At 37.5% G+C, this 72,089-nt stretch overlaps 1 protein-coding gene across 3 annotated transcripts; it reads right to left on the bottom strand.

Annotated features, from left to right (window-relative positions):
• Positions 1 to 28,408: 28,408 nt before the first annotated feature.
• RAB18 (RAB18, member RAS oncogene family) lies at positions 28,409 to 64,362 on the bottom strand. 3 transcript variants are annotated; one of them, XM_016962835.4, is made up of 8 exons: positions 63,972 to 64,217; positions 58,474 to 58,529; positions 41,310 to 41,371; positions 36,626 to 36,712; positions 35,662 to 35,734; positions 34,388 to 34,506; positions 34,247 to 34,313; positions 28,409 to 30,365 (listed from the first exon to the last, which is right to left on the bottom strand). In XM_016962835.4, the coding sequence occupies exons 1-8, from the start codon at positions 64,037 to 64,039 to the stop codon at positions 30,190 to 30,192; spliced, it is 708 nt and encodes a 235-aa protein (XP_016818324.1). In that variant the 5' UTR covers positions 64,040 to 64,217; the 3' UTR covers positions 28,409 to 30,189. The 3 variants fall into 3 exon arrangements, with proteins under 3 accessions (XP_016818324.1, XP_016818323.1, XP_054516858.1); XM_016962834.3 differs by lacking the exon at positions 36,626 to 36,712 and having other exon boundaries at positions 63,972 to 64,362; XM_054660883.2 differs by lacking the exons at positions 34,247 to 34,313; positions 36,626 to 36,712 and having other exon boundaries at positions 63,972 to 64,225.
• Positions 64,363 to 72,089: the final 7,727 nt, after the last annotated feature.

Below are 72,089 nucleotides of genomic sequence, written 5' to 3'. Positions count from 1 at the left end.
AATCCAAGCACTTTCAACTTACGGAGGGAATACCTTTCACTTAAAAGTACTGAAATGGTAATCTTCCCTCATCAATATAAACACACATCTAAGAATCACCAGATAGCTGAGAAAATAACAATGTGAAAAAGAATTAACACATGAGGAAACAGAATTTACAAAGGAAACAAGAGAAGACTGCAAAATAATCATTAGTATCCTCAGAGAAAGGAGAAGCTATCACAACAAGAAAAAGTTTCTTTGAAAAAGTGATCAGAGTGGTTGGAAAATAGAAATGATTGTCATCCCCCAACTCCACAGATAAATCTCAATCTGTGGGCTAAGATACAGAAAGGAAATATGTGAAGATTAAAGTGGCGACCTGGAAATGCAAGCTGAGGGATCCTCCAGGATACAGTGCAAAATAAGAAGTAATAAAGTGATGCGGAAAAGGTTAAGAGACAAAGAAAATAGAGAACACGAGTCCACTGAAACCCTAGCAGAAGTTGTGAGGAGAAACTCATAGCAGATACATCTTACTGAAATTTTTGATGAGAATAAAGAAGTTTTCGCTACATGTTCTCACTTATAAGTGGGAGCTGAACAATGAGAGCACATGGACACAGGGAGGGGAACAACACACAATGGGGCCTGCCGGGGGTTGCAGGGCCAGAGAGAGCACCAGGAAAAATAGTTAATGCATGCTGGGCTTAATACCTAGATGATGGGTTGACAGGTGCAGCAAACCATCATAGCACACATTTACCTATTAACAAACTTGCACGTCCTGCACATGTATCCCAGAACTTAAAATAAAATAAAAAGAATAAAGAAGTTTTCTTGTTACTGATTTCTATTTTGATTTTGTTAAAGTCTGAAAAAATACTCTGTAAGATTTTATTACTAGAAATGTATTCAGACTTGTTTCATGGCTCAGGATATGATACATTTTGGTGAACATTCCATATGCTTTTAAGAAGAATGTGGGCAACATGGTGAGACCTCATCTCTACAAAAAATAAAAATTGCCTGGCATGGTGGTACGCACCTGTATTCCTAGCTACTTGGGAGGCTGAGGCAGGAGGATTACTTGAGCCCAGGAGATTGAGACTGCAGTGAGCAATCATCATGCCACTGCAATCTAGCCTAGGCAACAGAGCAAGACCTTGTTTTTAAAAAAAACAAAAAGAAGAATGTATATTTTGCAGCTGTTGAGATAATGTTCTATAAAAGAGGTTTATTATGAGAATTAAGTGGATTAATGTGTGTGAAATGACATAATAACATTGAAATATCTCAATAAGCACTAGCTGTTATTTTGCTATTGAAAAACAGTTTTCTTTTTTTAAAGTAAGATAAAAATAGATATCTGATATTCCATATTTACCCACATATTTACCACTTGGGTGTTCTTCATTGCTTTCTGTAATGAAGTTTCCATCTGTCATTACCGTACCCTGAGCTTTCAACTTTAGATTTGTAGTGTTGATGGGCTGGCAAAAAAAAAAAAAAAAAAAAAAAAAAATCTCTCAGCTTTCATTGATCACAAAATTTCTCCATTCTCTTTTGAATGATATTCTAGATGGATATGATATTCTGGGCAAGCAAATTTTTTTCATCTCAACACATTTAATATGTTGTTCCATTATCTCTGGGCTCCACTGCTCAAATGAGATATAAGACACCATCTGTATCCTTGTTCCTTTGGCTATTTTCAAAATTTTCTCTCTAGCTTTTGATTTTACCTTCAGTTCACTCATCTTCAGTTCGTGCTAGTTTCTTTTGCCATCTCTAGTCTACTGGCTAAACCCACCCAGAAAACATTTCATTTCAGATACAGTACTTTTCATTTCTGGAATTTCCATTTGATTTCTTTTATCCATTTCTCCAATAAAATTATAAGTTTGTTTAGTCATTGTGGTCATTTCCCTTTAAGTCTTTGAAGATGACCATAATAGCTCCTTCCAAGATTTTGTCTGGTAATTCAAATATCTCAGCGTTTGTTTGTCTTGACTATGGATTCCATGTTCTTGTTTGTTCACCTTTCTAGTGAATTTCAATTGTGTAAAAGATTAACCTATGCCATGGTTTGAATGTGTCCCCTAAAGTTCATGTATTGGAAACTTGATCCCCAATGTGGAGGTGGTGGGAGATGGGACCTTTAAGAGGTGTTTAGTTTGTAAAAGCTCTGCCCTCATAAATGGATTAATGCCATTATTGTGAGAGTAGGTTTATTATCACAGGAGTGGGTTTCTTTTCTTTTCTTTTTTTTTTTTTAGATGGAGTCTCACTCTGTTGCGCAGGCTGGAATGCAGTGGCGTGACCTCAGCTCACTGCAACCTCTGCCTCCTGGGTTCAAGCAATTCTCCTGCCTCATCCTCCTGAGTAGCTGGAATTACAGGTGCATGCCACCATGCCTGGCTAATTTTTGTATTTTTCATAGAGATGGGGTTTCACCATGTTGGCCGGGCTGGTCTTGAACTCCTGACCTCAGGTGATCTGCCTGCCACAGCCTCCCAAAGTGCTGGGATTACAGGCATGAGCCACTGCGCCAGCCTAGGAGTGGGTTTCTTATAGAAGGATGAGTTTTGTCCCCTCTTGCTGTCTCTCTCATCCATATGATGTATTCCACCACGTTATGATGCATAAGAAGGCCGTCACCAGATGCTAGTACTTTATATTGGACTTCTCGGCCTCCAGAACTATAAGCCAATAAATGTCTGTTCATTATAAATTACCCAATCTGTGGTATTCTGTTTTAGCAGCACAAAATGGACTAAGCCTCTTATAAGCTACTCGTCTATTACCAAGGATTATTATTTTTGCCTTTTAGAAAAATACTCTACTAACAATGTAATAGTTAGACTGAATGATGGAAGGTCAGATTCAGAGAGATCCATTAGAGAATGTTAATGTTACAGATTACAGTGGTAATGGAGAAGTTCAGGTTTTAACGAAGACCTGAACTAAGGATAAGGAACTCTATTTATGTATGCCAAGATGTGGAAAACAATCTAAATGTCCATTGACAGATGAATGGATAAAGAAAATATATGCAAACAATGAAGTATTATTCAGCCTTAGAAAAGAAGGAAATCCTACAGTATGAGACAACATGGATGAATGTGGAGGACATTACACTATGTGAAATAAGGCAGTCACAGGACAGCAAATACTTATAAGTAACAAATACTTTTTTAGATGCTTCATATAAGTGGTTCCACTTACATGAAGTATCTAAAAATAGCCAAAGCCAAACCCGTACAGAGAGTAAGAAGACTGGTTGCCAGAGGCTGGCGGCAGGGAGGGGGAAATGGGGAGTTGATATTCATTGGGTATAAAGATTTAGTTATACAAGATGAATAAGTTCCAGACATCTGCCATACAATTAAATGTCTATAGCTAATACTTAAAAGTTTGTTGAAAGAATAGGTCTCATGTTAAATGCTATTACTACAATTTTTAAAAAGAGAAATGCTAGAAATCAAAAACACTGTAAGAGAAATGAAGAGCCTTTGATGACCTTGTTAGTAGACTGAATATGACTGAGGATAGAATCACTAAGTTTGAGGAAATGTCAATAGAAATATTCAAATTGGAAAAACAGAAAACGAAGAAGTGAGAAAGGAACAGAAGAGATTAAGTGAAGCAATAATCATTGAGAATTTTGCTCAAATAAATGTCAGACACCAAACCACAAATCCAGGAAGCTCAGAGGGCACCAAGCAGGATAAATCTCTCTCTCTCTTTCTTTCTCTTTCTCTCTGTCTCTCTTTCTCTCTCACACACACACACAGACACACACACACACATACCCTACATGTAGGCATATCATATTCAAACTGAAGAAAAATCAAAGATAAAGAAAAAGTGTTTCAAGAAGGCAAAAGAAAAAAAAACACTTTATCTCTAGAGGAGCAAAGATAAGAATTACATGTGATGTCTCCTCAGCAAGTAGGCAAGCAAGAATAGAGTGAAGTGAAGTGTTTAAAGTTTTGAGATAAAAGGCCACCAACCTAGAATACTGTACCCTGAGAAATTATTCAAAAGTGAAGGAGAAATGAACTTTCTCAAACAAACAAAAATCGAATTTGTTGCCAGTAGACCTGCCTTGCAAGAAATGTTGAAGCATGTTCTTCAAAGAGGAGGAAACTGATACAGGTCAGAAACTCAGATCTACATAAAGAAAAGATTAGCACTGGAAAATGAATAAGATATGGTTGGACAAAAACTTTTACTTTTCTTATGACTCATTTTTCTAACCAATAAATGTTCAAAATAATAATAGAGGCTGGGTGCAGTGGCTCACACCTGTAATTCTAGCACTTTGGAAGGCTGAGGTGGGAGGATCTCTTGAACCCAAGAGTTTGGGACCAGTCTGGGCAACACAATGAGACCCTGTCTCTACAACAACACAAAATTAGCCTGGCATGGTGGTATGCACCTGTAGTGCTACTCAGGAGGTTGAGGCAGGAGGACTGTTTGAGCCCCAGAGGTCAAGGCTGCAGTGAGCCATTATTACAATATTGCACTCCAGCTGGGCAACAGAGCAAGACCCTGCCTCAAAATAATAATAATAATTGAAGGGTATGGTGGTATATGTCTGTGGCCTCAGCTACTTGGGAGGCTAAGAGTGTCACTTAAGCCCAGCAGCTTGAGGCTGCAGTGAGCCATGATCACACCACTGCACTTCAGCCTAGGCAACAGAGTGAGACGCTGTCTCAAAATAAGAATAATAGTAATAAAAACAATGTCTTTTATTATCTATGCTTATATATATATGTATGTTTATGTAAGTTTACGTATAAGTGATAACTTTAAAAAATGGGCCCATTTCTTTGAAATTTCACAATACTTTGACTAGGCATATATCTATTAAAGAAAGTAAATCAATAATTAATAACCTTCCAAAACAGGAAGCACCAGACCCAGATGGGTTCACTGGTGAATCTACCAAATATTGAGGAAGAAATTATGGCAATTTTCTACAATCTCTTCCAAAAGACAGAAGCAGAGGGAATATTTCCTAACTCATTCTATGAGGCCAACATTACCTTAATACGAAAACTAGATGAAGACATTATTAAGAAAGAAGACTACAGATCAATATCTCTCATGAACGAAAATCCCCAAGAAAATATTAACAAGAAGAATGCAACAATGTATAAAAAGATTACACACTATGACCAAGTGAGATTTATCTAAGGTGTGCAAGGTAGTTTCATCATTCAAAAATTAATTAGTGTAATTCCATCACACCAATAGGCTGAAGAAAAATTACATGATCACACAAATAGATGCAGAAAAAGCATTTAATAAAATCCTACATGCATTCATGATAAACCATTCAGAAAACTAGTAATAGAAGGAAACTTCTCAACTTGATAAGAAGAAATCTCCAAAAACCTACAGCTAACATCATAGTTAATAGCAAGAAACTAGAAGTTTTCCCACTAAAATCATGAAAAGGGTAAGGCTCTCCTCTCACTACTCCTTTTCAACATCATACTGGTAGTCCTAGTTAATACAATGAGACCAGAAAAGGAAATAAAATATATACAGATTGAGAAAGAAGAAATAAAACTATGGTTGTTTTCAGATGACATGATTGTATATGTAGAAAATCTGAATGAATTGACAAAAAAATAAACCTCCTAGAACTAATAAGAAATTATAGCAAGGTTACAGGATACAGGCTAACATACAAATGTCAATCATGTCTCAGTGGTATAGTGGTGAGCAGAACTGCCTTCCAAATATCAACCATTTTCCTATATAACAGCAAGGAACATGTGGAATTTGAAATTAAAAACACATTATTACTCACATTAGCACCACCAAAAATGAAATACTTAGCTGTAAATCTAACAAAATCTGTATAATATCTATATGAGAGAAACTACAGAATTCTGTGAAAGAAATCAAAGAACAAAATAAATGGAGAGATATTCCATGTTCATGGACACAAAAAAATTAATGGTTTCAAAATGTCAGTTTTTCTAACTTGATCTATAAATCTAATACAATTCCAAAATCCCAAAGGCAAAAGACCCAGAAGGGCCTTCTCAATATTGAAGAACAAAGTCAGAGGATGGCCACTATCTGACTTGAAGACTTTGATCTTTGACAAAAGAATAAAGGCAATACAATGAAGCAAAGAAAGTCTTTTCAAGAAATGTTGCTGGAACAATTGGAAATCCACATGCAAAAGAAAGTCAATCTAGATAGACATAACACCCCTAACTAACTTAACTGAAAATGGATTATAAACCTAAATGTAAAATGCAAAACTATAAAACTTCTAGAAGCTAATACAGGGGAAAACCTAGATGACCTTGGGATGGTGACGACTTTATAAATTCAATACCTAAGGCATGATCCATGAAAGAAATAATTGGTAAGCTGGACTTCATTAAAATTAAATTTTCTTCTCTGCAAAAGACAAGTCAATAGAATAAAAAGAAAAGCTACAGATTGGGAAACAATATTTGCAAAAGACATTATCAGATAAAGAACTGTTATTCAAAATACACAAAGAACTCTTAAAACTCAACAATAAGAAGGCAAATAACCCAACTAAAAAATACTTTAACCGACGACTCACCAAAGAAGACACAAGAATGGTAAATAAGCATATAAAAAGATGCTCAACAACATATGTCATTAGAGAATTGCAAATTAAAACAACAACAAGCTAACATGACACATCTATTTGAATTGCCAAAACCCAAAATGCTGACAACATCATATGCTGGTGAGGATGTGAAGCAACTGGAATTAGCATTCATTGCTAGTGGGCATGCAAAAAGCCACTTTGTAAAAGCTTGGCAGTCTCAGGGATTCTCCCAAATGAATTGAGAACTTACATCCATGCAAAAACCTGTATGCACAAGTTCATGACAGCTTTATTTATGATTGTCAAAACTTGGAAGCAAATAAGATGTCCCTCAGTAGATGAGCAGAAATATAAATGGGTATAGACAGAGAATAAAATGTTCTTCAGTGCTAAAATAGAAGTGAATGATTTAAGTCACTAAAAGACATGGGGGAAACTTAGTGCATATTACTAAGTGAAATAAGCCAATCTGAAAATCCTACATATCGTAATGATTTCAATTATACAACATTCAGGAAAAGGCAAAACTATGGATATGATAAAAATATCAGTGATTGGCCAGGCATGGTGGCTCATGCCTATAATCCCAGCACTTTGGGAGGCCAAGGTGGGCGGATCATGAGGTCAGGAGATCGAAGGCATCCTGGCCAACATGGTGAAACCCTGCCTCTACCAAAAAAAAACAAAACAAAAATTAGCCAGGCGTGGTGGGGTATGCCTGTAGTCCCAGCTACTCAGGACACTGAGGTAGGAGAATGGCTTGAACCTGGGAGGCGGAGGTTGTAGTGAGCCGAGATCTTGCCACTGCACTTCAGCCTGGTGACAGAGCAAGACTCTGTCTCAAAAAAATATATATATACATATACATACATATATATACACACATATATACATATATATACATATACATATATATATATATATATATACATATATATATATATATATAAAATCAGTGATTGCCAGGTCTTAAAGGAGAGGGTGGGATGAATAGACACAGATAATTTTTTTTTTTGAGATGGAGTTTCATTCTTGTTGCCCTGGCTGGAATGCAATGGCACAATCTCAGCTCACTGAAACCTCTGCCTCCTGGGTTCAAGCGATTCTCCTGTCTCAGCCTCCTGAGTAGCTGGGATTACAGGCCCCCACCACCATGCCCGGCTAATTTTGTATCTTTAGTAGAGACAGGGTTTCACCTTGTTGGTCAGGCTGGTTTCAAACTCCTGACCTCGGGTGATCTGCCTGCCTCTGCCTCCCAAAGTTCTGGGATTACAGGCGTGAGCCACCACGCCCAGCCCACAGAGAATTTTAGGGCAGTAAAACTACTCTGTATGATACCACAATGGTAGATACATGTCATTGAACACTTGTCAAAACTCACAGAATGTACAACACCGAGAGTGAACTCTAATGTAAACTATGGACTTTGTTGATAATCACGCATCTCTATAGGTTCATTGATGGTAACAAAGGCACTTCTCTGGTGTAGGTTGTTGATAATGGAGAGGCTGTGCATGTGTGATGGCAGAGGATATATGGGAATTCTGTTCTTCCTGATCAATTTTGCTGTAAACAAGAAACTACTCTAAAAACAGTCTATTTGTGAAAAAGTACAGAATGGAATTAATCACTCTAGGAGAAAAATTAAGAAAATAGAAACAACAACAATAAAAATGTAGACTATCACTAGAACCAAGATTTTTGAAGTGGTAAGTGTGATCAATAATGTTAGCAGAGGCCAGGCACGGTGGCTCATGCCTGTAATCCCAGCACTTTGGGAGGCAAGGCAGGCGGATCAGTAGGTCAAGAGATTGAGACCATCCTGGCCAACATGGTGAAACCCTGTCTCGACTAAAAACACAAAAATTAGCTGGGTGTGGTGGCGCACACCTGTAGTCCCAGCTACTCGGGAGGCTGAGGCAGGAGAACCGCTTGAACCCGGGAGGCAGAGGTGGCAGTGAGCTGAGATCGCGCCACTGCACTGCAGCCTGGTGAAAGAGCAAGACTCCGTCTCAAAAAAAAAAAAAAAAAAAAAAAAAGAATGTTAGCAGAAAAAGGGCTTCTGAACGTTCTAAAATGACTTTAACATTACAGACATATACTTAGATCAAGCATGTCTATCATTACTCATCCAGAATAGCGTAATTTAAGCAAAGAAAGGCAGAGAAAGAGGGACAGTGCCAGGTTCTGATGAAGAATACAATGAAAGGATTGTCTTATAATTTGAAACATTTGGAGAAGGAAGCCTATTAGAATTAAATGTATTCAATATATTAGAGTCAAAATCATCAAACAACTTAGTTTTAAAAGTTTGATGGAAAATGAAGCGCAATTTTAAATTCTTTATTTTAACTGAGTGTTTCCAGAAAACAGTTTTCTCTCTCAGAAAAGGAAACACAGTATAATCTCTAAAATGGTTTTAAAGGAAAAATATAAAATTATATAAATAAGTGATCTTAAAACCCTAAATTGGCTCAGTTTTATAAAATACTGGTAGCATCCTCATTTTATCTGTAATGCCTCTATTCAACCCCCTAAAACTTCTCTATAAAAAGATAAATGTATGCAATAGAAAGGAAGCAATTCTCTCCTCCAAAATTGCAAGATCGGTTATGCTTCCATTTCTTCCACCTCCAGCTAAGTCAATCTCTGTGGCTGCTGAACTATAATTTGGCCCCAGGACTGCTGTGAAATCTGTCTGTTGATCAGTATAAGCAGTCCATCTTACAACAGGAAGGGCCAGATATAATCAAAAGGTGATTTGTTGCTGAATTTTCTCAAAAAGAAAATAAAAGAAACAAAGTCACAGAGGAAACCTGGCCAAAGAAAGTACAGCCTGTGAAAATTCTCAGCTGGACAGTGCCTAAGGCGTCTTTGAACTTGACCTTCACCACAGGGTCTCTCATGTTACTGAGGAGCTGCTGCCACCTCATGGAGAACTGAGAGATCTCATTTTCCAAGCGCATGGGTTTCTAATAGCCAAATGATCTTTGACAAAATAAAGGTAATGCAATGAAGCAAAGAAAGTCTTTTCAAGAAATGTTGCTGGAACAATTGGAAATTCACATGCAAAAGAAAACCAGTCTAGATAGACATAACAATCATTTTCTAGGTGCATGGATTCCGGAAACACTCATTTATATCTTGCCTTTTCTCTTTTGTTGGACTATTAAAAAGAAAGCATAACAACCACATGAATCTCACATAGACAAGCCCATTCTCGTTGGGCGCAATTCTCCTAATTCAGTTTTTGATAACCATAGTACTATATAGCACATGCATATGAAATAAATATCATCTCATTTTGAGTGATTACTGCGTGGATTTAGATCTATCATCAGTCAAATTATGTTCCACAAACTGACTGCAGAGAAATAACCTAACACCGACAGGCTACAATTCTGCCCTGAATGTACACTTTACAAAGCTAATAGCTAAATTGCAAAATTCAGAGAATAACAAAATTTAAAAGGGTCTTGATGCTCCTTTTCCACCTTCCCTGCAACATCCTCACTGAAAATCAAAAGATCTTTCCTTCTTGTTCTTTGTATTATTGTCTCTCAACTTTTTTTTGTTTTGTTTGTTTGTTTGAGACGGTGTCTCGCTCTGTCGCCCAGGCGGGAGTGCAGTGGCGCGATCTCAGGTCACCGCAACCTCCGCTTCCCGAGTTCAAGCGATTCTCCTGCCTCAGCCTCCGGAGTAGCTGGGACTACAGGCGCACGCCACTACGCCCGGCTAATTTTTGTATTTTTAGTAGAGACGGGGTTTCGCCATGTTGGCCAGGCTGGTCTCAAACTCCTGACCCCAAGGATCTGCCCGCGTCGGCCTCCCAAAGTGCAGGATTACAGGGGTGAGCCACCACGCTCCGCCGTCTCTCAACTTTCAAGTTCTATCTTAAGCCATGTGACCCGAGCAATAGAAATGGGCAAGTATTTCTAGCTTGGTGCAGTGTTTCATGCCTGTAATACCAACACTTGAGAAGTCCAAGGTGGGAGAATCCCTTAAGGCTGGGAGTTCAATATCATTCTGGGCAACATAGCAAGACCTCGGCTCTACAAAAAAAAAAAAATGCGGGAGGTCAAGGCTGCAGTGAGCTATGATTGTGCCATTGCACTCCAGCCTGGCCGACAAAAGTGAGACCTTGTCTCAATTCTTCAAAATAATGAAGAAGAAGAAATGGGCAAGCACAAGAACTAAAATAAAATTATAAATTCATTTCCAAGGAGCTTTTATACCTCCTTACTCGCAGAGAAAAACCGTGTTGGGTGTTTTTGTAGAAGTGCCATTGTGTGGATTTTGATCTAGAAAAAATTACCTCAAAGTGTAAAATGTAATTTTTATGAATGATATTCTTCACTGGAGACAGAATGGGATTTCTAATAATCGCATCTTCATCATTTGAAACTCGGTGAGTTTTGGCATTTCCATGGTTTTTGTTTGTTTGTTTGTTTTTAATGCTTTAAGCAGGTACTGTCCCCCAGGAAATTTGTAGATAAAAGCAAGTTATTTACAAATTTGTTCACCTAGTTTTGATCCCACCCCAGCTCTGTACTCTGGGCTCACACTTCAACAAATCTTAGTAAAGTTTAAAAACAAATCTGAATTTCCATATTTGTATTTCACATGTCCTTCAAATATTTAGAAAGTTGGAAGAGAAAATCTGAAAGTAAAATGTCTGCTTTCAATTTCTTCACCACGGTGAGTTTACATAGAAACTTAAGGAACCTCCAAAAATAAGTTATAAAATAATAGGTTATACCACATAAATGTGTATAGATGCGCACACACACACACAGACACACACAGTAGGACTTCAATGGGTGTTTATCATATTACTCTTTACAATGTATCTACGTAACCTATATTCTTTTATGAAGATGAAAATTTTATTAAAAATGAAATAAAAAAGACATGATTGTAAGATTATCGTATTAGACAAAATTCAAGGCTGAAACTAATTAAACAAGAAAAAGAGGGAATATTATGTAGTGGCAAAAGATGCAATGATAAAGAATATACACATTGTATTTCTTCATGAACTAAATAACATAAAGCTAAAAATTCCAAAACTATAAGAATGTGATAAAATCATCTGTCATGATAATAACCTTAATACAACTCTTTCAGAATTTGACAAAGTACACAAAGTTACAATGTTATAGAAGATGTGAATAATATGTGTTTTACTTAATACGCATATCTGTATAAAACGTTGTATTCCACAAATCCTATAAATTAAACTTCTTATATGTATGAAGTAGCTTTAAAAATCAGTCAAGGCCGGGCGCGGTGGCTCACACCTGGAATCCCAGCACTTTGGGAGGCCAAGGCGGGTGGATCACCTGAGGTCAGGAGTTCGAGACCAGCCTGGCCAACATGGCAAAACCCCATCTCTACTAAAAATACAAAAATTAGCGGGGGGTGGTGGTGGGCACCTGTAGTCCCAGCTACTCAGAAGGCTGAGGCAGAAGAATTGCTTGAACCCGGGAGGTGGAGGTTATAGTGAGCTGAGATTGCACCACTGCACTCCAGCCTGGGTGACAGAGCGAGACTCCGTCCCCCCCCAAAAAAAAAATTCAGTCAAAATTCCAACTCTATTTGTTAGCTTTGTGACCTTGGAAAAGTTCTTTAATCTTTCTAAATTCCTGTTTCCGTCTCTGTAAAATAAAAACTGTCACACTTACTCACTGGACTGTTGCGAAGGTTTAAATGATTAATAGGAGTAAAAGCCAAGCATGGGACCTAGCACTTACAAAACAGTAAATAACAGTGTTTTTTCTTTCTGTTATCGCATTTCTTCCTGGTCATCATCTTCTCCAACTTGAATGCTAAGTACTTTTCACTCCTTCTTCATATCACACCTCTCTATTACTTCGAAAAATTTTAGATGCCACAAACTGGGCTACCCAACATACTCCAACATCATTGCAGCTTCGAATCAGAGTCAGGCGGTTTTATAGACCAGCATGTCCAATGAACTGGTCTTGCCCTTAGCCGCGCTGTATTATCCAACTATAAGTCTAAAATAAGTAATCACAAAATATTAACAAGCCAGTCAGAAAAAAAAAAAAACTGAATTCTTGGCCACGAAGAAAACCTTAATGAATTTCAAAAAATAGAGAGATTTTGTCTCACGTTTTCTAACCATAATTGGATTATAAACTAGAAGTTTACAACAAGAAGGAAAATAATAGCCTAAAGGCAGAATAATATGAAATTAAGGCATACTCTTCAAAATAGTTCCTATCCAAAGAGGTACTTAAAACTGATATTACAGTCTGGGCAAGATGGCTCATGTTTGGAATCCCAGCACTTTGGGAGGTCAAGGCAGGAGGATTGCTTAGGACCAGGAGTTTGAAACCAGCCTGGACAACATGGTGAAACCTCATCTCTACAAAAAATTAAAAATTAGCCAGGTGTGGTGGCACAAGACTGTAAGCCCAGCTATTCGGGAGGCTGAGATGGGAGATCACTTGAGCCCGGAAGGTAGAGGCTGTAGTGAGCCATGATTGTGCCATTGCATTCAGCCTAAACAACAGAGTGAGACCCTGTCTCAAAAAAAAAAAAAACAAAAAAACAAAAAAAAACACACACACCTATATTACGAATAAAAAGAATACTTGATATAAAAATATCTAGGCATAGGTAAACTCTATACTACAGTAGGAAATATCTTAAATGCTTCTATTACTAAAAAGAAAAACTAACAATAAATGAAGTAAGCCAACTAATGAACTTTCTAAAAATTACGATAAATCAAAAGAAAATCATAGAGAATGAAAAATCAAGGATATTGACCAACCAATCACACTTCTGGCCACACAGTATCTGTACACAATTGTTCATAGCAGCTTTATTTGTAATAGTCAAGAACAGAAAACAATCAAAGTGTCCTATGACAGGTGAACGATTAAATCTATCTGTGGAACATACATGCCTTGAAATACTACTGAGCAATAAAAAACAAGTTGTTGATATGCCCGACAACTTGCATTAATATCATGAGCATTATACCAAGTGGAAAAAGCTAATCTTAGAAGATCGAATGCTGGCTGGGCACACTGGCTCACATCTGTAATCCTAACACTTCGAGAGGCCAATCACTTAAGGCCAGGAGTTCGAGACCAGCCTAGGCAAAACAGCAAGACCCTGTCTCTAAAACAAAATTTTAATTAGTTGGGCATGGTGGCATGCACCTGTAGTCATAGCTACTCAGGAGGTTGAAGATGGAGGATCACTTGAGCCCAGAAATTCAAGGCTGCAGTGAGCTATGATCACACCACTGCACGCCAACCTGGGTGACAGACAAGATCCTGTCTCTAAAAAGAAAAAAATAATTTTAAAAATCACATACTATATGATTCCATTTATATGATAATTTTGAAATGACAAAATTATCTATCTGGAGAACAAATTAGTAGTTTCCAAAGGTTAGGGAAAGTAAGAGGAAGAGGAAGCATGACTGTAAAGGGACAGAACAAGAGAGACGTTTGTGGGGATGAGCCTGTTCCGTATCTTGATTGTGGTGGTGACTACACTAATCCACACATGTGATCAAATGGCCCAGAAGTACATGCATGCCTTGTATTAAGGTTGACCTCCTAGTTTTGATATGTAAGCCATAACCATTGGGAAAATTGGATCAAGGGTACATGGGAATGCTCTGTATTATCTTTGTAACTTCTAATGGATCTATAATTAGCTCAAAAAAAGATTTTTTTAAAAAAAGATGAAATTTTAAAATAAAAAGTATTTAAAATTTATTTTAAAGTTTTTAAATAAAATCTTGGTTTTTGAAAACATGAATGAAACAGATTAAACCTCCAACAAGGCTGAACAAGGGGGAAAAAGAGAGATTATGGAAAATATACAAGTAGGAAGAAGAAATAAGATATTACCCCAACTACAGCTGATACTAAAAGTAAGAGACATGATATACACAATTCAGTGACAATACATTCAGAAACTTAGGGTAAACTGATATACTATGGGCCAGACACGTTTTTAGGTAGGGTCTCCTGGATATTCACATAATTTTTGCTCACGGAATCCCCAGGAGGCACCATTCCCATAGAACACAATGGAACCCACTAGAAATCTACAGGGGGAGTACAACTGTGTCTATGAACTGCCCTCATTATAGGAGCTTAATGTAAATCAATTTACAAGACCCCATCTATGCCTTTCTGCAGCATATAGATGCAAAAGCTATAAATACACATATGAGTAAGTCGAATCCAGCAGTGCATTGAAAAAAATACAACATGGACAAGATACATTCCAAGAATGTAAAGATCGTTTTGAAATAGAAAATCTTCAACATAATTCATTATATAAACTAGCAACAAAACCATTTGATTATATCAATAGTTGGCAAAAAAAAAAAAGAATCTGAAAAAATTTAGCTGCTATTCCAAAGAAGATTAAAGTAAAATATTAAAATAATACAGTTAACTCAATATTCTAAAATAGTAAAGACTATTCCTTGAAATAAAAGAAAAAAAAAGCAAATGGTACCTTAAAAGACAAAGTACTAAAACTATTGTTATAAAACAGGAACAGACAAAATCATCTTTACTCACACATATTGTGATGAACCTAAAAAACAAGAAACACTAAAAAGAGATTAGCATTAGTAGCAAATTTGGTAAGACGCTGTTATAAGAAATACATAAACAGTAATTTTTTTCTTTTTATGGAGAAAAATAAATGAGAAATGGAAATGGAAAAAAACCTAGACGCACGATAGTAACCACATACGATAAAAGACCTAGAAATACATTAACAAATGTAGCTAGACAGTCTATATGAAGGAAACTCTAAAATTGTATTAACAGACATAAAACAAGAACTGAATAAATGGAAAGGTATGTCATGTTTCTGGATAGGAAGACTTTTTAAAATGTCACTTTTATAAATTAATACATAAATTTAATGCAGCTCCTGTCAGGATTCCAAAGGACTTTATTTTGTAACTGGGCAAAATGCTTGCCAAAATAGTAGTTACTAAAAAAAAAAAAAAAATAGAGAACTTAATTTATAAATATACTGTAAATCAAAATGGTTGTGATTTTGGCATAGGACTATGTCAGTGAACAGAACAGAATCTAGAAACAGACTCGACTGTATATGGGAACTTACTCCTTGAAGAAACAGAAACTCATTCTCAGCAAACTATCACAAGGACAAAAAACCAAACACCGCATATTCTCACTCATAGGTGGGAACTGAACAATGAGAACACATGGACACAGGAGGGGGAACATCACACACCGGGGCCTGTTGTGGGGTGGGGGGAGGGGGGAGGGATAGCATCAGGAGACATACCTAATGTTATATGACGAGTTAATGGGTGCAGCACACCAACATGGCCCATGTATACATATGTAACAAACCTGCACGTTGTGCACATGTACCCTAGAACTTAAAGTATAATTAAAAAAAAAATTATTCATCCAGCACCGGGGCCTCCTCCCTTTCAACTTTATCCCAGGTTATAACCTGGACCTACCCTCAATGTCTGAATGTCAAACATCTCTCTGACATTTCTTTCCAGGTCCCTTGCCTGAGTATATCTAGGCCGAAATATTTGGCCACATTAGGAACACCCACCCTTTGGTTCTATCTACTTTTTTCACCCTCCATCATCAACTTCTCACTGACCTCACTTCTCTCTCTATCCAGTTGAGATTCCATAATGCATCATTATAATTTGTCCCTTGTGTTTACTTTTAGATAACTTGTGGGGATGGACCTATCCCCATTTCGCTCCCTTAGGAAAATCCCAGCCCTGCTTAAATTCAACTTTTTACCCACTCTGTGTCCCTAGATGAACTTCCTAGAAAAACACACAGAATTAAACTGACTGGCCTCTATTTTTGACCACACATTTTAAAAAATCACTTTGCACTACTGATAAGTTCTATTACATTACCCTAATAGAGTTTCTTTCCTATTGTCCTAGGTAATTATTTCCCATTTTCTTTTCTCAAATCCTTTCTTCCATTTACCTTAGTGATGATCTTGCTTTTTACATGAATAACACAGAAGAAATCAGAAGACAACTCTCACATCCTCCTACCCCAAACCTACAAGTCTGTCCATATGTGTGCTCCCCCGCAGTCTTGCCATCTGATATGAGGGCTGCACTATCTCTGCTCCTGTCTGAGGTCACTGTCTCCACTCAAGAAGTAGATCCCATTCCTTCTTACCTACTAAAGAGCTTTGTTCCTACCAGTTTCCCTTTTCATGACTGTTATTTTCTTTCTAGTAGATCATTTCTGATGCAGGGCAGGTGAGCCCCCAAACTGGGGGTTAGCCCAGGGGACCTCTTGCCTTAGCCCAGAAAAGAATTTAACAGCAAGTCAGTGATGTTGGACAGTAACTTTTACTGAAGCAGGAGTACACGGCAGCAGCAGAGGGACTGCTCCTTGTGGAACGGGGCTACCCATCGGCAGTGCACCCAGAGCAGCAGCCCAGGGGCAGTTCTGCAGTCATATGTATACCAACTTTAAATCATATGCAAATTAATGGACAGGTTATTTAGAAATTTCTAGAAAAAGGGTGGTAACTTCTGAGTGTTGCCATGGCAACGGTAAATTGACATGGCACTGGTGGACGCATCTTATGGAGAGCTGCTTTCACCTCTTCCATACAGCCAGTCTTCAGTCTGGTCCAGAGTAAATTCCTGCCGCCTACCTCACTGTCTCATTCCCATCAACACAAAAGCATTCTGTAACATGTCCCATTTTCTCTCTTCCTAGGCCCACTTACCCTCTCCTCACTTCCAGCTATCTTTGCCTATCTTCCTTTAACCCACTCTCTCTAGGCTTTCATTCCACCCACCTCTGAAATCCGTCAAAGTCACCAGTGACCTCCACATTACCAAATTTAAATGTGAATTCCCTGTTCCTATATGTCTCAGCTCTCAGCAGCAGGGGATAGTGTCTAAAAGCACTTTACACCAGAGGACAAGAATCTGGTCTTGAATCAACTGTGAAAATATGGGCAAGTTACTTACCTCCCTGTGCCAAGGTTTCCTCATTTGTAAAATGACGATGATCATACTACTCTAACACTATATTATAGGGTCGTGGAAGGATTCTGTGATTTAATATGTATAGAGCACTTAGACCTTGTCTGGCACAACTTAACAATTCAATAAATGTTGGCTATTATTAGTATTGATTGTTCGCTTCTTCTTGAAACCTTTTTTTAGACTGACTTCTAGGATACCACACACCCCAGATTTTTCTGGCAACTTCCCAGTCTCCTTTGCTGACTCTTTCTTCTCCTGTCTAAACAGCAAAGGGTTCTAGGATTACTTAGCACTTTCTTATTATCTATCTATTTTATAGATATATTCTCCCCTTGGTGATCTCCTATATATCTCATGTGTCTATGGCTTTAAATTTCATCTCTGTGCTGATAATCCTCAAATATATATTTCCAGATCTCTATTCTCTCCTGAGCCCCAGACTCTTATACTCTTATATTCAAATATCTATTCAAGGCCGGGCACGGTGGCTCACGCCTGTAATCCCAGCACTTTGGGAGGCCGAGGTAGGTGATCACCTGAGGTCAGGAGTTCGAGACCAGCCCAACCAACATAGAGAAACCCTGTCTCTACTAAAAATACAAAAATTAGCCAGGCGTGGTGGCACATGCCTGTAATCCCAGCCACTCGGCTACTTGGGAGGCTGAGGCAGGATAATCGCTTGAACCTGGGAGGCACAGGTTGCGGTGAGCCAAGATTGCGCCATTGCACTCCAGCCTGAGCAACAAGAGCAAAAACTCCATCTCAAAAAATAAATAAATAAATAAGTACAAAACAAAACAAAACAAAAAACCTCTATTCAAAATTTCCACTAGGATATCTAACAGGCAACTCAAATTTAGTAAGTGCAAAATAATTTTTCCCCAAGTCTGTTTCTCCCTCCATATTTCCCATCTTATAATGGAGCACCGTTACCCAGTTGCTAATGCTAAACCACCAGGAATCATCCTTTGATTCCTCTCTTTTCCTCATCCAGTCTCTTAGCAGGTCTTATTGTATTTACCTTTAGAATACATCTTGGATCTGACCACTTCTCACTACCACCCTTAGTCCAATCCACCATCATCCCTTCGTTAGACTTAAGCAACACCCTCCTCATGGATCTCCTTTCACTCTTACTCCCAAATACCAGTTTAGCAAATATTTTGAAACAAGTATCAGATCACATTACTTCTATGGCAAAGTTGGTTAATTATCTTCCCAATAACCACCTAACACTTCTTCCTTACTGCCATTGGAGACAGCAATGTGCCTAACCTAGACTATATTTTCTAGCTTTTTTTGTTAGGTGTGGCCAGGAGATTACATTCCAGCCAGTGAAATAAATGGGAACGGTATACGTGTATCTTCAGGAAGTTCCCCCAAAAGACAACTGACTCAGTAGAGAGTGTGCCCTTTTGTCTTCCTCTCTTTTCTGCTGCCTGGAATATGGATGTGATAAACAGAGCTCTCCCATCCTGCAGCCACTTTGGACCGTGAGGTAGTCTTGAGGATGGATAGAAATGGCCAATAGAGTCACTCTCAACAGTCCTGAATGATCATTTTTGGACTTCTCTGGTATGAGAAAACAAATCCTTGCACATTTAAACAATTATTATTCTGAATTTTCAGTTAATATACACCCAAACCTAATCCTAAATAATACAATTCCTTTGTTTTTTCTTAGTCATGCTAGTTAACATATCCACCACTTCATGTACTTATTTTTCTGTGGTGAGAACTTTTTTATTGGTACATAATTTTTGTATGTATTTATGGAAAACAAGTGACATTTTCATACATGTATAAAATGTGCAATAATCAAGTTATCTGATTATTCAGACTACCCATCACCTCAAGCATTTATCATTTCTTTGTGGTGAGAACATTCAAAATCCCCTCTTCTAGCTATCCTGAAATATACAATATAGTGTTAACTATAGTCACCCTACTGTGCTATTGAACATTAGAAATTATTTCTTCTATCTGTATTTTTGTAACCCTTAACCAACTTCTCTTCATCCTCTTGCCCATCTTCCCTTTCCAGCCTCTGGTAACTATCATTCTACTCTCTACCTCTGTTAGGTCAACTTTTTTAGCTCCCACATATGAGTGAGAACATTCAATATTTGTCCTTCTGTGCCTTGTTTATTTCACTTAACATAATAACCTCCAGTTCCAACCATGTTGCTGCAAATGATTTCATTCTTTTTTATGGTCTAATAGTATTCCTCTTTCTTTATCCATTCATCCACTGATAGACACTTAGGTTGATTCCATATTTTGGCTATTGTGAATAGTGCCACAATAAACACCGGAATGCAGATATTCCTTTCATAGCCTGATTTTTTTTCCTTTGAATAAATACCCAGTGGTGGAATTGCTGGATCAAATGGTAGTTCTATTGTTAGTTTTTTTGAGAAATCTCCATTCCATGGTCGCTGTGCTAATTTACATTTCCACCAACAGTGTAGAAGAGTTCCCTTTTCTCTGCATCCTCATCAGCATTTATTTTTGTCTTTTTGATAATTGCCATTCTAAAACGTGTGAAATAATATCTCATTATGGTTTTGATTTGCATTTCCCTGATGATTACTGATGTTGAGCATTTCTTTTTCATATACCCATTGGCCATTTGTATGTCTTCTTTTGAGAAAAGTTTACTCAGATCCTTTGCCCACTTTTTAAAGGGATCATTTGTTTTGCTGTTTGTAACTTCTGTATTTAAAGCTCTTCAGTGGTTTCCCATCACACTCAGCATAACATCCAAACTCCACAAAGGATCTACATGTTCTGACTCCTGCTTCCTTCTTCTAACACCCTCCTGCTCGCTTTCTGTGCTACATAAACACTGGCCTTGTTATTCCCTGAACTCACCAAGCAGGATCTGCTCAGGCCCTTTCACATTTGCCAGTCCTTCTCCAGTAAACTCTCTTCTCCCACACGTAGGCGTATGCGTAGCAACAGCTTTTCTTATTGACTAGAGTCTCTGCTCAAATGTCACTTGCCCAGAGAGGACTTGCTTCAGACTGAAACACTTTTTATCCAGTTAGTGTGGTCTATTTTCTTCCCACTCTTATTTCAAAATCATGTAATTAATCTTTTTACTCTCTTTTCCACCCTACTACATACACTAACATGAGGACATTGACTCCGATTTATTCACCACTCTATCCCTAGGACTTAGAACCATGCCTGGCAAATAGGAGGTCTGAAATAAATCTTTGCTGAATAAATCAACAAGTTATGGAATTTCTATTCAGGGGAGAAAAGATTAAATTGTGCTGGCACAGTTTGCTATCTGCCTGGAAGAAAATAAACATCATAAAAACACCATAAACACAAATAAATTCCAGATGGATTACATAATAAAATGTGAAGACAAATAAGCAAACAACAAAACTATGAACATAGTAGGAAAAAAATGTTTGAGAATGGCTGTATAACCTTGGGATGGGGTTGCCTTCTTAACTAAAAGGGAAACACGAAAGCCATAAAGGATTAATAATGCCGTCCACACAAAAGTGAAATAATTAAATTTAATAGTTAAAAAACAAATGATTGACCAGGTGCAGTGGCTCACACCTGTAATCCTAGCACTTTGGGAGGCCAAGGCAGTGGATCACTTGAGCTCAGGAGTTCAAGACCAACCTGGGCAACACAGTGAAATCCTCATCTCTACAAAACGAAAACAAAAAAGCCAAATGACTGCTCTGAACCATTGCGCCCGGCCAAGAACAAATGCTCTGTCTCTGACAAGGACATGAGTTGGTTCTTATGCCCTCCCTGAGAACATGTTAAAAATATATTTTAAACATTAAAGAACTTTGGGAGGCCGAGGCGGGCGGATCACGAGGTCAGGAGATCGAGACCACCCTGGCTAACACGGTTGAAACCCCATCTCTACTAAAAATACAAAAAATTAGCCGGGCGTGGTGGCGGGCGCCTGTAGTCCCAGTTACTCGGGAGGCTGAGGCAGGAGAATGGTGTGAACCTGGGAGGTGGAGGTTGCAATGAGCCAAGATTGGGCCACTGCACTCCAGCCTGGGCGACAGAGCAAGCCTCCGTCTCAAAAAAAAAAAATAAAAAAATAAAAAAAAATAAAGAAAAGAACAAATCTTTGTTGTTGTTGTTTTTGTGACGGAGTCTTGCTCTGTCGCCCAGGCTGGAGTGCAGTGGCGCAATCTCGGCTCACCGCAACCTCTGCCTCCTGGGTTCAAGTGATTCTCCTGCCTCCCAAGTAGCTGGGACTACAGGCGACCACCACCATGCTTGGCTAATTTTTCCATTTTTAGTAGAGACAGAGTTTCACCATGTTGGTCAGAATGCCCTTGGACTCCTGACCTCAAGTGAACTGCCCACCCTGGCCTCCCAAAGTGTTGGGATTACAGGCGTGAACCATTGCGCCCAGCCAAGAACAAATCTTAATAGTAAAGGGCTGAGGCGGAAGGATCACCTGAGCCCAGGAGGTCAAGACCAGCCCGGGCAACATAGAGACTCTATCTCTCCAAAAAGTAGAAAAATTTGCAGGGCATGGTAGTGCCTACCTGTAGTCCCCACTATTTGGGAGGCTCAGATGGGATGATTGCATGAGCCCAGGAAGCTGCAGTGAGCTATGATGGCAGCATTGCACTCCTGCCTGGGCAACAGGGTGAGATCCTAACTAAAAATAAAATAGTGAAGGCAGCGAAGAATATCATCCTGAGATATTTCTACAGATTTATGCAAGATAGAGGCCTCTAATAGATAAAGGAAGAGAAAAAGGAAGTCTAGGACACGTAGGTAGAGACTGCAGAGTGATGAGAGCCAACCTGCCTCGGGGTGGCCAGGAAAGCCCTGATCAGTGTCAGGTATAGTAGAGGTGGGAGGAGGGAGACCAGACATAATCACAAGGAAACTTTCTGGTAATATGAATATTCTGTATCTTAACTGACAGTGGTTCTTTAGGGAGTGGGGAGGACAGGGTCTCACTCTTGCCAGGCTGGAGTGCAGTGACACAATCACAACTCACTGCCACCTTGACCTGGGTTGCTCAAATGATCCTCTCACCTCAGCCTCTGGAGTAGTGGAAACCATAGCTGCACCACAATATGCCTGGCTATTTTTTTTTTTTTTTATAGTTTTTTGTAGAGACGAGATCCCACTATGTTGCCCAAGCTTGTCTGGAACTCTTGGGCTCAAGCAATCTTCCTGCCTCAGCCTCTCAAACTGCTGGGATTACAGCCGTGAGCCACCACACCTGGCCTTGATTGTGATAGTATTTATACAAGTGCATATATTTATTAAAACTCATCAAGATGTAGCCTTATGTAATCAAAGTAGATTACAGTACTTATGGGAATTTCATCTAAGGCAGTAAACATAAACACTGAAAAATTACAAATTGCATTTTTGCTATTTTGCCTAGAAAATGAAAGAAACCCTAGTTAAACCAAAGTACCAAATGAAAGAAATTAATTAGGTGTCTCAATAAACTTAGAAAAGTCTATAGCTTTTCTTTATTAGTGACAACTACACAGAATTCTGAAATGAAGAAAACCTACGTTCTATTCACACTGACAAAACAAAATTCACAGGGATAATTTTAATAAAGAAGGTATAGGTCCTATGTGAAGAAAACCATAAACCACTAAAAACATAGAATCTGAATACAGAAAGATACCCCATGTATCCTCATGGCAAGTCTTGTAACTAAATTATCAGTTTTCTCACAATTAATGCAGGAATATCATGTAATCCTAATTAGAATCCTGATTTTAAAAAACTAACTAAAAATTAAATTTTTGGTTTTTAAAACTTTTAAGGATGCAAAACTTCAAACAAATTCAAAAGACAAGTCACTGGGTGAAGATGTCAGCAATACATATTAATGACAAAAGATTAGTAACCATATTCCATTAAAAGAAATAAACCTCCTTCATATGAATATTTTTTAAAGGACCCACCAAAAGGAAAAATGGGTGAGGGATCATTTTGAAGATTCATATGTGAAGAAAAAAAATAAAGCACGTAGAAGGATTTGCCTTACAAGTCATATACTATGTTTTCTGTTATCTAAAGCCATGATCAAGACTTTTGCTTTACCAAACTCCTGTGGCAGTCTGATGAAACCTGCAGAGCTATTTTAAGAATGTTTTTTAAAACATAAAATACACAGGATTAAAGAAAAACCAATTATACTAAAATACATTACTTTCCAAGGTTAAGAGCCCCTAAAATAGAAGGTCAAAGTAGATTACAGTACTTATGGGAATTTCATCTAGGGCAATAGCAGTACTTCAGCTCAGTAGGAAAAGGCAGGCTTATTTCATGTTTTGTGCAGAACAAGCTACATGTATGAAGAAGAATGAGATGGCTCCTTATCCTGTGCCATAAACAAGTGAATTCCAAGGGATTCAAGATTTTAAAAGAAAAAATAAAATAAAAATCTCATAAGAGGTTAAGGAAACTATGTCAAATTTAAGAGTTGAGGAGCCCAGAAGCAATAAAACATTTTTTTTAATTGTAAGGAAAATACAGTATAAACAAAATTTAAAAAGGCTTAGGTTTGAAAAAATGCTTATAACATACACATTTAGATTAATATCTGTAGTATACAAACAGCTCATATAATAAAACCACAAAAAACTGAACAGAGAAACTGGCAAAGGATATAAATAATCATTTCAAAAGAGTCCACAAACATGAAAACGACTGCAGAAAATGCAAACTAAGTTACACTCAAAAGTTACACCTGGCCGGGCGCGATGGCTCGTGCCTATAATCCCAGCAATTTGGGAGGCTGAGGGGGGCAGATTATCTGAGGTCAGGAGTTCGAGACCAGCCTGGCCAACATGGTGAAACCCCGTCTCTACTAAAAATATAAAAATTAATCAGGCATGGTGGCACATGCCTATAATCCCAGCTACTTGGGAGGCTGAGGCAGGAGAATCACTTGAACCTGGGATGCAGAGGTTGCAGTAAGCCAAGATCACGCCACTGTACTCCAGCCTGGGCGACAGAGTCAGACTCTGTCTCAAAAAAAAAAAATATATATATATATATATACTATCTGGGAAAGATTCATTTGTATTCCAAACCTCAGCATCACACAATATACCTTTGTAACAAACATGCACATGTACTCCCGAGTCTAAAATAAAAGTTGAAAAAAAATTACACCTTATAAGTATCAAAGTAACTAAAATGTGGTAACACCTCAGGGCTGATGGGGAATGCAGGGAAAGTGATATGTCCATAGTTATTACACTAGTGGAAATGTAGAAGGTTACAGACTTTGGGAAGCTATTGACAAAATATATCAAAACTTAAAAAATGCATTGTCTGATCTATGGATCCAACACACAGATATCTAACAAAAGGAAATGTGTACAAGGATATTTATCGTGGTACTATCTACAGTAGCAAAAACATAGAAACAAGATAATTGCCCATTACTAGAGGAATAGTTGAATAAATTGTGGTATCTGACACATTTAGAATTTTAATATTGTACCATCACAGAAATGGATCTTAGATGTACAGAAATTGGTTTGGAGGGATTTTCACAATCTACTATTAGGAAAGAAAAGCAGCCAGATGCGGTGACTCATGCCTGTAATCCCAGCACTTCAGGAGGCCAAGGCAGGATAGCTTAAGCCCAGGAGCTCGAGACCAGCCTGGGCAACACAGGGAGATCCTGTCTATACAAAAAGATGTTTAAAAAATTACCCAGGCATGGTGGTGCACACCTGTAGTCCAGCTACTTGGGAAGCTGAGGTGAGAAGATCACTTGGGACTGGAAGGTTGAGGCTGCAGTGAGCTGTGATCACACCACTGCACTCCTGCCTGGGCGACAGAGCGAATGCCTGTCTCTAAAAAAATAAAAAAAAGACAAAGAAAAACAACATGCAGAGATGAATATACAGATGGTTCCAATTTATAATATATATTTAAAGAAAACTGTAACTGTATATAAATATATATGTATCTATATGTATTTGCATATGATTATAAACATCGAGAAATGCAGAAAGAGCATATGTGCTAGGATGCAACAGATACCTCAGGGAGGAGAGGAACGAGAGGGCATGCTCGGGTGACAGAGGAAATGAAAAGAAACCACATCATATATGTATGAAGTTAACTCATTTACAGTTTTCTATGTATATATCCATAAAGAAATACGTAAAAGTATTCTCACTAAAATGTTAATAGTTATTTAAGAGTAGTGGCTTTTCAAGTGGTTTACTTTTTTTCTTCCTTATGCAAATAATCTATTACTGATGTAACTAACTTGACGTACGAGCACCTCTAAATAAGAAAAACACACACATTCTCACACTACTTATATTTGGTTGCAAGAAAAAAGAAAATCCAAGTCAAATTGCCTTCAACAAAAAAGGAATTTATTGGCTCACATAAGTGAAAGCTGAGAAATAGATCTCAATTCAGGTCCAATTTGATCCAGAAGTTCCCAAGGGCTCCAATAGACTCCCTCTCACCCTGGTACTGCCTCAGGCTGGTTCCTTTATATTAGAAAAACGAGCTGCAGCAAGTTCAGAATGTGACTCCTCCCAGCACACTATCTCCAACAAGATGTCTTCAATAGCTCCTGAAAAAGCCTAGGCAAACATCTTTATCTCAGTAGTCTGGTCTGGGTCAGGTGCCTACCCCTGAACCATTGCTACTGGGGAAGTGGGGCACTGCTAAAAGGTAACCGGGTTAATCTAGAAAGCCGAGGGTGTGACAATGCCACCCAAATCACATGCACGATTGTTTGCAGGGGTGGGGGTGGGGGTGGGGGTGGTATGGTGGGAGAAGGAAGTAGGTGCTGGATCGGGCAGCCACAGCACACACAAACAAGAAATTAAAGTCAGTCATAAACATATCCAATAAAATATTAAAAGTACTCAAGCTCACTAGTAATCAAAGAAACACAAAAAAAAACTATGTAATTTGTTGCTTCTCCGGTTAAAAAAGAGGAAAAAAAAAAAAAAACAAGAAATAACCTGCATGAGAAATGGTAAAGGGGACAAGACTGAGAACAGGCATGAACACACGACCATTCAAAATATGTGTGTAGGTGTGTGTGTGCTTGCATTCATAGAACAGCTTTAACTAAGGGGCACTTAAGCAAACTTTATACCACAATCAGAAACATGACTGATTCCCAAATATGAAACAATAAGCTAGCAACAAAACAGTAAAATGTAAAGCCCCATCACAGTAGTCCTCCAGCATGATAGATGGTCCCAACTGGGGAGAGAAAAATTAAAAAAAAAAAAAAAGACCTGGGTGATTCTATATTCCTTAGCCCGTAGTCTTGACTTAGCTAGCCTGTCTATGTCTATTTATTCTCGTCTTTCAACAGTTTAGGCAAAACCCAGGGTGAAGTCTATATAGTTGAGTATACACGGCAAGGTCGGAGTCAGAACAATGTCTTCTGAAAGCTGAATAACGTTTTTACCCCTATACTTAACTAGGGAAATACAGGAAAGACAAAATAACTTCCTAAGTATTACTAGTGAAATGTACCCCCAAGAAAGAGAAGCATAATGCTTGAATATGGAGAGGATCTCTGATCTATAATACCTGAAGAATTGTTGAGTTCATTTGAAAAAAACACACAGAAAAAATATGTATTAAGTTGTACTTAAAGACACTATGGTTATTAGGTAAGCCTGTGCCAACTCACAGGCAGAACAAGTACTGGTGTAAGAAGGATTCTTTTATGAGCTATGGTGCTAGCCCCACCCTTAGTAGAGAATCATGTCTCTTGACCATGCAAGCTACGATGAATCAAAATCAAGTCTATTTCCACAACACTCAACTAGAATGTCAACACCAAGTATGAGTTTATGGATGGCAATCAAATACATGAAATGAAAACATCACCCCAGATTTCAGTTTTGAGCAAATTACTGTTTCCATAATTTCTATTCTCACATAAAAAGTGAAGGTACCATAAGTCCCCTAACTTTGTACCTTTTCTAAGTCAGGATTTTCAGTCCACTCTGAGCAGGTGAAAGAAATAAGACCACCTACTCCACTACCTTAACTTTTATGTCACATGACTTATGAGGTAGGTTTACATCATGGGATTTACTCTATAACCCAAAAGTGTGAAATACTTCTATTACATATAACAAAAGAGTGATAAAGAAATAGTGGAACTGCCTTAACTCGGTTGTGTTACAAAAAGCTGGTAACTAACTACCCATTGTAAAAGGAGCGATGGTGAAGAGTATGGGCTCAGAAGTAAAAATGCCATGACTGGAATCCAGCTCAGTGACTGAGTAGCTATGTGATCTTTGGGGGTTACCTAACATACCTACATTGTGTTGTCCTCACCTTTAAAATGGGCATAATAGGAGTACTAATCTCTTAAGGTTGCTGTGAGGTTTAATGAGATAATTCAGCACTTAGGCATCTGGCACCAAGGAAGCTTTCAATAAATATTAACTATTACTCAGAAATTGAATAGTTTTTTATTTGTTTGGGTCAATCTCAGTACTACTAGAACTCAAAATACTATATTCTAATTGTTCTAATTTGTACCATCTGCAAAAGACCCTTTAAGACTGCTTCAATGATTCTGAAAAGAATTAACAAAACCCTGTTACTAGGTGCCTGACCTTAGATATTACAACTGTTTCATTACAAAACCTCCACTACAAAACACTAAGCTTGCAACAAAATAACAAAATGAAAGCCACATAATTTGAGTAACACAATAGTACGTATTCTTCAGCTGATGAGAGTAATAGGGAAATGTATATACTTCCTACACAAATGCATCTAGGGAAAGCAGGCTATATTTATTCAAGAACTAGAAAAAGGTTACAATATAAATCTATCAAACAAAATTCATTTTTGTTATATTCAAGTAACTCATATATATTCAAATTTAGACCAAATCAAGACAACAATCCAATACACAGATTATTATATAGCTCAAGGAGCAAAAAACAACAGTCTTGTCAATACAGACTCTACATAAATACACAAATCTCAAGTTTTAATATAACATGAACAAATCACAAGTACATGTGTTAGTGTTCTTTCTCCAAATTTCTAGTAGTAAATCTTGTATATTTAGTAAAAGCATATAGAATGTATAAAACCTTCAACCACATGTAATGTAGACTAGGAAGTGTAAATCAAATAGAATGTGAGGTTTTTATATGTAAAGATGTACATTTCAGAAAGAACCCAACATGAAGTAAATTAACAAACATATTGCAAAGGTGGTCACTCACAAAAATGCTTATCATTTGCAATTGTATACAGAGAACAAACTGCCCAGAAATTAATACTGGAATCTTACTGAGGGGTATTATAGTAACCAACCTTAAAGGACAAATAACTTATTTGAGGGGTTAAAATAGCAGAGATCAGTATAAATTAAATAACACATGAATGAAAAAAATCTACAATATACAATAGCAAGAGGTGAGAAAACTGAATACTGTGAAAAAGATTTATTAGTCTGTACAAGTTGGTTTTGATGAACTATTGGTTACTTGTTAAGTAAATTGTCAAGATTTTCATTGTGACAGTATTTTCCCTCACACATCAGAATCTGGAAGCAATATGCCTTTTTCAAATTATCACTTAGTGTTTTTTTTCCCCACCCCTCAAAACACAGAAATAGGTTTTTGAATATCAACTAGCCATTATGGAAGCCGTAAGATACAGATATTCATCAACATTACACAAGCTACAATTAAGGTACCTGGACAAACACTACCAACATTTATGAAAAAAGATGTTGGTTTTAAAAGTGTATGAGGAGTTACAATAAACACACTATTCATGTCCTCCTGAAACCAAAATGGGGGAAAACCTTATTGTCATTCTGCCAAACACCACATAACTAAAAATGCTGCACAGAGTCATGAATCCAATGTACATATCACAGGATTAAAACTCCAGTTAAGCAACTGAGCTAATCATTGAAGTAAATTAAAAATACCAAGCTTCTTTAACCTATCAATGCTGTTTTAGAAGCATCATCCGAACAAATAGAGATTTAGTTATAAATTGGCCTGGGCTACATTCTGTGATGAGAATTTTGCTTAGTACTAAAAAAGAATCTCAAACATCCCAGAAAAGCTGTGGAATCATGCTCTTTATTATTCCTGAAAGAAAATTTGCCACGTTTGATGATACCTCTATTCTTCCCCGTGGTTCTAGGAGTTCTAAATACCAAGTAATTCAGAAAATGATAGGAGTATTTAAGCAAAAAGAATAGCAAAAGCAGACTTTGTATCAACATATCCTAGATAGATGGATTTTTTAAAAAATTACATGATAAATGTAAATCATAAAATTGAATGTACTTATAAAGGTACACCTATTTTGTGCTACATAAAAAAACTGTAGACTGCAAACTGTGCATGCTTACCATAACATTTTACCCGGGGTCGATGAGTGGGATTTCTTGCAAATATTTACTGCTATGATATAAAACAATTATGTGCAAACTGCAAGGTCCCTAAAATAGCAGTTAAAGAGTTTATATACAGAAAGATGTCACTATCTGATCAAATATGCAAGAGATGGAATTTCCCAGAGTTTATAACACAGAGCAATAACCACCACAGGCTCCTCCTCCTTGGCCTTCTTCCCTGTGTGACAGTTTGACTCCTTTATTCTGGTTCTCACTTTCCCACAGTCCAGGGGTCTGAATGATCTTTTCAACAAGTTCTTCAAAGGCACATTGTACACCATCACAGGTTTTTGCACTTGCCTCTGAAATTCAAGGAAAAAGGTCATTCATAGTATATTCCTTTCTGGCCATATTCTCATGTTTTTCTGGGAAACTATCAGGGCATAAATATCAGCCTACAATATATTAAGATCCAAATCAGCAATTTTTCCCCAAAGGTCAATAACTAGTGAATTTCCAAATCTCAAAATTGAGCTAATTAAATTCTATCCATAAGAATACTAGTATATAATTTCATACCAAAAAAACACTGGTTTATAATCTTAAAACTGTGATAGAATTGTAACTTGTAAAGCCCTACTTAAATAGCAAGCGAAAGTTTTTTCCTTAAGCTTTCAGTTAACTCTTACAACTCGCTCCCAAGGCAGATATTATTCCTATTTTAAAATAAAGAAATTCATACAAGTTAAACAATTAACCTGATTATTCTGTGCCTTCAACCAAGCAGCTCCAGGCAGCTGGACAAAATGACAAACCACCATGAAAACTGGTCCCACAGCAAATGTTTGCTCATGAAACTCAACTGGACACTCAGCACTGCTTCCAACCCTACGTTTCCTTAGTGATGATCTTTCTCACCGTCTGAGATGAGTACTTTATTCCTTCCTCTCAAAACTCTATCGCAGCTAATAATCTAGCTGCATTATGCTGAGAAAATCAGAAGCAATCTGGCAAGAACTGCCTGATCATCCCACTAATAAATTTACCAAGCTACCTGCATATGTATCCTCATGCTCTGCTTTCCCTCCTGTGAGAATGGATAAACTATCCCTGCTGCTATCCAAGCCATCGCCTTCTTTTGTTCCTGGAGTCCCATCCCTTCTCATTCACCGAAGGACCAAACGCTCTCTCTATTGGATCATACCAATCAGCCTAAAAGTCTGCTGAATTATTTTCCATCCTATTAAAAAACAAACTTGCTCTCTAGGCCACATGCCCTTCTTGTAGCCACCCATTTCTCCACTGTCTTTGAAACCTCTTCTAAAGAGTTATCCACATAAGCTGTTTCTACCTTCTTATCTCACGTTCTTTCTTCAAACTACTCTAATTAGGCTTTCATTCCCACCACTCCACTGAAATCATTCTTTTCCAAGACCACCAACACCCTTTATCTTGTCAAATCCCATATCCTAATTTTATTTGACATCTTTGGTATCTGATACTGCTAATCACTTCCTCTTCTTTTAAACAAGTTGTTCCCTTGACTTCCAGGACACTGAACATGCCTGAAAATCCTCTGAGCCCACTGACATGTCATGTGCAGCCTTGTTTGCTGGCACTTCCTCTTTCTGCTGACCTCTAATTGCTGGAATCCCCCAGGGTTCAATCTTCTGCCATTTTCTTTGTTTTGTTTTGTTTTTGAGACAGGGTCTCACTCTGTCACCTAGGCTGGAGTGCAGTGGGAGCTCCACTGCAGCCCTGGCCTCCCAGGCTCAAGTGATCCTCCCACCTCAGCCTCCAGAGCAGCTGGAATCACAGGCCCATGCCACTATACACAGCTGATTTTATTTGGAGATGAGGTCTCACTATGTTGCCCAGGCTTCTTCAGCCCTTTTCTATCCACGTTCTTTCCTGAAGTCACCACTCTAATCACATGACCTTGAATGCCACCTAAATGCCAATGACCACCATGTCCACCGGTTATCGGAAAAATGTCTCATTCTTATGTCAAAGTGAAATTCTTGACTCCTCACTTCCCTACCCTAAACCTGCTCTTATCTCAATCTTTCACATCCTAATTATTGGCAGCACAATCTACCTCACTGCTCATGCCTAAAACATGGAGTTATCTCTGATTGCTCTCTTTTTTTTTTTTTTGAGACAGAGTCTTGCTCTGTCGCCCAGGCTGGAGTGCAGTGGCGTGATCTCGCTCACTGCAAGCTCCGCCTCCCAGGTTCAAGCAATTCTCCTGCCTCAGCCTTCCAAGTAGCTGGGACTACAGGCACCCGCCACCACGCCCGGTGAATTTTTTGTATTTTTAGTAGAGACGGGGTTTCACCGTGTTAGCCATGGTCTCGATCTCCTGACCTCGTAATCCACCTGCCTCGGCCTCCCAAAGTGCTGAGATTACAGGCATGAGCCACTGCACCTGCCCGATTGCTCTTTTTAATTATCCTCCATACCCAATCCACCCACAAATCCTGTCAGCTATACCTTCACTGTATCTCCCAGAACTGCCAATTTTCTACCACCCTCTACGGCTACACAGTCAAACCGCTTCTTCCTTCATCTGGGCCACTGCAAGAGAAGAACTAGTCTCTTGCTTCTGTTTCCCCTAGTCCATTTTCTACACAACAGGATCTTTTTAGAATATCAGGTCACACCGCTGCTTCCCTACTTTCCACCACAATTGGAATACAATCCATCTCTTTACCATTTGAATGGCATCTCTCACCATCTGCCTTCTCCTTAACACACACTATGCTCCAGTACACACGCTTTCTTCCTGTTCCTTTAACACAGTAGCCTGATTCCCACCTCAGGAAATATTTGCTCTTCTCTCAGCTTGAGATGATCTCCCTCTAGACTAGGGGTGTCCAGTGTTTTGGTTTCCCTGGGCCACATTAGAAGAAGAAGAATAGTCTTGGGCCACAAATAACATACAATAACACTAATGATAGCTGGAACTTAAAAAAAAGCACAAAATCTCATAATGTTTTAAGGAAGTTTACAAATTTGTGTTGGGCCACATTCAAAGCCATCCTGGGCCACATGCAGCCCATGAGTTGGACAAGCTTGCTCTAGATCCTCACCTGAGAGATTTCTGCTCAAATGGGACAGCCTCTAAGAACTTTCCCTAAGCAGTCCCCACTCCAGTCATTCTCTCTCCCCTTATAATGTTTTATTTCCTTCATAGCACTACTTACTTATTTAAGTCTGTCTCCCTTACTAGAATGTAAGCTCCATGTGGGCAGAAAGTTTGTCAGTTTTGTCCACTGTTACATCTTGAGTGTTCAATAAATATTGGGTAAACTAATGTATGGAAATGAGGGACATACAGCAAGTAAAAGTACTCGATTCCTTTCTGAAAATCTCAATACTTTCCACTAATTCCATTCTGCTTCTATCTATATATGAAGTCCTCTCAACTTCATTTGCAGATTCCTGGTAGCTTCTAACGCCATGGAATGGTTAAATCCGTAATTCCTAAAGCTGGCTTCACATCAGAATCAACTAGAGTGCTTTCAATAAACTGCCTTTCAAACCTGTAATACGGCACAGGGCCCAGGTGATTCTGACATAGCTCATCCAATTTTCTAGATGAGGGGTTGGCAAACTCTTTCTGTAAAGGGCCGGATAGAAAATATTTAGGCTTTGTGGGCCGTATGGCCTCTGTTGTAACTACTAAACTCTGCCATATGGCACAAAAGCAGCCACAGACAACATGTAAACACATGGACATGGCTGTGTACCAATACAAATGGGGGGCCAGATTTGGACCAGGCTGTAGTTTGGCAACTCTTGCTGGACCATGTTTCTCAAAAATTAATGTGCATACAAACCATATGAAGAGCTTGTTAAAATGCAGATTCTAATTCAGAAAATCTGGGGTAGGGCCTGAGCTGAAGCACTGCTAACAAGCTCCCAGGTGGTGCTGATGGTATCAGCATATGGACCAGCAAGGCATAACTTTAGCACTGGGTGCCAAACTTTACTGAATGCCACTATATCCTGTGAGGAATGATTTGACTGTTTTTTAATATGATTTCACATAATATGATCATACATTTTACAGGAAGAAGAATAAAGAACCTTGTTATATAGTTAGATTTTGTAACACAAGGCAACTAGGAACAATACTCTATACACATTTTATGGTTCATAAAGAAATAAACTTGGCAAAAACTCCATTCAAAAATTCCTCATTAATAATGAAAGGACAGATATTCATTCACACACCTACCTATAAATAACATGGAATGCTTTCGTGCAAATTTCAGGCCTTCATTTCTATCGACTTCACGATTTTCCTAAAATATAAATGCAATGATTAAGAAAGGCTACCAAAATATAGAACCAAAATGCCAAGTGTCTGCCTTCTTACCTTATCGATTTTATTTCCAACTAGCATGTTTACTATGTCATTTCTTGTACAGTATGTTTCCAATTCATTTAACCAATTATCCAGTTTAACAAATGTATCTCTTCTTGTGACATCATAAACTGAAATAAAAGGAGTCATTTGTTAAATAAGCATTAAAGAAAGAAGCAATGGCGTATTTCTGATATGTAGCTAGGAGTTAGCATTACTAAGCAATAGAGACAAGTCTGTTTTTTATTGTCTTCAACAATTAATATTGAGTGTCTACTGATCCAAATGGAAGAAACAAGTGTTTTTTTTTAAAAGCATACATATTTCAATCCTATTAACATATACTGTCACAGAAATGAAATTATATCCTGTGTAATAAGTGAAAACACATTTAATACCCATTAAAGCAAAACAACAGCTATTCCCATTCATAATGATGAATGAGGTCTATCCAAAAACCAGAGTGTTTAGATTCAAATCTGTGGCAAAATATTAAAAAAGAAATACATGAATGTAAACATCTATGACCCCATTAATTTGTTTATTACAAGAACCAAAATTTACAGCTTTGAAAAAATTGTAGTACAGTTAGTAGATGGGTTCCTGGTGGTCTTCCTGTTATCGCTTTCATCTTATGTCATTCTGCATTATAACAAAAACCTTATTAAAGTGTTTTATAAACTCAAGAGATGCTGAACCAAAAGGCTGTCACTACCAAGCCATAATATTTAAAAGAAGAGAATTCTACCTATTAATACAATTGATCAATATTCATTTTAAACAGTTTCCCAGGAATATCAAGAACAAGCACTTTTCAACAAATTACACTGAGAATCCACATCTGGTTTCTAAATTTTGTTTCATTATAAATCAATAGTGTTAAGTGCTTTGTGATATTTTTAGGACTAATAAAGCAGATTCTACTAATCAACAAATACTTTTCGTCCTTTATAAACTACAGCAAATATTAATATGCTGATAACTGAAGCCCAGTTTCTGTAATACTCCAAGACAGTCCAACATATGCTGATTAATCCTCAATTATGTTCTCATTGACATGTGTTTTCAAACCAAATAAATTAGCCTTGTCTTTATTTTTTAAGTGCTAGACAAGACTAAAATCAAAAGTTTTAATATTCATTAATATTACATGAAGTTAATACAACTACAAGTTACATAAAAGTAGCTCTAACGAGAAGTAAAACAAAGACATTAACTTTCACAGACTAGGACAATCAGAAACTCCAATAAATATTCTTAAATAGTACATTAAAGTAAACACTTACCTAATATAACACCCTGTGCACCTCTATAATAGCTGGGAGTTAATGTTCTAAACCTCTCTTGACCAGCAGTATCCTAAAAATGATCATTATTATTAAATTAAACAAAGTATAAATAGACCTTCAATATACTAGTTTAAGAGTAGAAAGTCAAACAGCATTACTAAAAATAGTATTAATGCATGAGCTCATTAAAAAACTGGAACTTAAATAAGATGTGTTCGCTTACTGACAAGTGTCACAAAATAAAATTATTTATAAATACTGATCTCTAGAAAAATGAAACTATGTAAAGGTTTTCTGCTGTTTTGAATTTAAGACTTTTATCATACATGAAATGAAACCCATGGTTCTAAACTCCAGCTGCACAATGAAATTTTCTGGGAATCTTGAGTCTACCCTCCAAAAAATTTCTGCTTAATTGGTCTAAGGTAATGACAGGAATTTTTTTTTTTTTAAATCTTACCAGGTGCTTTTAATGTAGAATCAAGGCTGAGAACCACTGATTTGAAGAAAATTATGGGACGTCTTACTTTAGGTAACAGATTTTTAGGTTGGGCTCTTTTAAGTGTTTTCTATGTATCTCCTTTTGAGAAAATGCATATAACCAAGCCATTCTTTATTACATGTTATTTCTGACTCATGTTAGGGTTAGTGAACAATGTACACTAGGTAGAAAATGTAAATTTCATAAAGCAGGGACTCATCTGCTTAATCACCAGTTTAACCATTGTGCTGAGACCAATTCTTGAAAAAAGACAGTTGCTCAGAATTTGTTGAGAAAAAAAAAAAAGAATGAACCTATTTAACAAGCCTTTACTTCCGGGCCCAATTCCTTCTCTCTCTTGTCTTTCTACCATCCTTGGACTATGGATTCAAGGTACCTAAGATTATACAAAGCAGCTCAGCCCACCACCTGTTTTATTAAATAAAGTTTTATTGAAACACAGCAGGCCTATTTGCTTACGTATTGCCACATGGCCCACTTCAGGATTGGACTATTTCCTATCTGGCTCTTTAAGAAAAAGTTTGCAGTCTGCTGATGCAAAGTAACCTAAAGAAAAGTAAAAGTAAAAACATGTATCAAACCTCAACTTAGCTACCAGTCCCACTGCTGTAAATGAGGGTTTGCTATGGGACAAGCAGAAGCTCCCCCAGATATAAAAATGTTAGAATAACCTGTAAGAGGTTTATAAGATTGGAGAAGAATTCAAACCAGGGGCGTGAGGGGCTTCAGCAAGACAGTAGGGAGGATCTGCAGTCATTTATAACCCCAGAAGAGAAACTTAAGAGGAAAGTAACGTTTCAATGTAAACCACTTCGAACATTCACCACTCTTCCACAGATACACTTACATAAATTTGAAAGCCTTTCCTTCCAGATCCTTACCACCACAGAAACTAATCCCCACTCTGCCATGCTTAAGTGAAGAATTAACAGATTTAAAGTAAATGTTCTGAACAGATAAATTTATAAAATAAATAATTTTTCTCTTTACAAAAATTCTCTCTGCCTCTAAGTTTCTTACAAAACCTGCCTTGGATTTTAAAATTATTCAATTTGCATATTTACTCACCTTTTCAAGAACAATAATATAAATTAAAAGCTGTTTAAAGCAAAGTGAACTTGCTATATAAAGCAGATTATAACTTTGATAACATGAGACAAGTCAATATTGTAGTCCATTAATCATTAATGAAACGGTATATGGATGCCCAGTGATCTTTTTTGATCACTATGCTCAAGTAATCAAAACCCAAATTTGCAGGGAAAAAAAAAGTAATCAACTAGAAGCCAAAAGATGTAACTACTATGCATATCATAGTAAAATGATTACTATGTGTATCAGTAAAAGTGTCACCACTTTTAGGAAGCAATTGGTAATATATATAATAAGAAACTAGAAATGCTCTTCACAGCCTTGTACTAGTACCTATTTCAGACAATCTGATTCATAAAAACTCAATAAAAAATGTATATTTTTAAATGACAAATCATTATGAGAATGTATCCTAGCTATTTGCTTACATGCAAAAATTGACAAATTAGTAATATTCAAATTATTCAGTATCCAGATACATTATAACTTTGAGAACTGCACCATGTTAAGCATTTAACTTTTAGTAGTACAGACTATCTGTTTTAGAGAGAAAGAAAAAAAAAAAAGAAGGAAAAACCATTACTGAAAAGACAAGCCTTGGATTTGGAACAGCGAATTACTGAATTACTGAATTTGGAAATTTAAGAAGCAGCTATTTTTCCATACATGGAACACTGTTCTATATTCATAACAAATAGTTTGAGGTAAGGACCAAGTATGAAATATTTTAGCCCCAAGACTTTTTGATAACAGGAAGAAAGTTTATTCTATTTGCATAAGGAAACTGTATCCATAACTTCCAGAGCTGGCAGAAAAACAAGTGAACATGAACTTTGTTCTCTCTGGTCTTCATTCAGATCAACTTCAAAAACTGCCTTAATGAAACACAACATAAAAATCAGAACTGCAATTCCAGTTAAAATATCCATAAATCCTGATGTTTTAAAAGTAAAAACCATAGCAAGAAAGTTTTAATGTTGAAATATTACACTTGACTTTGAAACTTTGCTTGTGAGTATTTATTAATAATTAGGCCAGATGTTTAGAGGCTTGCCATTTTTGGATTCACTTATAAAAGTGTTTAAATAGGTGTTATAATTTAGGGGGTGGAGGGAACCATGTGCAATAGCATCGCATCAGGATTTATAGTAACTATAAAGTGTATATGCTTAAATAGAAGTTAGATTGTTGCTTGTGTTTGTTTTCAAAACAGGAATATGTGGTAGGTATAATAACATCTTTGTAAGATAAATGAAGCACAGCTTTTTGTCTCTATCCTGTAGTTTTATTTTCTGATGGGGGAAGGAGAGAAGAAATTACTGAAAGATATATAGATAAATTCAGGGCTAGGAAAGATCTAGAAAGGCTTAATAATAGATGTAGGGAGTGAAAGTGAAGCAAGGACATAGAAAAAGGCAGTAGAAGAAAACAAGGTCATGATGAGTATGCACTTTCAGGAGGGAGGAGGGGCAGGGCTATGCTTAATTATTCTATTTCATCCTAGAAGAAGCTTCCAAGTAGGAGAGAAACTCATTTTATAAATAAAACTATAGAAGAATTAGGCAACTATGGATTCATATATTTCTAATACAGAGGAAACGCCTTCCTAAATACGTTACACCCAAATGCCATGATGAAAATAGCTGATCCAACCATATAAATATTAAAACCTTGAAATGACAAGAACACCCTTTACCTCCTCTTCACCTCCCCATCCCCATATTCATCCTTAACAATATTGGAAGGTAAATGACAAACTGGAAAAAAAAATCTGTAGCATATGGCAGTATTACACACACACACAAGAACACAAACATATATTCAACTGATACATGATTTTAAAGGCAAATGATAGCTTAGAAAATTGTACCACATGACAAAGAGCTAATAATTTTATTATATAAAGACTTTAATGAAGAAAAAGATGAATGCTAACATATAAAATGGGTAAAATATGTAAAAAGAAAACTTATTTTTTAAAATGATCAATAAACAGGCAAAAATCTCTTATCAAAAGAAATGCAAATATAAGTAAAACAGCAACACTCAGAGGCAAAAACAGAAAGAATGATAACAGTAGAGATAAGGATGTGGCAGAATGAATATGAATACAATTGGTGGGAGTATAAACTGAAAAAAAAGGCTTTTTGGTGTACATTAATGTGAAGACTTCATATTCATTTCTACTTCCAGCTACACATTCTAAAGTAACTGGACAAGTACACACAGACGTATAAATCAGGATGCTCAAAGAGCTCTAATCTTTGTGGAAAGCTGGCAAAAATGTAAGTGTCTCTCACTGAAGGCTGACTAAAGTACAGCTATGAAACGGAATACTAGCTGGCCATCTAAACGGATACGGCACATACTATGAGTGGGGGTGAGGTGGTAGGAAAGGAGGACAAACAGGTTTAAAAATGTAAGATATAATCCCTTTGTTTTGGAAAACTCACATACTGGTATGTATAGTGGTATGTATACATATCCCTTGATATTTTAAAGAATGCTCACTAAAATCTATTCAGTGGTATACTTTTATAGATGTTCTTCTCTGCTCTTCTTATTGTCTCAATTATCCCTTTTAGAATGACCCTGTATTATTCTTACAGCCAGGGGGAAAACCTCTCTTCTTTAAAAAATGTTTATAGGCCTATGGTAAAAATGTCTCTTCAATAATACCTGCCAGCCTTTTTATTAGGCAGGAACTAGAAAATAAATTTAAAACAAAACAAAACTATGAGAGAAAAATCTCACTGCAACCAGCAAGTCTCAGATACTACTCTAATCTACGTATTTCACAAAGCAGCAGCAAGGCCGGAAAGGGATAATAAATTAACCATGAAAAGCATATGGAAATCAGGCCCCCACTTTAGTATGGAAAAAGCCAGCATTCTTATATCATTCAACACATTTTACCATAGTCTAGTCCAACATTTTCCAAATTGTTTTCTGTTAGACATTACTGTTCTGATTGATATTAAACATATTTGGGGGAAAGGGGCAAACAGGTTAACAAATTTAAAGTATTGTATGTTAGGAAAAACTGACATAAAAACATTAAACACACTTACACAATTATTTGTTATTTGGGGATAAATGTGTATTAGAAACAGTGTGCCATTCAGAGAATGCCAAGAAATATGACATCATACAATGCATGAACACTTGCTGTTTTCAATCTGTGACTGATGTACAAACAGCATTTACCATTTAACCACCATGTGGAAATAAGTCTCGATTTGATGACTGATCAGTTCTAATATGATTTCTTATATTACAAACATATATGTATAATTATCACAGTCTATGTGAAAAGTAGATATATAAAACAGTATATATTTAGAATTAATATACATATATATATAACCGATCATATTTAGATAGACAGATATAGATAGATCGGTATGTGGGTGGGTAAATAGACTGATGAAAGGGAGACACAGAGAGAGACAAACATAGACACTAAGCATCTTGGATATTTTTGACAGTTAATGCTACCTTATTTGACACTAGCATGAGCGGTCTAGCTAGTACAGTAACGGGGATCAGAATGGTTGGATTGACAGGAAAACGAAAAGAAGCCAGTAAGGAAAAATGAGGCATTAAAAATAAGCCCAAAGTTTGAAACCTCAAATTTTATAAATATCTATACTAACAAACAAGAAAAATAAAATTTTTTCCTAAATATCACGTCATTCCTCCTCCCCTTAAAAATTGTCTTTAGTGTTAGTTCAGTCTAGATGGTCTTTTTAAAACTTCAAAGAAACATATCCAATTATGATTCTCTTTGGCAGATGAGATGATTTTTTAATATTCTGTTCTGTTTTGAAATATTCATAAAGAATTATGCATTGTGAAAATTTAAAAACATAGCTGCCTAATTACCCAATTATAAGATATTACTGTTTATCCTTTAATCAGTATCAAATCTCCCAAAAGTTATTTAATACAAATTGTTCATTCACCACCTCTAGAACACTACACAAATCAATTTCTGCATCCTTAAAAAGTAAAGTTTAATATTTTAAAAATACATTTTAAAAACTCTTACCCATATTGCAAGTTTAGCCTTATTTCCATCCACTGAAATTGTTTTCACCTTAAAGTCAACACCTTAAAGAAATGAAAATTTTGATAAGTCTCCCAGTAAAACAGACTTTTAAAATCCATTACCAAGAAAACCAGAAAACAGAAAAGTCACTATTATCAAATGCCCAATTCACACCCCAACTTCTTAGAATTCTGGATGTGGAGATAAAAAGTGTCATTAAAATCCAGTATCTTAGGATTTAATCAGGATAAATGAAAATCAAATGCTTGTAGAATTCACTCACTCACCTACCTTCTATTCTTCCAAAAAGGAAAAACAAAATTCAATTTAAGGTGATAACTCACTATGCGTGTTAAAAGTCAAGAGCTGCAATTACAATGCTCACATAAAGAAGACTATCCATGGCTGACTGTGGGTCATGGCAGCTTCCAGGGGCTCCCTAAGCATCCACATGCTACTGTTAAGAGTGCTGTCCACTGCCAGCTCTTCTTATTGTCTCAATTATCCCTTTTAGAATGACCCTGTATTATTCTTACAGCCAGGGGGAAAACCTCTCTTCTTTAAAAAATGTTTATTATTTTTAAAGTTAGTGGTTACTAACTCAGATCTTGACTGTAAGCAGCTTGGGGAACCGGTAAAAATATTAAAGGGCCACTCACTCCTTGTCATATAATCTCTTTATTTTTATCCTAAAAAAATACTATTTTTATGTAATAACCTAATCAATAACTTGCTACAGCACAATTTCAATAAAACAATTTATACATGAAAACATTTATATACAACCATCTAAGAATCTTCATAAGTGAAAGAGGAGTGCCCAAAGTTCTATGAAAAGCTTCTATAAGTACTAATTTATGTAAAGAAAAGAGTTTCATAAGAAGTCACACAAGGCTTTATTACAGCAGCCAAAAAAGAAACCTCTCCCTTTCCAGGAAAAGGAGTTGACACATGCCATCTGGCTTAAATGAACAGCAACTGCCCACATGTCTTTAAAGAGTTCAGTCTACCCCACTGGCCAGAGGGAAAACATTAGCTCAAGAAGCTTGGAAAGAAACTTTCAAAAGATCTTATTAGCTTGTCACAATTAATTCAGAACAGCCCCAACTAAGATGAACAGCACCCTCACATACTAAATGCTTAATAGAACACCTGTCACCAATATGGAAATATATTCGTAATTCTTGGAAGACTTGTGGTGATCCATTACATATACAAATTCGGTAATAAAAATGCACATTCAAAATGTGCATTATGCCAGGTCTTTCTGTATACCAAATATATATATTTTTAAGTTTGGTGTTTTGAGCTGGGGTGATAAAGGAGTTGATAAAGCCTAGAATGATGGGCAGCCATTAGTAAAAGGACAGTGCTGATTACATAGCCCAACAAAAACCTAAATATAAAATTTCTTCACAGCCAAACAAAAAATCCCACATGCTAAATAATCTTGTATTAACCAGGTCTAAATAAAGAAGTTACTATGCCATTTTAAAAGTGGAACCATCTACATAAACAACATGAAATTATCTACATTTTCTTCCTATTGCTTTAAAAAAAAAAAAAAAGCAAAGCACAAACCCTGAGAAAATTCAGAGGAGGAAAATGGTTCTGACTTGGTGCAGGTACTAAATGACAGCCACTGGCAGACACTACACAGAGATAGCCTCTGTCATGCACACTCTACAGTTAAATTCTCAAGGTTTTTCAGGGAGTATATAAAGAACTAATTTTTTTCCTTAATAATCCCAGATACATGTTCAAGAGCAGACAAGCATCTTTCCTAACTATCAGCTAATTTGTTTACCCAAGAAAAGAAACCCACCGCTTCCAGAATGTATGTGTTTTCTTCCCATACCCCAACTCCTCTTTCTCTATTATTATTTTCTGGTTCTGCAAGTTTGTTGTGAACAGTCTAATGACTGTCTCTGACATAAGAATAATTTGCATGTGGATAACTAACAATGTCTCTAAGTTATGCTTTTGACATATTATATCTGAAACTTACCAATACCATCCACAGGAGACACTGACCACTGTCGTCCTGCCATCAAAGCCAACAGACACAGGTAGCCTGAAGGGGCACCTAATCTAAATCCAAACCCCTAAAGTCCCCAGTCATCTTCCCTAGGTTCCTCTGGTGAATCTCACATGCAGCAATTGAGCTCTTCAGATCTCACATGCTAAAACTGCTTCTTCATCATGCTTCTCTTTTGTTAAGTGGCTGATAATTTATCTTAATTGGTAGCAGCAGTGGGAGTCTTTTTGAGAGATTTGATTTTGCCAGTTTCTTACCCAATTTGATTAAACTGTGTCTTCAATATCTTCATGTGGATAACATGGAGCTCACAACAGAAACAGAAGAACTGTCATCTCAGCTTTTCCTTGTTCATTTGTGTTTGCATTTTTAATATGATCTTTAATTCAGTTTCTTTGCAAGAATCTTTTTTTAGGCACACTGGTAAATTTTCATGTTGCACTTACTGCTTATTTCAAAGGCTCCATTAACTATATTATCTAGTTTTAACTAAAATAACCTTCATGAAAAAGGCCAAAGAAAATATGAACTCAACAGTAGATATATGTGAATGGGAGACCAGAAGATATTAATGGAAGCAGAAGCACACATCTTGTTGAAGAGGAGAAAAATCAATCAATAGAAACTGACTCAGAACTGACACAGATGTTACAACTGTACACCACATGTTCAAAAAGTAGACATGAGTGACATAAAAAAGGATCAAACAGAACTTTCTAAAGATGAAAATGGGCTGGGCACAGTGGCTCACGCCTGTAATTCCAACACTTTGAGAGGCTAAGGTGGGAGGATCGCTTGAGGCCAGGAGTTTAAGACCAGCCCCGGCAAAACAGCGAGACTTCGTCTTGACAAAAATACATTTTTATTTATTTATTTTTTTTTGAGACGGAGTCTTGCTCTGTTGGCCAGGCTGGAGTGCAGTGGCAGTGATCTTGGCTCACTGCAAGCTCTGCTTCCCGGGTTCATGCCATTCTGCTGCCTCAGCCTCCCGAGCTGCTGGGACTACAGGCGCCTGCCACCACGCCTGGCTAATTTTTTGTATTTTTAGTAAAGACGAGGTTTCACCGTGTTAGCCAGTATGGTCTCAATCTCCTGACCTCATGATCCGCCCGCCTCGGCCTCCCAAAGTGCTGCGATTATAGGCGTGAGCCACCACACCCAGCCAAAAATAAACTTTTAAAATTAGCCAGGCATGGTGGCTTGCGCCTGTAGTCCCAGCTTCTCAGGAGGCTGAGGTACGAGGATGGATCGAGCCTGAAAGGTCAAGGCTGAAATGTGCCGTGGTTGTGCTACTGCAGTCCAGCCTGGATAACAGAGCAAGACCCTGTCTCAAAAAAAAAAAAAAAAAGGCAAAAATGGCAATGTCTGAGATGAAAAATACACTGGATGGGATTAACAGCAAATTAGGCGCTGCAGAAGAAAACATCAGTGAATGTGATGACACAGCAACAGAAACTACCCAAAAGGAAGTAGAAAGAAAAGGTTCAAAGAAAATGAGAGACCATCAATCATCTGTGGGACAACTTCAAGCAGCCTAATATGCAAACAATGGAGTTGAGGAAAAAGAAGAGAGAAGGGGGGAAAATATATCTGAGAAATAATGGCTGAAAAATTTCAAATTTGATGAAAAATATAAATCCACAGATCAAAAAAGCTCAATAAGCCCCTAGCAAAAAAAAAAAAAAAGAAGAAAAACTCAGAGACATCATAATGAAATTGTTCTAAGTATTTTAAATTAAATATTTTAAACAAAAAGAAAAACAACATCAAAATTTGTATGATGCCACTTAAGCAATACTTATAGGAACATTTATAGCACTAAACACCCATATTAGAAAAGAAAAGTGATCTAAAATCAATGACCTAGGCTTCTAAACTAAGACAATAGAAAAAGCAGCAAATTAAATCCGAAGAAGTAGAAGAAAGAAAATAAAGTTCAAACCAGAAATTAAAAACAGAAAAACAACAACAAAAATCAATGAATCCAAAAGTTGCTTCTATAAGAAAACCAATAAAACTGATAAACTTCTAGTCAAATTGATCAGGAAAAAGAAGACAAAAAAAATCATTACAAAGGATGAAAAAAATCACACCATTTATAGATTGTACAGAAGTTAAAGGAATGACAGAATGTTATGACAAGTTTATGCCAATAAATTTGACAATTCAGATAAAAATGGACAATTTCCTTGAAAGATTAAAAGCTACCAGAATTTACTGAAATAGATCACAAAGAAAATATATATAGAATATAGATAAAAAAGGAAATGTGAAGAGAGTCGAAGCATATTATTATGAAAAATCCCTAAACAGATAAGAAGGCAGTAATGGTAAGAATTCAGGAACAAAAACTCTTTAAGGAAATAAATAGCAAAATGGCAGAAGTCCTTCCTTATTGGTATATTAAATGCAAATAGAATAAACTCTCCTATCAAAAGATTGGCAGAATACTTTTTAAAAATTCAACTACATGCTTTCTATCAGAGATTCACTTTTGGTCTAGAAACAAATATAGGTTGAGAGTGAAAGGACAGGAAAAGATATTCCATACAAATAGTAACCAAAAGATAGCAAAGGTAATTATTCTAAAATCAGACAAAATAGACTTTAAGTCAAAAACTGTTAGGAGACTAAAACAAAATATTTTGATAAAAAGGCCAATTCTCAAGAAGATACAACAATTATAAACATATACACCACAGAACAGAAGTCCAATATATACGAAGCAAACACTTGATAGAATTAAATGGAAAAATAGTGTTACAACCGTCAGAGATTCTATTTATTTATTTATTTATTTTCCTAAACACAAGCCCTCCACTGAAAATACTGATTATTTTTATTGCCTGACTGAATTTCAAAACGTCTTTTTTTTTTTTTCCACAAATTACATTTTATTTAGATTTTTACAATTACAGTTTCATTACAAAGGATACAATATCAGGACCAACCAAAAAGAGAAACACATAAGGATGAGGTCTGGGAGGGTCCCAAACACGGAGCTTCCATGCGTCTCCCCTTCCGCTCCCTGCAGAACCAGAGCACATCACCCTTTTGTTTTTTTTTTAAATCCTCCCATATACTTTATCCTATTTTTTTTTTATTTCAATAGGTTTTTAGGAACAGGTGGTATGTGGTTACATGGATAAGTTCTTCAGGGTAATTTCCGAGATTTTGGTGCACCCATCAACCGGGCAGTGTGCACTGTACCCAATGTGTAGTTTTTTAAATCCCTCATCCCTCTCCCACTCTTCCCCGAGTCCCCAAGTTCCACTGTATCATTCTTATGCCTTTGTGTCTTCATAGCTTAGCTATCACTTATAAATGAGAACATACAATGTTTGGTTTTCCATTCCTGAGTTACTTCACTTAGAATAATGATCTCCAGTTCCAGCCAGTTTGCTGCAAATGTCATTATTTTGTTCCTTTTATGGCTGAGTGGTATTCCATGGTATGCATATGCCACATTTTATCTACTCATTGATTGATGGGCATTTGGGCTGGTTCCATATTTTTGCAATTGTGAATTGTGCTGCTATAAAGATGCATGTGAAAGTGTCTTTTTCATAGGATAAACAGTCGGAGATTTTAATACACCACTTCCAATTATGAATAGTGTACTGAGATATATTATCAACAGAAAACAAAGGGTTTGAAGGCCAATTAGAGCCAACAGAATACTCCGTATAACAACAAATTTTTTTCAAGTATACATGAAACATTCTCCAGGATAGGCCATATGTTGGCTACAAAACAAGTCTTAATACATATTAAAAAACCGAAATCATGCAAACCATTTTTCTGATTACAATGGAATAAACCTAGAAATTAATAACAGAAGGAATACTGGCAAATTCACAAATACGTGAAAATGAAACAATACCCTTTTAAACAACCAATAAAATCACAGAAAAAAAATTAGAGAATGCCTTGAGACAAATAAAAATACAATATATTAAAATTTAGGGAATGCCGTGAAAGAAATGTTAAGAGAAAAAAAATTTTCTTTCTTTTTTTTTTTTTTTGACATGGAGTCTTGCTCTGTCACCCAGGCTGGAGTGCAGTGGTGCGATACCGGCTCACTGCAACTTCTGCCTCCTGGGTTCAAGTGGTTTACCCATCCCAGCCTCCCTAGTAGCTGGGATTACAGGTGCCCGCCACTATGCCTGGCTAATTTTTGTATTTTTAGTAGAGACGGGGTTTCACCATGTTGGCCAGACAGATCTCGACCTCCTGACCTCAGGTAATCTGCCTGCCTTGGACGCCCAAAGTTCTGGGATTACAAGCATGAGCCACCATGCCCGGCACAGAAATTTATAGCTGTAAATGAATATATTATAAAGGAAATAAAACTTCAAATCAATAACCTAACTTTATACCTTAAGGAACTAAAAGAGAAGAGTAAACTCTGTGCAAAGCTAGCAGGGCAGAAGTAATAAATAATATGAGCAAAGATAATTAGAGAATAAAACACAATAAGGAAAACTGATAACCAAAGTTGTTTTTTCTTAAAGATCAACAAAATAGACAAACTTTTAAACTAGATTAACTTCAAAAAAAAAAAAGAGAGTGAGAGAAAAGGTTTACATTACAAAACTCAGATATGAAAACAGGGTCATTACTACCAATTTTACAGAAAAAAAAGGATCATAAGAGAATACTATGAACAACCGTTATGTCAACGAAATGGATAACATAATTAAATGGGCAAATTCTAACAAATACACAATCTGCCAAAATTTACTCATGAATAGAAAACTTGAATAGACCCATAACTAGTAAGAAGATTGAATCAGTAATCAATCAAGTTTATTCCCAGAATGCAAGAACAGTTGAACTTTAAGAAAAATGAATCAAAGTAATACATCGCATTAAAAGAATGAAGGTTTTTAAACACATGATCATCATCTTGATGCAGAAAATGCATTTGACAAAATTCAATTCCCTTTCATGATAAAACACTCAACAAACTAGGAATAGAAGGGAATTTCCTCAACATGATATACACCATATATGAAAAACCCATGGCTAATGTCATACTCAACGGTGATAAAGCTTTGGTTTTTTTCCAAGTTGTTTTGGCTAGTCTACTTCCTTTGCATTTCCTAGTGAATTTTAGAATCAGCTTGTTGATTTAAAAATAAAAGCCTGCTGAGATTTTGATAGGGATTATGTTGAATCTATAGATCACTTTGGGGAGAACTGACCTCTTAGCAATATTAAATCTTATGGCTACTGAAAAAGTTATATCTTTCCATTCATTTAGGTCTTTAAAAATTAATCTGAAAGTATTTTGTAATTTTCAGTATTACAGGTCTTTGACAAATTTCAGTAAATTTAGCCCTGGGTATTCCGTAGATTTTTATTTAAAATTGTATTTAAATTTTTCATCTTCCTTTTATTCATTACTAATAAACAGAAATACAATTGATACTATAAATATGGATTTTGTATTCCTGTGGATTTTTACATTCTTCTTTTCCAATCTGGATGCATTTCTTGTCTTACTGCCCTGGCTAAAAATTTCTAGTACAACCGAAGTGGTGAGAGCTTATATTCTTATTTTGTTCCTCATATTAAGGGGAAAACATTCTTTATTTTATCATTAAGTATGATGTTAGTTGTATGTTTTTTATAGATATCCTTTATCAGGTTTCTATTCACAGTCTACTGAAAGATGTTATCAAGAATACATGATGGATTTTTTTCAAATGCATTTTCTGCATCTATTGAGATGATTACGTGATATTTCTTTTTTAGTTTAAAGTAGTGAAGTATGCATTGATTTTTTTTTAATGTTAAACCAACTTTTCCTATGTGGGATAAACCCCACTTCGTTTTGTTGGTTTATTATGTGTTGTTCTTCATATGTTTCATATCAACTGATAATTTTTCAAAAGTGCAAAAGCACTTCAGTGTAGAAAGGACAGTCTTTTCAACTAATAGTGTTAGCACAACTGGATATCCATATGCAAAAGGAAAAAAAAGAACTTCATACCTCACACTGTATTCAAAAATTAATTCAAAAAATTATACTTAATGTAACACTTTATAAACTATAAGACTTCTGGAAGAAAATATAGGGGAAAATCACTGCAATCTTCTGTCAGGCAAAAGATACAACACTGAAATCATCATCCATAAACGGAAAAATTAAGAAGTTAGATTTCATCAAAATAAAAAACATATGCTGTTAGAAATATACTTTTACACGAATGAAAAAACAAGCCAGAGACTGGGAGGAAAACATTTGCAAAGCATATATCATCTAATAAGAGACTTAAATGCAGAATATATTTTAAAAACTCTCAAAGCCCAAAAAAAAGCAAAAAACCCACTTAAAAATTAATGAAAGACTTGAACAGACACTGCAAAAAAATACATATATACAGCCTATATAAATGTGCATATAGACGTTAAAAAGATACTCAACCTCATTAGTCATTAGCGAAATTCAAATTAAACCACAATGAGATCTGAACACATACCTACTTACTCATTTGAAAATATGGTTAAAATTTAAATAAGGCTGCTCGTAGATATATAATACGTGAGGGGTATAGAAGAACAAGAATTCTCATATGAAGCTAGTGGGAATGTAAAAATGATACAACCACTTTATAAAAATATGGCCAAACTGTTTTCCAAAGTTAAATATGCATTTATCATATGACCCACCAATTCCATTACTGGGTATGTATTCTAAAGAAATAAAAATTAGTATTCATACAAAATCCTATACCTGAATGTTTACAACAGGACTATTCATAATCACTAAAAACTGGAAACAACACAAATGTCTTACAATTGATGAATAGATAAACCAACTAAAACTGTGGTACATCCACACAATGGAATATAGCTCAGCAATAAAAAGGAACAAACAATTCACAGGAACTTGGATGAAGCTCAAAGGCATTAAGCTAAGTGAAAGCAGTCTCAGAGGTGCACATGTACCCTAAAACTTAAAAGTATAATTTAAAAAAAAAAGGTAACATACCATATGATTCCACTTACATGACATTCTCAAAAAAGATAAAACTAGAGACCAGGTAAGTGGCTGCTGAGGTTAGAGGCAGGAGGACCAGACTAGAATAGAACAGAAAGGGATAGCACCAGGTAGCTTTGGGGATGATGGAACTATTTGGTATGCTGACTGTGGTGGTGGCAATTATATGACCATAAACATTTGTTTTAATACATATGTTAAAAATCAAACTGTATACCAAAAAAATCAACTTTAATGTATAATTTTTTTTAAATGCTGCTATGAACTCATATGTAAGAAACACAATAGGTCAAACATATTTTCTGAAAGAATAAATTATCAAGAATGTGTATTGTAAAACCTCTACTTCTTTTCAATTTAGGATTTACTTTGTTGTTGTCAAGTCTGAGATTGATTCTGTATAATTGTTCCATGGGCTTTTAAAGTAGTGAGGTCTTTATTCAAAAGATTTGCTGATTTTGTTAGTCCAATTCCCTATGCCTTTATCTGTATCTTTTGGGTCTATCTATCTACAAAAGAAATGCAGCAAATCTAATATAACTGTATTTTCATCAAATTCTTTTTTTTTTCTTTGAGACAGAGTCTCGCTCTGTCGCCCAGGCTGCAGTGCAGTGGCACAATCTCAGCTCACTGCAACCTCTGCCTCCCGGATTCAAGTGATTCTCCTGCCTCAGCCTCCCGAGTGGCTGGGACTACAGGTGTGAGCCACCACGCCTGGCTAATTTTTGTATTTTTAGTAGAGACGGGGTTTCACCATGTTGGACAGGCTGTTCTTGAACTCCTGAAATCAGGTGATCCGCCCTCCTCAGCATCCCAAAGTGCTGGGATTACAGGTGTGAGTCACTGCACCTGGCCCTCATTGAATTCTTTTCTTGTGTTTTGAAGCTTTTATAGAGAGCTTCTATGTTTGGTGCCTACTTGTTTATGACTGTTATAGCTGCTTAGTTAATTTACTGGGCCAGCATTACATACTATCCACTTTATTCTGTCCAGTGCATTAACCTTAAATTCTACCTAACTTAGGCTATATTTTACCATACCATTTTTGCATTTGCCTGGTTCATCTATTTTCAACCTTTTCTTACTTCTTTTTCAACTCTAGCTGATAATTTGAATTATTAAGAGAAGTGGACCCAGGCACATTTAATTAATTAACATATTTTTTTACTGCTTCCCTCTTAATTATATTTAGCATTCTTTGACATTCAGGTCAAATCTGTGGTTGATATACTGTGAAATAATTAAAAGAATTCCAAATTAGAAGTTGGGAGGCTGGATTTAGCCCCAGCCTTCTGACTAAGGTATAGCCTAAGGAATATAGACTAAGGTATAGAAATCAAAGATTTCTTTTTTTTTTTTTTTTTCTTTTTGAGATGGAGTCTCTCTCTGTCACCCAGGCTGGAGTGCAGTGGTGCGATCTTGGCTCACTGCAACCTCCATCTCCTGAGTTTAAGTGATTCTCCTGCCTCAGCCTCCCAGGTACCTAGGATTACACACACCTGCCACCACGCCTGGCTAATTTTTGTATTTTTAGGGGAGATGGGAGGTTTCACCATGTTGACCAGGCTGGTCTCGAACTCCTGACCTTCAGTGATCCACCTGCCTCGGCCTCCCAAAGTGCTGAGATTACAGGCGTGAGCCACTGCGCCTGGCCCAAAGATTTCAAATGTTCAAAGGGGAAAACTAAACTGAAAATTCAAAGTATCCAGAGCAATGACAAAGAAACACTCCATACCAAAACCTATGGAACACAGAATTGGTTCTTAGAGAACATCTTTAACAAAGAATAAGCATTAAAAATGAGGGGACTTAATATTTATCTTAACAAACCAAAAAAATAACACCAAAAGAAAAGCAGGAAGAACGAGGGAAAAAAATTAAAGCAATCCTCAAAACAATAAAATAAGATACATTCCTTAGGAAAAGACAACAAAAATAGACAATTTTAGAAATGAAGAGCCACGATCACAGATAATGAAAAGTTTAAAATAATACTATGTGCAACTATCTTAAGAGAAAATGAATACTTTCCAAGTTACACTCCCAAGACTATTCTAAGAATAGAAAACTTAAAGAGGTTGGAATGATAAAGAAGGAAGGAGGATCAGATTGATTCAACAGGTAAAATGTAACCTTTAAAGAACAGATAATTCCAATATTATTTAAGTTTGTCATGAAAAAAAAAATTTTTTTTTTTTTTGAGACAGGTCTTGCTCTGTCACCCAGGCTAGAATACAGTGGTACGATCACAGCTTACTGCAGCCTTGACCTCCCAAGCTCAAGTGATCCTCCTGCCTTGGCTTCACAAAGTGCTGGGATTATAGGCATAAGCCACTGTGCCCAGCAGAAGTCATAGGTATTTTTGAAAGCTCACTAAGGAAATAACATCAACCCATAACAACCACAATTTGTCTAACTGTAGTTGAAATATACCAACCCTCAAAAGACATTTTCACATATTTTAACAATTATAAGTCTTAAAATAGATTAAGAAATATGTTGTGACCCAGTCTGAAGTAGAAAAATGGTTTTACATTCATTTTCTAGGTTTTTATTTGAAAATAGTTTTTAAAGCACCCTTTTTATAGTCAAAAGGTACATAAAACAGGGTAAATAAAAAAATAAAAAACTTAAAGCAAATTGTGCCTATTTAATCAGATTATATAAAATTAGTATAACTAATTTCTACAGGATCTAATTTCCATGCTTACCAATTCCATCTATGCTACCAATTACTTAGATAAGTACCTGATTAAGGACCACCATGTGATCCTGTCATAGCAGAAAAAGAAACCTAATACTATCTTTTATCAAACACTCCTATGTAATAAGCAAACAAACAAAAAAACTGGTCGAGATATTTTTGCAGGCTGAGAGCAGTGGCTCACACCTGCAATCCCAGCACTTTGGGAGGCCAAGGTAGGAGGACTGCTTGAACCCAGGAGTTCAAAACCAGCCTGGGCAACAGTTTGGTGAGACCCCATCTCTAAAAAAATACAAAGATCACCCGGGCATGGTGGCACGTGCCTGTAGTTCCAGTTCAGGAGGCTCAAGCAGATCACTGGAGCCCAGGTGGTTGAGGCTGGAGTGAGCTATGTTTGTGCCACTGCATTCCAACCTGGCGACAGAACAAGACCCTGCCTCAAAGAAAAAAAAAAACAAAAAACAAAAAAACTTGCAATTTTGTGTGTATGAATGTTTATTTTTATGTCAGAAATGTTATCTTGTACTATATTTTTAAATATTTGTGTTTCATTATGTTTCCTTCTTAGTCTCAAATATGCATATGTTGGATTTCCTTTTCTGATTTCCATATCTATCATTTTCTAATTCGTTTTAACGTTTTCATTAATTTTGGTAAATTCTACCTGCTTTTTCCATTTCTAGACTCTGTCTCTTATTGTATTTTCCACAGTTCTCTATTATCTATGTGATCCTTTCAATTTCATCTTCATTTCAGTAATAGTTTTATTTTCTAATTTCATTTATTTTTCTTTCCACTCAATCAGCTTACCTTGCATTTTCTCATGCAATCATTCTATTTCTTCCCCGGCCTCTTATGTCAAGTGCGTTGTGCTCTCAGCAGTAAATACTTCATTAAGTTTTCTAAACTCATGGCAAAATGTTTGATCACAATATTCATCTTCTTTATGGCAATATTTTAGGTTACTGTTCTTCATCTGTCCTTTGTTTTTCTGTTTCTTTCTTCCTTTTTTATTTCCAAACATTTGTGGCAGTCAAGCTTAATGAATTCCTTTTGATTATTCATCTCTGAAGAAGTGCTGGTTGTCCAGAACCTGATATTTGTAGGAGGTTTATGCAGAAGGCCAGAGTGCCTCCAGTTCTGGACTGACAACTTTTTCGTGATTCAGAGATTTACCTAAGAGACAGTTTAGCATTTTACTTCTCAACAGCCAATGCAGACAGGCAGTCTGGAGGTTTTTCACAATGCAGTCATCTCCTCCCCAACTGCTATAGAGATAGACACATATTACTTCCTGCAAAAATGGCTTGTTTATGTGACTCCTTGTTTGGCTTCATTTCCCCGACTTCTTAGAATTAAACCAGGTGCAGGAAAGCTCCTGCCTTGAGCTGAAGAAACCCACTTCACTTTTGTAAACAAGGGGTTTAGGTTTTATACCTCAGGGGGGCCTTGCAGTTTCATGGGTGTTTCTTGCTGTCTCTGAGCTCCACAGCCACGGCATCCTACCTACTTCTTCCCACAGGCAGCCAGCCTGATGGCCACTGCTCCTGGCAACATTTCCACCTATTTTGTGGCTTGGGGTTTTTAACTGTCTTCTAGTTTAGTGGAATGCTGGGTTTGTGTGTCAGTTTCTCCCTCTCTTTGTTGTTTTTAGCTAATTGCCAAGAAAGAAGAATGCTAACTTTATAGTACCATCTGCAAATCCCAAATCCAACAATTATCTTAAAAGAGTATTTTATGCAAGACAGAAACTTAAGTGTCTCACTAAGTTACTAAAAGGTAACAATACACTTTCCTTACTACCATTTTACTGTGGGGTAAAATACCAATTTTCATAAAACACTAATTTTCACAAGGCCGTTAAGTAATTGTTTTTATGTTTAAAACTCATGTGTGGGCTGGGCGTGGTGGCTCACACCTGTAATCCTAGCACTTTGGGAGGCTGAGGTGGGTGGATCACTTGAGGTCAGGAGTTCAAGACCAGCCTGGCCAATATAGTAAAACCCCATCTCTACTAAAAACATTAAAAATTAGCAAGGCATGGTGGCACACACCTGCAATCCCAGCTTCTTGGGAGGCTGAGGCAGAAGAATCACTTGAACCTGGGAGGCGGAGATTGCAGTGAGCTGAGATCATGCACCACTGCACTCCGGCCTGGGCAACACAGCGAGACTCTTGTCTCCAAAAAAAAAAAAAAATATATATATATATATATGTTATTACCTAAGGCTGAAAGTAATCTGATGCTTCAATGTAAAAGATATTTTGTTCAGCATATTCAAGATCTAGGGCCTATTTGGGGAACAAATTACATATATTTTCACCAGCATACTATAATCTTAGTATTTGTCTTTGCAGAAGACAAAGCCTTTTTAGTAATAAAGACAACCCACGATTTGTCATGCTACAAGTCCCCAAATTCCATTTGGGTTTGTAATGAAGACAGTTAATATTATATGTATGTTCATTCCTTCAGTAAAATTTTAACTTTAGGCAAGTTTATTTTCCTGCCAGTTGCTACTGCTCTCCTCCTGGCTAGCCAATACCAATACGTACTCAGGCAGGTTCTGACCAAAATAAGGTTTTACTACTAAGTAATTTTTTATAGGAGTAAATAATACACCAGTATGGGCACAGTGGCTCACACCTATAATCTCAACACTTTGGGAGGCCCAAGGTGGGTGGATCACTTGAGGCCAGGAGTTCAAGACCAGACTGGCCAACATAGCAAAACCCATCTCTACTAAAAATACAAAAATTAGCCAGGTGTGGTGGTGCATGCCTGTAGTCCCAGCTACACAGGAGGCTGAGGCACCAGAATCACTTGAATGGGGAGGTGGAGGCTGCAGTGAGCCAAGGTTGTGCCACTTCACTCCAGCCTGGGCAACAGAGCAAGACTGTGTCTAAAAATAAATAAATAAAATTAAATAATAATAATTATTATTATAATACAACAAAGCCAAATTACAATGGATTTTGAATTCGTGTTTTAAATGATTCCCTTTCCTATGACACAAATAAGAGTAAATCTGTAAATCTTAATATCATGCAAAAGCTAAGTAATGCCTAATTTATTGAAAATTTAGAGGCACCATGAGTTCATATGAAGAAAAAGAAACAAACAAACATGAGCTCCTCCTGAGCAGGGCATGGTGGTACATGGCTGTAGTTCCAGCTACTTGGGAGGCTGAGGCAGGAGGATCACTTGAGCCCAGGAGTCTCAGGCCAGCCTGGGCAACACAGTGAGACACTGCCTCACAAAAAAAGAAAAAAAAAAGAGCTCTTACTTACAGAATTCCAAACAAGATACATAGACAGAGTGATGGCATTTTTAAAAAATCCCCATTGGATAACCATCACAGTTGGAATGAAAAGATCATATACTGTCCTTATCACTTGTCACAGGCAAGAATTATCAATGGATGCTACAACAGGAGGGCAAAAAGTGTAAGAAGGAGGATACCTATACAGTCTCAATGTATCTCTCTACAAGAAATATATTAGTTATGAAGGGAAAAATAATAACTTCACAGAGGAGTAAGTTGGCATATATCACCTCAAATAACCAAAGTCCCACCACCAGTAAATGGGATAAACAGACACAATGTGCCTCCTGACACTATGTTCTGAAAAACACTTCTGTGGAATTGCTGCCAAAACTGCATAACCTGAATCTAACCGTTAAGGACATACTGGACATACACAAATTGAGAGACATTCTACAAAATAACTATTTACTCTTCAAAAATGTCAAGGCCCTGAAAAGGCAAATAAAGACTGAAGAATTGCTGATTAAAAGAGGCTGAAGAGGCTCGACACGGTGGCTCACACCTGCAATCCCAGTACTTTGGGAGGCCGAGGTGGGTAGATCACTTGAGGTCAGGAGCTCAAGACCAGCCTGGCCAACATGGTAAACCCCGTCTCTATCAAAAATACAAAAAAAAATTAGCCAGGCGTAGTGGCATGTGCCTGTAGTCCCAGCTACTTGGGTGGCTGAGGCAGGAGGATCACTTGAACCTGAAAAGAGGAGGTTGCACTGAGCTGAGATGCTGCCACTGCACTCAGCCTGAGCGACAGAGCTAGACTCTGTCTCGAAAATAAATTAATTCATTAATTAAATGAAATAAAAGAGGCTAAAGAGAAATAACTAAAATCAGTGTATGATCCTGGACCCGAAACAATTATTTGTCTTTTGCTATATGGGACATTAATGGGACAACTGATAAAATCTGTGTATAGACAATAAAATATATCTATGTTCATTTAAGAAATACACATTAAAATATGCAGACATTGAAGACATCATGTCTACAATCTACTCTCATTTTTTAAAAAAAGAATACTGTGTGTAGAGAGAGAATGATAAAGCAAATGTGACAAACATTAACATTTGGAGTAATTTAATAGGATACATAAGAATTATTTGTGCTATTTTTACAAATCTTTGAGTCTGAAATTGTTTCACAATAAAATTTTAAAAATAGACATACAATCAATGAAAACAAATAAAGCCAGTTAAGAGAAACTCTTTATTTTCCCTAACAATAATGCTAGGATCATCTTTACTATATTCTCCTCATCAGATCATGAAATTTTAAAGCTGAAAAAAAAAAGTATTCTCTCTCCCCAAAACCTCCCAATTTACAGATGAAGTTAGTAAGTTAAGTGACTTCATCAAGATTACATGTAATTCAAGGCAAAGTCAACCAAGACTATTATCTAGCTCTGACTCAGCTCAGCTACCTTTCAACTATTCCAAGTGGTCTCTTCATCCCTTTATGTTGTCTGCAGTCTAAACACATGATACCAAAATACTTACCTCTATCTTCTCATATATTCTCATAAGTTAGTGTGACTAACCACTTTCAGGCGATCTAAATCTTATCCTTAAAAGGCATTTAAGTATCATTGCTCCTAACAATCCTTAATAACTAGTATCAATACATATGTGAAGATAAGAATACATGTCAAACACTGTAGCAAATGCTGAACATACAAAATTAACACACCCTGTTAGGTCCATGATGACAGAGACCAAGTTTGTTATTCAATATTATAACCCCTCCTCTTAGTAGCAGTCCCTGGCATACAATAAGTATTCAAATAACTGTTGTATATTACAAAATAAAAGACAATCCATAGTATAGGAAAGAAATGTGTGTACAGACAATCACATTAGCAGTTTTAATAAAGTATCATGAGACAACAGATAAGGAAGTTTTTTTCTCTTGGTAAGATCTAGAAAGGCTTCAAAGATTTAATGATACCAAAATTAAGTCTTGAAGGACAAATAAGATTTCAACAGACATGGAGGCAGTGGGGTGGTGAGAGGAAGGTAGAAGGATTTAGATTAAAAAGGCCAAAGGCAAGAAAATACTGGCCATTTCTATAGAATTTTTAAACACAGGCTTACCTATTGTTGCTGCAAGTTCTGGATCAAACGTATCATCTGTGAACCTCAAGAGCAGGCTGAAAGAGATATTAAAAAGACAGGTTGGGAACTTGAATTTTCTAATCATATGATAAATGTGTTCATGATTATTTGGTCACAAATTATTAGATGCAGATAAAAATAACTGATGTAGGCCTGTTCCTAGGAATACTGCCTCAGAGCAGGTATACACAGAAAAATTAAATTACTAGAAAGGCAATTTAAAAATCCCAAGAGCAAAGTAGTTTACTATGAAATATATTCCCCGTGCTCTCCTACACAATCCCCCAAGTACAAAAGGTGGGGGTTTTTGTTGTAGTTGTTTTTTAACTGTTCTGGTATGTCCTTCTGAGAAAATGATATTAGCAGCATGTCATGCTTTAACTGACATAGATGAAAAGGGAAAAAATAAAGTCTCTTAGAATGCAACAAACTAGCTTTAAAAAATCTGATTGTGTAATCCACTCTGAATTCAAGCAAAACCAGAAATATATCAAAGCCGAGCATTCTGTAACACGCAGTACGGCTACTACCTAAGAGAAGATACAGTAAAAAGAGAGGTTAAAAGAAAGATCACAGGACAGAGTAGGTAGACTCGGGCAAACACTAGGTAGAGTGTGTAAAACCAAGTAGGCAACTGGAGGCTACTGGAGGCTTTTAAAGAAAGTTAAGACAAGTACTGCTCTTTGTTTTGAAAAGTTAATACTAACAAAAAATGGAAGAAAATTAATGGAAGACAACCGCCATGGTTATGGCAAGAGAGAACAAAGGACTAAACCTAGGAAATGGTAAGAAACTAGAAAGAAAGGATAAAAGCAAAAGACACCAGATTAGAAGGGTACTCTAAGATTTTACATCTTCCAGAATTATTTTACTTACTATGAAGCAGAAGTGTCAGTTATTAGAAACTCTTCAAAAATAAAATCTAAGCTTTTGTTAAAGCCCTTGATTTTAAAGTCATTCAATCTTCCCTCATGTTAACTTCTGAAATATAAGACTCTCCTAATTGACCTGTTTGCATGAATAAAATCAAAGAAACAGCCATCAGATATCTAAATTATAGAAAAATCTTATGACTCTTTCTACAGGTTGTGATTATTGCTGGTAGAGGTATGTTTTGTCCATAGAGTTTCTGCAAAACATAATGGCCTCCTGGTAGTTTCCAAACCCAGTGTCATTAATTATATTTGAACGATTAACTCTCCCTTACTTGGTTTTGTTTTCTTGTGTTTACCATAAAACCAGCATCATAAAATCAAAGTAAAAAAGAAGAGTCAAATTCTAGATTTATCTACTTAACATCTTGACTATATTTACTTACTTGGAACATAGGTAACAATACTAGTAAGACTCTTAAAGACTACCTATAAAATTTTTCTTCTCTCCCAATATACTCAGTTACCCATAATTTAAGAAAAGGTACATAATATCTACACGTGGTCACCACAGAAAATATTACTACAAAAACATAAGTTAAGATTACCTTGTAGACTAGTTGTAATAATATCATAATAATAATACAATAATGATGATATTGGGTATTATTTATTGAACATATGGCAATGTGCAGACACAAAGCCAGAGGTTTTTCTCTCATAATTGCTAATCCTTAAATGGCCTTTGTTATTAACAGTACTTTGTAAGGAGAGGCAGGGAATTGGTGGCATGGTGTGAAGCAACAAATTTTAATACAGGCTCTGGGTATACATCAGATCTTAGACAGGGGTACCCTGGTAGCCCAAAAAGTATTCTAAATTCTATGTGTGCATTTTTCTAGGCAGAGAGTCCATTTCTCTATTAGATTTTGAAAGGGACAGAGAGTCCATTTCTCTATTAAGATTTTGAAAAGAACTGACAATCTCAAAATAATTAAGAAGCACACTTTTTTTTTTTTTTTAAGAGAGAGGGTCTCACTCTGTCACCCAGGCTGGAATGCAGTGGCACAATCACAGCTCACTAATCCTCCTACCTTAGCCCCCCAAGTAACTGGCATGACAGGTGTGCATCACCATGGCCGGCTAATTTTTTTATTTTTATTTTTTTAGAGGCATGGTCTCGTTATGTTGCCCAAGCTGGTCTCGAACTCCTGGCCTCAAGAGATCCTCCTGTCTCAGCCTCCCGAGTAGCTAGGATTACAGGATGAGCCACTGCACCTGGCAGAAGCACCATTCTTATAGTATTGTATATTTACACCCTCATATTTTCAAAGTTAAAGGAGCAAAATGTTTCCCATGCAGAAGTAGAGATGGAAGGAGTAACTACTACCATGGCACTTAGATGTGACCAAATTTATAATAAACAGAGTGTGACTATAACTAATCTGCATTTTTTAAATTTACATATGAAATTCATCAAAAAAAAAAAAAAAAAGGGAAGGCAAGGGGCAAAGGAGGGACAGCAATTTAGATAATAGGTCTCTCTAATCCCTTCCAGTTCTTGATATATTCTGCTACTCTTTACCTTACCAGGCCTAGCCACAGAATCGGAGTCTTACACATTTAGGGTCTGAGAGGTTTCTATTCCAACCCCCTCGCTTTTGAAATGAAGGCCTACAGCATTCAAGTATCACACACAAGGTCACACAAGTGGCAGCCCCAGTTTCATAATCCTGATCTCCTGACTACTATCACATACCCTTTAGACTCTAACACTATGAAATACACTAGAAAGTAATCCACTAATTCAGATTAAACATATCCTTTGTTTTCCCCAACAGCACAAGTGCTATCTCACTTCCACTAGCTCCAGCTCTGTAATGAAATAGAAACAAACTTGGTTAAAACAATCCTTTAAGATCATATCCACAGCAAATGTTTTTGTACTAATTCACTTTAAAAGGCATAGAATTCTATTTCAGTGGAGTCATTTATTCTCATCTTATCCAGAGTGTTTAAGATTGTTTTCCACAGCATATCACACAGGCCAATAATGTATATCTAGCTAGACAAATAAGACAACTTTCTCACTATATGTAATCCTTTCACAAAAGAAATAAAGTGACAAAATCCTGCATCGAGCAGTTGATAATCCATTGCTACATATTGAGGAAAAAGTTTAAAACAGATTAGGCCCACGGTAAATTTGTTTCTTTGTTTCGGTGGCATGAACTAGGGAGACTGATAAATCCACTTAACAGGTCTTACTCTACAAGGAGAACCTCGGTTGGGTGTCATGCCTTGTGTCTGTAATCCCAGCACTTTAGGAGTATGAGGCAGGAGTTTGGCTTGAGCCTGTGTGTTGGAGACCACCTGGGCAACATAGGAAAATCCCATCTATGAAAAAAATTTTAGAAGTAGGGCCGGTTGTGGTGGCTCATGCTTATGTTCCTAGCACTTTGGGAGGTCAAGGCAGGAGGATCTGTTGAGTTCAGGAGTTCGAGACAGCCTGGGCAACACAGTGAGTCCTCCTCTCTATAAAAAATAAAAAAACACTAGTCAGACATGGTGACTCGTGCCTATAGTCCAGCTACTCAAAAGGCTGAGGTGGGAGGATCACTTGAGCCCAGGAGATTGAGACTGCAGTGAGCTATGATCATGCCACTGCACTCCAGTCTGGGTGACAGCATAAGACCCTGTCTCAAAAAAACAGCGGGTAGAGCAGAGGAATTTTGTTTATATACTCCAGTTAACCTTCCAGAAAATTTTAACATGCCCTAACTTGTCATCCATGCAATACATTTAGAAAAAGTGCTAACCAACCATGTATTGGGTTGAACTACATGAAATGACAACCAACCATTCTTGACTTCAAAAACACTAATTTCATATGCCTGAACTTAAATGATATCTCAAGGAAAAAAAGGAGAAAAGAAAAAGAAAGATCACAAGGCTGTGAAATTCCTATTAAGACAATGTTTACATTAACTTTTTAACACTCAAATATGTATGTGCAATAATAGATGATGATGTAAATAATTTTACTCACGCCTTTTACACACACACAGACAAATCATGCTGGTTTGCTAACTCATAGTATTTCATCATTCTATTCCTTGGTATGTGCAAATCCTTCATTCCAGTAGACACAGAGGACATTACATGAGGAACACTATGAAAATGTGTTGTCAAACTGGTGGCTCACGCCTGTAATCCTAGCACTTTGGGAGGCCGAGGTGGGCGGGTCACGAGGTCAAGAGATGGAGACCATCCTGGCCAACATGGTGAAACCCCATCTCTACTAAAAGTACAAAAGTTAGCTGGGCATGATAGTGCGCGCCCGTAGTCCCAGCTACTCGGGAGGCTGAAGCAGGAGAATCGCTTGAACCCGGGAGGCGGAGGTTGCAGTGACCCGAGATCCCGCCACTGCACTCCAGCCTGGCAACAGAGCGAGACTCCGTCTCAAAAAATAAATAAATAAATAAGTAAATAATATCAGAATATATTACATAAGCTTTCAAATTCTGAAGAAGCTTTTAAAAAGTAAGACTTTATGAAGTGACTTTTACAAGTTATTTGAGGAGAGCTTTCATTCTAGTTTGTAGAATTAAGGCTATTTCAATTTATGAAATACAAAAAATTATTTGAAAGATACGTGTATCAGAAGGTATAGCTAAAATATGAAACTGATTACAGCCCCTGGAGTGCAAATGTGGTTTAAGGATCAGGACGGCCTTGAACATAACCTACTCATAATCAGATGGCAAGAATGACATCAGCTGGAGAACTCTGTTCCAAGACCTGGATGAAATCACAGCCCTCTAGCAACATCCACCTAGATCCATGTCTTACCTTATACTCAACTCCACTGTCAATATTATTTTCCCCAAGGAAAAAGTAAAAAATGAAAGCACAACACTAATCTTCTGTCCCCACAGGATGTGGCAAAATGAGAAATAACAATTACATTTTATTTTCAAAGGTGGCCCACGGCTGAAGCACTCGGACCTTACACTAAAGCGAAATTTTCCAGCAGTCACAAGATCCAGTTCTTTCACAGCCGACTAATAAAAAAGTAAAAGAATCGACATTAAGCTGCGCCCAAACAGGCCAGGAATGGGACCTAAGGCGTCACGAAACTTCCCGAGGACATTATGTATTTAGAGAAGGCCCCACAGAAACCCTCAAGTGGGAAAGTTATGTCTCCCGGGTCTCGGGGTGACAGGCAGCCTGAACCCCGAGAGGTTCCAGGCAAGGCGCCCCCGGCCGGATTCGGGCCCAAACCAGCCCGCCACGCCCTGAGCTCCGCGCAGCAAACCGGCCGGCCGAGCGGCGGCCCTCGGAATGGTGTTTTCTCGGCGCTACAGGAGGGAGAGCGACCCAGAGAACTTGGGCCTGGCAAAGGCCGGGAACCAGGCAGGCGCGGGTGGGGAGAGGGAAGCAGACGTCGCGGGAGAGCGCGGCCCAGAGGCCGAGGAGGGCGCGAGCGGAGCCGGCCCGAGCCCGCCGCTGCAGTTTACAGTTCCCGTCGCGGCCCAGGAGACAGCAGCCACCGGGGCAGAAAGAGCCCAGCCACCCTCGTCACGACCCGCACCTCCGCCTCACCTGGACTTGCCCACCCCACTCTCGCCGATGATGAGGATCTTCAGGGTGGTTAGCACGTCCTCGTCCATCCTGACCCCGTTCCGCTCCGAGCCCAGCTGGCCGCCCGGGTGCGCCTCTCAGCCCTTCAGCGGAGTGAGCTGCTGCGCATGCGCGCCGCTCCACGTCTGCCACCTTCCTTTCACACCGGGTGTTCAGGCTGCCGAAGCCCTGGACTCCCCAGTTCCGCCTTGAGGTAGCTCCACGGCTGCGCGACCCAGAATCCCCGGCGTTTTTCCGGACTGCGTGTTCCTCCCCTGCGCAAGCGCAGGTGGGGAGCGCTGTGTGTGACTTTGTTGGCTTCTTCTTGAGGTCTAGCTCCGCCCCAACCTCAACCTAACCCTCCTTTTGAGTCAGTGGGAGGACTCAGTCAGGAGAATATCAAGCTGTTTTATTTCAGCAGCTGCTCATAACAGCTGCACTGCGGTGGGAAAAGCACTGTGCTTGAAGCAGATTATCTTAAATTTAGGTCCAGCTCTACCTTATAACTGCCTTGTCATACTACCCAGCTTTCTTAGCCTTTCTCCATCTCTGAGAGACACAGTAACACTTCTTAGAACATCTGCTTCTTATTGTTATGAAGGTTAAATGAGTTAATTTGTGAAGACATGTTGTTAACCAAAGTGCTCTATAAAAGGTGTGATCAGGTATTAACTTGCTGGCTTCCCCTCTGTTATAGTGGAGAGCACCCTCTGCACCCTAATTCATCTTGAAAGGGAGGCGTAGACTTCAGGTAGGTCAGGTGCATTACTTCTGGCGGTGCAACTTCAAGTCAACTCTCCCTCCTCATAAGAACTGCTACACCCAGACTGCAGGAAGTGTATGTCTACACCTTGCCTCCTGCATTAAGTTGTAAATCTTAGTGAAGGTACCAAACCTCATTCATAATACTTAGCACAGTGCCTGGTACATGGCAGGCACTCAATAAACCTCAGTTCTCTTGTCTTATTTCCTTATACCTGCAGCTAATGTCGTATACAATGGACATTTGATTAAAGACTACATATAAATAAAATTTCAAATGTTAAGAAATTAATTTGTTAAATAGCTGGAAAAGCCCTTTGAAAAGATATCCAAATGGCTTCTCCTCCTTCAGGTCTTCGCTCAAATGTTGCATTCTTAAAGAGGCCTTCCCTGTCCATTCTACTGAAATATGCAAATCCCTCCAGCATTCTCTAGACCTCTTTACATTGTTTTTCTGCATAGGATTTAACCACTCTCTGATACGCTATATATTTTACCACTTTATTAGAAGTCTCATGAAGGCAAGGATTTTTTGTTTTGTCTACTGGTATGTCTTCAGTATCTAGAGTACTTCATGGCACATAATATGTGCTAAATAAATGTATGCTGAATGAATTCATTGAATGAATGTTGTAGAGTCCATTCCTAACCTTAGAGAATAATGTCAATGAAACAACCTCCACTTCTCATCAGATAGCCCTTGAAACTTCAGTCAAGTCTATCTAGCTTACTTTTCATTATGACAAAAAGATCTTATTTGTGAGGTTCACAGTATTGTCACGCTCTCCTGCCCTGGGGTCCCGAGATCCCTAGAAATCCCTGAAAACCTTTCAGGGGGGTTGCAAGATCAAACTATTTTCATAGTTAATATGTTATTTTTTCATGCACATTCTCTGATGATAATATAATGGAGTTTTCCAGAGGCTATATATTAATAACATGTAATAGCAAAACAGATTGAAGGCAGAACAAGATATGTGAACTTATTGGTTTTCTATGATATTAAGCCAGATATTAAAGGGATTTCCTAAAATGTAAAACATTGCCACTGTTCTCAATTTTGTTCTGTTTTAAAGTAGTTATTTTCATAAACATTTCTATTAACTGGTAATAGGTTTATTATTGTTTTTAAGTAAATTAACATGTTTGAAATTTTCTCAGTTTTAATTTCTAGTAGGATAAATAAGAGATGTAATCTCTTTGGGGTTCTTACAATCAAAAGCTCTTTCAGGTCCTCAATGATTTTTAAGAGTATACTATAATTTGTACAACCAAAAAGTGTGAGAACCATTGCACTGTGCTAGTCACACCAAGATAAATACAAAAACAAAAACTTCATCAATAAATCCAGGGCTATCTCTTGCAACCTGTAATACTGTTGACAGACTTTGGCAATATCATTTTCTCTTGGATTTCCTCCATCTCTTGGCCATTTCCTCTCTTTCTTTTTCTTTTCTTTTCTTTTCTTTTTTTTTAAGAGATGGGATATTGCTATGCTGCCCAGGGTGGTCTCTAACTTCTGAGCTCAAGAAGTAATCCTCCTACCTCAGCCTTTGAGTAGCTGGAACTGCAGGCATGCATCACCACGCCTAACTAATTTTTAAAAAAATTGTTTTAGAGATGGGGTCTTGCTATGTTGCTGGTCTCAAACTGCTGGGCTCAAGCAATCCCCCTGCCTCGGCCTCCCGAATTTACATCTCTGGCTGAGATTTTTCTCCTGAGGTTCAGGCCAACATACACAACTGCCAAGACATCCCCACATGGGGGCTGGCAATAAAGAGATGTACTTAAAAGACACAATGAATAACTGTCCCATGCTTAGTGAAGGAGAGGGGAAAGAAAAGAGAAAGAAAAACATCAAACATTTCTCTAATGTTTCAAGCCTCAGCACTACCAATCTGAGAGAAAACCCAAGACAGAAACAAGAAGGAATATGAGTTTCGTTTCAGCCATAGTGAATTTTATGTAAAGGTGAGCCTTGAAGGCAAAATTTTTCAGACCTCTTTTAGAGCAGTGGTTCCAAGATTCAGGACAGATAGCAAGACACTTAAAAAATGAACCAAGGAGATGGCATTCCTAACCAACAATTTGGTCTAGGTGTTCTGTTCTATATACTGTTATCCTTACATCCCTGGAAAACACAGCCAAATCCTTTCTTAGGCTTCAGACATACCTGACTGCCCTTTTCCCTGTGGATCCATCTTCTAGTATTAATTATTTTTACCATACTCCAAATATATGATCACCTCATAAAGGAATGTCTATGGCAATATTCTTAAGACCTGAAGTTTGGGATGAGCAATGAGCAAGCCCAGTATGTAGGAAGAAATTGAAATGGCGAAACCACTTGGAGATGTGATGGAGAAGGCCCATCACATGTTGCTGTCAGTAACATGCCTACAGCGGGCAGCCCCAGAGATAGACAACAGATGAGAGAAAAAAACAGATTCAGGCCTTTGACTTTTCTCCATCCTTCAGCATCAGTAATGAAGATAAGAGAAATGCTGCTTGCAGAACTCACATTCTGTGAACAGGTACCAACATGAGCACTGTGACTCATGGCTTATGTAGGACTGCTTGGGTCCAAGTGTAACAGGCGTCTGTGGCTGGAGTTTAGGAGTTGGTAGTGAGAGAAGTCATACAGCATTGCCACCTCCGCCCCCAGCTCCATTGCCCCTGGCTGAGCTGAGGTTCTGAAACAACCCCCACCCTCTCCAGGTACTACTTCTCCTTGCCTCAGTTGATATGCACAGGAGCTTTGGTATGCAGTCAAGGAAGAGTTTACTTTTTGTTGTTGTTGTTGTCGTCGTTAGAGATAGGGTTTCACTATGTTTCCCAGGCTGGACTCAAACTCCTGGGCTCAAAAGATCCTCTTTCCTTAGCCTCCCAAGTAGCTGGGACTACAGGCACATTCCACCATGCCTGGTTTAAAGAGGAGTTCATTTCGTTGTTTAATTATTTGGGTGAAGGCTTGGGGATTTGAGAGAGAAGGGTTAGAAGTAAAGTCTGTGGAAAAGGTAGCTGAAATGTCATTTTGGCCACTTGGGTGGGGTTTTAGCCCTATGATTAGAGGGGTCAGGGTCAAGAGCTGGAGTAGCTACTTTAGGCTCGCAGCCTGACACAAGCAACTCTGTCTGAGGGCCCATGGGACAGGATAGCTGGGGCTGAGAAGAAGGTCATTGCACTATTTTTTCCATTTGACCCAAGACCCTTTTCCAACCTTCTCTGTTACAATCTGTATAATATCACCTTCTACCAAGGAACTTATTTTACAGCAGAAGTGTGGCTGTGGGCTCAGGCATGCCCTTGGACTTCACTGGTGTTGTCACCAGACCCCACTTCAGGAAGCAGCTAGTATGATAGACAATGGGATGGCCCAATGCCCACTCAGTTAAGGTGGCAGCAGGGAGATAATATTCTGTAAGGTTGCACTGCTGCTCTATAGGATGTAATAAAAACTTTAAACCTGCAACCTACAAATGATGCTGTTTTCCTAATAAAATTCACAGTCAATGAGGAGCATCTGACCTCCTGGATCATTACATGTTTCTCTTATGTGACTCCCACCCTGGCCCCAGCACTTAGTGGGCTATGGTAACATTATTTTCTGCCTTTGCTTCCTCAGATCTAGGGTGGAAAAGGCTGCCTACTGAAGTTAATTTCTGGGTTCCTCACTTTTTGGTGGCCCTAACCTGGCCATGCTGCTGTAAATAGTCTTTTGATTATACTCTCTTGAGACATCTGAGTTAGATTTTGTTTCTTGCTGGGACCCTGACTAACCATTCTATTCATTTATTCATTGACCTGAGCACCTAAAGCTCACTTCCTTGGAAGAATTAAGAGATAGCATCTTTGGCACAAATATTAGTGTTGTCAGGAAAGTTACCATCAGCAATGATGATGAAACTTTTTTTTTTTTTGAGACAGTCTCGCTCTGTCACCCAGGCTGGAGTTCAGTGGCGCCATCTTGGCTTACTGCAAGCTCCACCTCCCGGGTTCTCGCCATTCTCCTGCCTCAGCCTCCCGGGTAGCTAGGATTACAGGCATCCGCCACCATGCCCAGCTAATTTTTTGTATTTTTAGTAGAGATGGGGTTTCACCATGTTAGCCAGGATGGTCTCAATCTCCTGACCTCATGATCCGCCCGTCTTGGCCTCCCAAAGTGCTGGGATTACAGGCGTGAGCCACCGGGCCCAGCCAGCGAAACTTTTTTAAGAGGCGGTTTCTCGCTAATTCCCAGGCTGGAGTGCAGGGGCTCTTCACAGGTATGATCATAAAGCACTGCAGCCTCTAATTCCTGGGCTCAAAGGATCCTCCCACCTTAGCCTCCCCAGGAGCTGGGACTGTAGGTGCATGCCACCATACCCAGCTCTGATTACACAACTTTAAGAGGCTTTGTGGGCAAAAGACATCAATCCATGATAGCAAGAGCAGGAGGAAAAGATGGCAGAGTCGATATGATAAAAGCCTGGCACCCACATAAATAGTCAACTGATCTTTGACAAGGGGCAAAGGCGATACAATGGATAAAAAATAATCTTCTCAACAAATGGTGCTGGAAAAACTGGAGAGCCACATATGAAAAAATGCATCTAGAAACAGACCTTACACTTTTCACAAAAATTAACTCAAAATGGATTACAGGCCTAATGTGTGACACAAAACTATAAAGCTCCTAGAAGGTATCATAGGAGAAAATCTAGGTAACCTGGAGTATGGCAATGACATTTTAGATACAACACTGAAGACGTTTCATGATCCGTGAAAGAAACTGATAAGCTGGACATAATTAAAACTTTAAAAATTTTCTCTGAGAAAGACAATGTTAAAAGAATGAGAAGACACCTCTGCCAAAGACTGCTATCCAAATGTACAAAAAAACCTTAAAACTCAATAATATGAATACTAACAATCCGACCAAAAACTGGACCAAAGACCTTAAGAGATACCTCACCAAAAAAGATATACAGATGGCAAAAAAGCATATGAAAAGATGCTCCAAATCATATGTCATTGGGGAAATAAAAAGAAAACAATGAGATACCACTATACACCTATTAGGATGGCCAACATCCAGAACACTGACAACACCAAATGCTGAGTAGGATATGGAGCAACAGGAACTCTGATTCATTGCTGGTGGAAATGCAAAATGGTACAGCAACTTTGGAAGTCAGTTTGTTGGTTCCTTATACTACTACATATACAGACTCTTACCATGTAATTCAGCATGCAATTCAGTTCTCCTTGTTATTTGCCGAAAGAAGTTTAAAATTTATGTTTTAACTTTTTTAACACAAAAACCTGCCCTCATATGTTTATAGCAGTTTTATTCACAATTGCCAAAACTTGGAAGCAACCAAGATATCCTTCAGTAGGAAAATGGATATGTGAACTGTGTTCGAGCCAGAGAATGGAATATTATTCAGCATGGAAAAGAAATGAACTAACAAGTCATAAAAAGACATGGAGGAAACTTAAATGCATATTACTCAGTGAAAGAAGCCAATCTGAAAAGTCTGCATATTATATAATCCCAATTATATTACATTCTGGAAAAGGTACAACTATAGACACAGTAAAAAGATCAGTGGTTGCTAGAAGTTAGTAGGGAGGAAGGGATGAATAGGCATAGAATAAAGGATTTTTTAGGTCAGTGAAACTACTTTCCATGATACTGTAATAGTGGATACATACCATATACATTTATTCAAACCCATAAAATGTACAACAGCAAGAGTAAGCCCTAATATATACTATGTTCTTTGGTGATAATGATGTGTCAGTGTAGCTCCATAAATTGTAACAAATATAACACTCTGAGGGGGAAGGATTTTTTTTTTTATTTGAGATGGAGTCTCGCTTTGTCACTGGGGCTGGAGTGCAGTGGCGTGATCTCGGCTCACTGCAAGCTCCACCTCCCGGGTTCATGCCATTCTCCTGCCTCGGCCTCCTGAGTAGCTGGAACTACAGGCACCCGCCACCACACCTGGCTAATGTTTTTTTTGTGTGTGTGTATTTTTAGTAGAGACAGGGTTTCACCGTGTTAGCCAGGATGGTCTCGATCTCCTGACCTTGTGGTCCACCCGCCTCAGCCTCCCAAAGTGCTGGGATTACAGGGGTGAGTCACAGCGCCTGGCCTACTGTCTATTGTCTTTGTCTAATTTTGATATTTTATGCTGACCTCATAAAATTAGTTGGGAAGTCTTTTCTTTACTATTTTCTAAAAGAGATTTTGGAAAATTGACCTAAATTCAAACTTAACTCTTCCTTAAGTGTTTGTAAAATTTACCAGTGAAGGCATCTGGGCCTGGTGCTTTATTTTTTGAAAGGTTATTTGTTATTGATTTAATTTCTTTAGAAGTTGCGTGGAATTGGTTTTATTCCTTCTTTATATGTTTGGTAGAATTTACCAGCAAAACTATTTGAGCCTGGAGATTTCTTTTTCAGAAAATTTTCAACGGAGAATTAATGATTTACAATAGTCACAAGACTATTGAATTATCTATTTTATCTTGCTCAGTTTTGGCAGTTTGTGTGTTTTAGAAATTATTCTTGTTCAACTAAGCTGTCAAATTTATGTGAGTGAAGCTGTTTTTTATCTTTTTAAAGTATGCAGGGTATGTAGTGATTTCCTCTATTTCTTTCCTGATATTGGTAATTTGGACTTCACACTTTTTTTGTGTGTCACTCTTGCTAGATAGAGATTTATCCTATTGATCTTTTCAAAGAACCAACTTTTAGTTTTATTGATTTTTCTCATTTTTCTGTTTTCAATTTCATTGATATCTATTCTTATCTTTCTTAGTTCTTTCTTACTGCTTGCTTTTTGTACTTGTTCTTCTAGTTTTACATAAGGAAGTTTGGTTACTGATTTGAGATCTTTCTTCTAATAAAGTATCTAATGGCAGAAAATTTCCACTAAGCACTGATGTAGCTGCATCCTACAAATTCAAATATGATATATTTTCATTTATTTCATAGATTCCTTTAACTTCCCCCTCTTCTGTTATGGCTGTCTTGTACATTACATCTACATTCATTGAAATCCTCACCAGACATTGTAACCACCCAGTGGGTTCACCTTGCCTGCTGCCTAGACAGAGCCAGTTTATCAAGACAGGGGAATTGCAAGAAAGAAAGAGTAATTCACGCAGAGCCAGCTGTGCAGGAGAGCAGAGTTTCGTTATTACTCAAATCAATCTCCCCAAGCAGCACTCAGGGATCAGAGTTTTTAAGGACAACTTAGTGGGTCAGGGGAAGCTGGTGAGCTAGGAGTGCAGATTGGTCAGGTCAGAGATGAAATCACAGGGAGTCAAAGCTGTCTCCTTGCCCTGA

Source organism: Pan troglodytes, chromosome 8 (assembly GCF_028858775.2).
Source record: "Pan troglodytes isolate AG18354 chromosome 8, NHGRI_mPanTro3-v2.0_pri, whole genome shotgun sequence".
In the NCBI taxonomy this organism is placed as follows: domain Eukaryota; kingdom Metazoa; phylum Chordata; class Mammalia; order Primates; family Hominidae; genus Pan; species Pan troglodytes.
Note: the sequence above shows the minus strand (reverse complement) of the source record. Positions and strands in the feature narration are given on the sequence as shown.

Excerpts from the sequence above, each read along its gene's own strand:
- RAB18 (XM_016962835.4), bottom strand. The coding sequence starts at position 64,039 with ATGGACGAGGACGTGCTAACCACCCTGAAGATCCTCATCATCGGCGAG. Across the intron at positions 36,713-41,309 it reads AGGCTAAACTTGCAATATGG|GTTACTTTGCATCAGCAGAC; the intron begins GTAAGAGTTTTT and ends ACTTTTCTTTAG. Across the intron at positions 30,366-34,246 it reads GCATTCCATGTTATTTATAG|AGGCAAGTGCAAAAACCTGT; the intron begins GTAGGTGTGTGA and ends CTTGAATTTCAG.